Raw genomic sequence first — 72,089 nt, forward strand, 5'->3', positions numbered from 1 at the left:
CATGATCAGCTCTCACTTCACAATAGAGCTTAGAAAATCGCCCATTTGGAGCCCTTTGAAGATTTTGGCAATGGCGTAGCCATCCTTAAACTGGTCTACTTTTTTAGACTCTTCAGTGAACCTGAGCATGTATTCACATAAAGATTCGTAATTCCTCTGCTTCAGGTATTGCAAATGAGTCTTTCCTGGCATCCTTTCGCGATAAGGCCACTAAAACGCATGAAAGAAAGACCGTTGAAGCACCTCGAAAGAGTTGATGTCCTAGGTTTAAAGTTTCCAAACCACTTAAAGGTGGGACCACCTAGAAAAAAGCCGAATGTCTGGCATAAAATGGCCAATGAATGTCTTTTCGCTTCCATCCACTGATGGTATTGTTGGGTGTGACGAAGAGAATCTGTCTTCCCCTCGTAACATGGGAGGTCTAGAACATAAAATTCACCCAGGAATTCTATCGTTGGATGCCTGATCAACAAGGGGTGCATGCGGCTAAATCGAATTGACTTGGTCTAATCCATTTGTTGTGCGGTTGGATCTAAACTCTGGGGAGACGATTTCCCAAGGCTTCTTGATGGGCGTTTAGGTGTTGCCTAAGGTTTCTAGTGCACGTATGAGTCTTCTCCTTACTCATACCTAGCTGCTACGAGGTGGCTCTCTGAGCTTTGCTACAATTCGGGTCAACTCAATGCATTCTCGGCATGCGAGTGGGGCAGCACAGGGTTGCTCCACATGTGATCCTGAGCGGGAATGCGAGGTTATTGAGATGACAACATGGCCTGCTCGTCTAGGCTGCGTCTATCAAAATTCATATCGAAACCTTGAGTATCGCTCTCCCTCGTGTGAGAATAAGAATGGTCTCCCTCATAGTCCACCTTGTGGGCTAGATTGTGCTCCTGCTCAATAGCTCCGATGAGGTTCTCGATGAGAGCCTTATTTACTCCTTGTCTAGCGAGGAGGTTTATGAGCCTGTGGTTAGTCTCCTCCAGCCGGGCCACGTGGTCGTGTTAGGAGCCTTGCTCCATGGCCTAACTCGCATTCTCTTGCGAATGCATGTCCGCGTCCCTATGTTCTTGATGATGGAAATTGTACCTCGAACTCATTGCTAGAGGATTTTGGCTGTTTTTGGTAGCTAGTAAGCCTTGTGTGTTGACCGCTCGAGAAGTAGTAGGCGGGATGCCGACAGACGTCGCGTTTTTGTTGAATGAGTTTTATAAGAAAGAAAGTATGTGTTGTGCAAATCTCGTGATTGTTATCAAGCCCCCTCTTTCTAACGCCAAAATGTTAATGCTAATTTTTTAATCAACAGTTAGAACCTAAATGGTTCGTTCTAGGGTTGAACCTTGTGATTGCACTTAGACCAAAATGGTACGAGAATCTCAAATTTTAAGCTCCGCGCAAAGGATCATTACTCCAGCTATTGAGTTCGCTATAGCTTTCCAAGGTGTTCGTAAGAAAAGAAGATTAGCTATTAGGCCATAGAGGGAGTGCATCTGACACGCTCTTTGACTTTCAATATTAGTGTGATTTCATTGTGGGCGTATGAATTCTAGAGAGAATGATGTCACCGAGAAGTGATTTTGGCAGAGTGTAGGTGATGAGAATTTTTGTTACCTTAATGAAAGGGTAAAGGCTATATTTATAAGGCATATGAGAGGTTGGAAGCCTCCATTGTCGAGATGTATGTGGTCGACGCATGATAGGCCGACGCACCATTGCCCAGCATGCCGGTTGGTGGCGCAACGCCACCTGGCGCCCAAGTAACCGGTGCACAAGTAGCTCGTTGTTGTCAATGGTGCCCACAAGAAGAGTAGTAGTGTCTATTTATGTACATTTGATGTCATATAGTCTTACGAAGAATCTTGCTTGTAACTGCTGAATAATCAATAAAAGTTGAAACGTTCATTCATTATTCCTTGTCTGTTTGAAGATTTATGATAAAACCTTAGTCTTTAGTCCATAAACTAACCTAACAACATATGAAGAGACAAATGTAGATTTGCATGAACAAACTCTTCATGGTTTACTTAAAAACGTTACATTCGCAATCTAAGAATCAAAGGACTATTGATCTTAGTACGATTGTTAGGAGAATCTATGATGTCTGGTTATGGGACATTGAGAGTTGGAAACTCTATAATTCTTCTAGGTATCTTCTATATGTACTGAATTGACCAGTGCACTTCTAGAGACAAGATAAGAACAAACGATTTAACCTCTTATGTCTCGAAGTCACTACGTATGAATTGCATCATGCTTACCTCAATCCTGAAATGAGACATGTCATTCCGTAGCTTACGTATTCTCATTTGAGAAAGTCAGAGTTCAGATTAACTATGTGATTCTTAACAGGACCTATTGGTGAAGTACTAAGTTATGAAGATTTCATGAGCAACTTTGTGAAGATCTCATAGATATGGAATTCATGTACAAGATTGCTGAAATACAATGTATATCACCTCATGCTTTGTTCCTTGGAATGTGAATAAATGAACTGGCCAGTGTCCAAATTGAGTCATGACTATTTTGGATGAATCAATGTGACTTGTTAGCTCCTCGTCAATACATTGTTTCCAACTTATTCATAAGCGACAAAGGAGTTGAGGAAATAACAGCGAGAAGGTTAAAATAGTAATTTTGTAAATCCCGACTAGCTAATGATATTCATGAAGGGTAAACATAGATAATATTCAGTGTTGAATTCAGTGTCAACTCTTTAGTGGAGTCATGAAGGGTAATCATAATTTGGTTGAATTCTTGAGTATAAAATAAATTCATTTGAACCGAGAGATTTTCAGTGTCAACTCTTTAGTGGAGTCAGTTGACATTAAGCTAAACTTGGAAAATGTTTGTGAACTTTTGAGTCCAAGTGTTTAGCTCAATCTTTGTTCATTTGGGTCCATGAGGTCATTGTCACAAATCACATCGAGTAGGAATAGTTAAACTAGAAGCTAAGTCAAAACAAGAACGAGACAAGTTTTACGAAAATTGTCTAAAGGGTATTTTTGTCTTTTTGGACATAGGACGAAATGAATGTCAATAAATTTTTTGACATTGTCATATGAAGACAAATGAAGTTAAACCACACGGCCAAGTTAAAGAATTTGGGCCTTGAGGATTAAATTCATTTCATGGAATTTTACTTGAAAATTCTTAATGGGCTTTTCATATGTTGTCATGAACAAATGAAGAAAATCTAGAAGCCCCTTCTAGAAGCCAAAACCATCCAACCCAAGAGAGAAAAGGGAGATTATTTTGTGCATTGATGTATGAAGATACTTGCCAAAAGAAAAAGAGGAAATAAATTTCCTCTACATGGAAAGCAAGGTGGGCGGCAATTCAAGGCAAGAGAGAAGCAAGATAAAAGAGGAAACAAATCCAAGGACTTGCATACCTTATGTTGCACGTCCAAATGGAGGGAATAAGGGCAAATTTTGCTCATGAATATGTGATATTCTATAGAAGAGGAAACTACCTTATTGATGGAAATTCCTCTCCTATAAATAGGGCCCTCATTCTCATTTTTTCTCATTCCAAAGTTTTAGAGATTGAGAGCTTCTGTATCTAGACTTGGCCGCCCATCTCTTCTCTCTCTCTCTCTCTCTCTCTCTCTCTCTCTCTCTCTCTCTCTCTCTCTCTCTCTACGTTTCTTTCGTTTTTGTTTTGGCACCTAGGTCCACATTTGACCTAGTGTTTTAGCTCTTCGACTCTTAGACCTGTTCTTGAGTCGTCGTGTTTAAAAGTGCCCACACACTAATTCATTTCTTTCTCGAGTGATTCTTGTGATAGAAAATTTCATGGTTGCTCGAGTTCCCGAAGAAAGAAGAAAGACAATCTGAGTGGGAAGAAGAACATTCCAATCTTCCTAAGGCTTCTCAACGTTCAAGCTTCACAAAGGTTAGTAAATAAATAATGTCCTTTAATAGTTTTAATTTATATGTACTTGCTATTTGTCTAGGTTAGTAAAATTGTTTTACTTGTTTAAAAGAAAATTTTTATTTTCCGCCGCTTGATTGAAGCGTTAAATCTTTTCTTAACCCTAGATCATTTCCAACTAAGGCTGTAGAAAACCGAACCGAAAATCGGATAAAACCGATATCCAAAGTGAACTGAAACCGAAATTTGGAGCCACGTCAGCTAACCGAATTTCAGATTCGGATAACCGATCCGGTTTACTAAACTGGACCGGATATCGGATTTGATTTTGGAAAAAATCTGGATATCGGTTATTTAACCAATTTTTTTTAATTAAAAATAAATATATATTAAAAAAACTTGAATCTGGACAACTACTTTGATCTTTTGGGATGGTGGAAGATCAATTCTATCAAGTATCCAAATTTGTCGCGTATGGCTAGAGATATTCTTGCAGCTCCGGTGTCAACAGTTGCTTCCTAATCGGCTTTCTCCACAAGTGATCGCATTCTAGATCCTTTTCGAAGTTCTTTGTCTCTGAGAATGGTGGAAGCATTGATTTGCACTAAAAGTTGGTTGAGCTCGTACAAAGATCTTGTTGTATTGTGAGAATACATGGATGAAGTGGAAGCACTAAATGATTCTAACAGATGATTTTCGGGTAAGATAATTAATTTGATATTTTATTTGACATACTCATTTGTAGTTTGTTTATTAAAACAAATTTATTTTAACTTTATGTCATTATTATTAACAGATGATGGTCAAGTTGTCATAGAATAACAAACTTCTCATATATCAACTCCTACTGCTACTACAACTTGATTATATAGTCTATAAAGGTAACATACAAATTCAATCGTTGTATGGTTTATTATGGTCATTAGGGTTATAATTTAAATTTTATATTATGATATTTACATGTGCAGGTAGTTGGAGACGAGTGTCCTTTTGAATTTTAGTTTTTTTACTCAGTTTTAGTTTATGTATTGTCATTTTGGAGCTTTATAAGAGTCGTTTGTACTCGTTTTTTGAATTTTTACAAACCGGATTTGGATTTTAGAAACTGGATATCCATTTTATAAAACTGGATATTAAACTGGATGTGAAATTTTACAAACCGGATAACCGAATTTTAAAAATTGGATACTGGACTGGATACTGGATTTAAGAAACCAGATAACCGAATATTCGGATAACCGAATTTCGGTTTTAGACTAAATTGGACCGGATACTGGACCGAGTTTTTAAAAACCGAAAATTCGGATTCGGATACTAAAAATGTCAAAAACCGAACCGAACCGAACCGATCCAGTTTCACCCCTATTTCCAACACTGGTGTACCATAAGCTAGGGCATCAGTGGATGGAGCCCCAGTTGACAATACACAAGAGGCAAGTGCACCATAGGCCAGCACACCAGTGGCCAGCGCCCAAGTGGCCAGCGCACAAGTGACCAACGCACAAGTGGCCAATGCTCCATAGGATGGCACTTTAGAGGCCAACACACAAGTGACTAGTGCCCTTGTGGCCGGCGCACCAACGGCTGGCAAACTAGTGGCCATGCATGAAGGCCGGCGCACAAGGGCGCTCATGCTTTTCGTGGCGTATTCGTGGGCCTTTGTTGGTATGTTGCCTTTGGCCCAGGTTCAAAGACATGTTTTTGGTCTTAATTTTATCATAAGGCCTTATTTTTTTTTGTGGGTCCCATTTCCTCTTGCTGAAAAAATGACACATAACACCTCCCAATGAGTAGGCTGTTATCAACATACAATACTAGTGTCTTAAATGTTGTTTTAAGAGCTATTAGAGAAAAACATTTTTGGCTGATTGTAAAGCATCTTCAGGACTAGAAATAAGTGTTTAGGTGAATGTAATCAGAATAGATCCCATTTGAACGAAATATATGCGAGTTTGTGTCTTTCTTTGTTCTCGAAAAGACTGTTTTTGAAACTTATCAAGTTTTCTTGTGGCGTTCAGCAACTTGACTTATCATCTTGATTCTTAAGTGTTCATGTGCTGAGTGCATTTCACACGTACAAATCCGCCCTTTTTCGGCTTGAATCTAGCTCATTCTACAGTGTATTTGACGATTATCGCCGAGGTTTTCATGTGAGTTTCAGGTTTTTGGTGGTTAATCAAGTGTCGGGACGACATTGGAACTGTTTTAGAGCTCCCGAGAATCAAAACGCAGTAAGCAAAACGATGTTTTGAAAAAAGTCAAAGCTGGGAGGCGATACACACATCGAATGGGCCAATTAGATACATGGGCCCATGAATAAAAATAGAAGAAATTCCACAAGTAACTATTCACTCACAATAAATCAAAATCATCAAAAGCCTTTAAAGAACAAAACTAGCATGGACCCAGTAATTGCTATTGATCAATAGCACATAGCCCAAGTGAGGGCCGAAGATCCTCAAATCGATTAGCATCAAACGCCTTAGTGAAGATGTCAGCTAGTTACTTTTCAGTGTGAATGTACTAGACTAATCTTCTTGTCTTCCACAAGGTCTCGAATAAAGTGGTGTTTGATCTCGATGTTCTTAGTCTTGCTATGTTGAACATGATTCTCAGAGATATTGATAGCACTGATGTTGTCACGGAAAAATGTCATGACATCTTGCTCGACACCATACTTAGCAAGCATTTGTTTCATCCACAAGAGTTGAGTGCAGCTGCTGCCTGCTGTAATATATTCAGACTCTGCAATAGGTATGGAAATACAGTTCTGCTTTTGCTTAACCATGAAATCAAGTTCTTTTCAAGATAAAAACAACCACCTGAAGTGCTTCTTCTATCTACTACACTTCCTGCCCAGTTAGCATCACAGTATCTCATAAGAGTAGAGGTGGTATCAAAGGAATACAATAACCCAAAATTATCAGTTCCAGAGATGTACCTTACAATGCGCTTAGCCTGAGAGACATGGCTAGCTTTGGGATTGGCTTGATACCCTACACAAACACCAAAAGAGTATGTAATATCTGGACGACTGGCAGTAAGATATAAAAGACTTCTAATAATGCTTCTGTACATGCTTTGATCAACAGATTCACCTAAATCATCTTTAGTAAGTTTAACATGAGTGGCAGCAATAGTGCGTTTGTGAGAAGATTTTTCAAGCCCAAACTTCTTTACAATATTCTTTGCATACTTACTTTGAGATATAAAGATTCCATCATCTATCTGTTTAATTTGAAAACCTAGAAAGAAATTGAGCTCACCAACCATACTCATTACGAACTCAGGTTGCATTTGTCGGACAAAAAGGTCCACCATCTTGTTAAACATCCCTCTAAAGAAAATATCATCAACTTAAATTTGAGCAATCATGAGATTTCCTTCTTCTTCTTCTTTATGAACAGAGTTTTGTAGACTCATCCACGAACATACCCATTCTGCACAAGAAATTGAGTTAGTCTTTCATACCAAGCACGAGGTGCCTGTATGAGACCATAGAGAGCCTTTCTAAGCTTGTACACGTGCTGAGGAGAGTTAGGATCAACAAAGCCTTTTGGTTATGCAAAACATACCTCTTCATTCAAGTACCCATTCAGAACAGCACTTTTGACATCCATCTGAAAGAGTTTGAAGTGTAGATGGCAACAGATACCAAGTAACAATCTGCTAGCTTCAAGCTGAACCACCGGAGCAAATGTTTCATCAAAGTCCACTCCTTCCACCTGTGTGTAATCGTGCACCACAAGTCTAGCTTTATTCCAAGTTATATTACCATGCTTATTAGATTTATTCTTGAAAATCCATTTAGTACCAATAACATTTACATTTTCCGGTTTATGAACTAATTTGCACACTTCATTTCTTTCAAATTGCATATGCTCTTCTTGCATAGCACTAATCCATATTCATTATCAATAGCCTTAGTAACATTTTTAGGTTCGATTTTAGAGACAAAGAAGACATTACCAACCATTTCTTTGTAGTTGAATGGATTCTCCGTCCGAGTACGTACCCCATCTTCAACATCACCAACGATCTCTTCAACATGATGATTTTTTTGAATTCTCCTAGATGGAGCACATTGTTTTAGGAAAAGCTTCAGTTTCCTTGTCAGAGCACGACTTTTTAGAAAGGGAGTCATCTTACAAAACAATGTTGTCTGACTTATCAGTAACATCTCTATTGAGAATAGTATCATCCTCATCATCAATACTCACATAAACATCAGGGGAATCATTAACAACAACATTTATAGATTCCATCATGGATTTAGTTCACTTATTAAAGACACGATAAGCACGACTGTTTCTAGAGTATCCAAGAAAGATACCTTCATCTCTCTATGGATCAAACGTCCGATGAGGATCTTGATTAGCCAAAATATAGCACACAGAGCCAGAGACATGAAAATATTTAACATTGGGCATTCTCCCCCTTCAGATCTCATAAGGAGTTACAGTAGTACCTGGGCGAATGGTAAATCGGTTGTGAATACGGCAAGCAGTATTGAGTGCTTCAACCCAAAAGTGTAGTGGAATGTCTTTGGCAAGCATCATTACCCCCGCCATTTCCTGAAGAGTACGATTCTTTCTTTCTACAATCTCATTCTGTTGAGGAGTAATGGCAGCAAAGAATTCATGAGCAATGCCCTCTGCTTACAAAAGTTAGCGAAACTAATGTTCTCAAATTCCCTTCCATGATCACTTCTAATTATGACCACTTTACTAATGCTTTCACCTTTCTCTCTTTGCACTTGCTTGCATAAGGCTTCAAAAATAGCAAAAGTGTCATATTTTTCATGAATAAAGTCTACGCATGTGTACCTGGAGAAGTCATCGACATAGACAAACACATATTTCCTTCCACCACTGCTTTCAATCTGCACAGGTACCATTAAGTCCATATGTAAGAGCTCCAGAACACGTGAGATGGTAAGATGTTGCACCATCTTGTGAGACTTCATGACCTATTTCCCTATCTGGCAGTCAGTACATATTTCTCCTTCAACAATCTTAATATCAGGAAGGCCAAAAATAGCCTTTTAAGAAACAATCTAGTTCATGCTTCTGAGATTTAGATGACCAAGCTTTTGATGCCATAATTTAGCTTCACCAACTTGTGAGCTGAGACAAGTTTTGACAAGCGAGGCTTTGCATGGGGACCACATGTAGCAGTTGTCTTGAGATTTGAGTCCTTTCATAAGTTTATCTTGTTCATTGTTAATCACAATACACTCATGACTAGTAAAGTTTGCAGAAAGATTCAGATCACAAAGTTGACTAATACTTAGGAGATTTGCAGTAATACCTTCAACCAACAATGCTTCTGTTAGGCAAGATAATCGAGGATAGTTAAGCTGACTTTTACCAATAATCTTGGTCTTAAAATCCATCACAAAAAGTGACTTGGAAATTTGTGTAAGGCTTTATGTTGGATAGAAAACTCTTAACTCATGTCATGTGTCGAGAGCACCCACTGTTAAGATATCAGTCATCTCTAGTGGAGGCACGAAGAGATGTATAAGCAATGTTGGCTTGATGTGAAGTCTTTTCTCTCCAGACCTGTCGTGGTTGCGGGTGAAGTCGAGATTGCCTTTGGGAGGATTGATTTTGATGAGGATTCTTCCCATAAAGAATAGCAAAAAGGGCGGACATGGCCACGACGACCGCAATAATGACAAATCCAATGATCTGTTGTACTGTCCCTGAGACTGATTTTGACATTTGTCAGAGACAGATGTCTGAGTCATGTTGTGAGAGATCTAGCCAGCTTTCTTCTAAGAATTGAAAGTGGTCTGGGAGGTTGATCCACTAGGTGTATACCCATGGTCCTTCATATTCTTTGCAGGTTTTCTAATGGTGAGAATTTTGTCAAGGATGTCGGTCTTTGAGTTCAACATTCTGACAGATTTGGTCATATGTTCAAGTTCACCATTTAGCCGGCTCACTTCACGCTTTAGATCAACAATGGTTTCAAGGAGCCTCGTTTTATCCTCAGTGAGAGCATGAATTGGATCATTTTGCTTGTCCATAACCTGAGATTCTTCAACCCACTTCGTATGCAAAACAATATAAGCATCATTAAGAGCATCGTCTGATAATTCACCCTCATCAATAGTGACAATATTAATCATAGAGGAACCAGAAGCATTGGTATGAATATCATAAATAGAGTTAAGGATAGTGGCAGTAAAAGCAACAAAATTGCTTATCTGGACAGAGTCACTCTCATCTGCTTTGTTGGAATTGATCTAGGGTTTAAGAAAAGGTTTAACGCTTCGTTAAGCGGCGGAATTTTAAAATTGTCTTTTTCAAGTAAAACAGTTTTTACTAACCTAGACAAAGTGCAAGCACATGTAAATAAAACTAATATGAGCATAATAAATTTACTAACCTCTTTAGAAGCTTGAACGTTGATGAGCCTTCGGAAGGTTGAAAAACGTTCGTCTCCCTCGCAACACGTCTGTCTTTCTTTCCTCGGCAACTCGAGCAACCACGAAAGTTTCTATCACTAAATCACTCGAAATAAAAGGAATTAGTGTGTGGGCACTTTTAATCACTACGACTTAAGAACGAGTCTTGAAGTCGCAGAGCTAAACTCTAGGTCAAATGAGGACCTAGGTGCCAAAACAATAAAACGAAATTGAATAGAGAGAGAGAGAGAGGATCGGCCAAGCTAGAGAGAGAAGCTCTCAAATCTCTAGAACTTGGGATGAATGAAATGTGAAGAATAGGGCTCCTATTTATAGGAGAGGTCTCACCTTCAATAAGGTAATTTCCTCTTCTATAGAATATCACATATTTATGAGCAAAAATTGCCCATTTCCCCTTTAATTCACTCGGCCAAGGCTGCCTTCTAGAAGGCTTGGATTTGTTTCCTTTTTTGTTCATTGCCTTGCCTTTTGCCTACTTGGCCGATTCCCTTCATGCATGTGTGGGAAATTTGTTTCCTCTTTTTCTTTTGGCAAGTATCTTCATACATTTATGCACGAAATATTCTCTCTTCCTATGGGTATGTTGGGCGCCTATTTCTCATCTAGAATGAGCTTCTAGAAGCTTCTCCATTTGTTCATGAGAAAGGCCCATTAAGAATTTTCAATAAAATTCTTCTGAAATGAAATTAATCCACAAGGCCCAATAAGACTAATATTGGCCGAGTGAAACATGTCATTAAATGACCTTCTCAAAAAATTTATTGACATTCATTTCATCCTATGTCTCAAAAGACAAAAATACGCTTTTGACAATTTTCGTTGTTGTTTTGCTTAGCTTCCAGTTTAACTATTCCTACTCGATGTGATTCGTGACAGTGACCTCATGGATCCAAATGAACAAAGCTTGAGCTAAATACTTGGACTCAAAAGTTCACAAACCTTTTCCAAGTTTAGCTTAATGTCAACTTACTCCACTAACGAGTTGACACTGAAAATCTCTCGGTTCAAATGAATTTATTTTCTACTCAAGAATTCAACCTAATTATAATGAGTGGATTCACATAATATTATCAGTGTTTACCCTTCATGAATATCATCAGCTAGTCGGGATTTACAAAATTACCATTTTACACTTCTAGCTGTTATTTCCTCAACTCCTTTGTCGCTTGTGAATAAGTTAGAAACAATGTATTGACGAGGAGCTAACAGGTCACATTGTTTCATCCAAAAGAGTCAAGACTCAATTTAGACACTGGCCATTTCATTTATTCACACTCCAAGGAACAAAGCATGAGGTGACATACATTGCATTTCAGCAATCTTGTACATGAATTCCATATCTATGAGAACTTCACAAAGTTACTCATGACATTCTCACAACTTAGTACTTCACCAATAGGCCCTGTTCGGAATCACATAGTGAGTCCGAACTCTGACTTTCTCAAATGAGAATACTAAGGTGTGAAATGACATGTCTCATTTCAGGATTAAGGTAAGCACGATGCAATTCATACATAGTGACTTCGAGACATAAGAGGTTAAATGGTTTGTTCTTATCTTGTCTCTAGAAGTGCACTGGTCAATTCAGTACCTTCGGAAGATACCTAGAATAACTATAGAGTCTCCAACTCTCAATACCTCATAACCAGACATCATAGATTCTTCTAACAATCATACTGAGGTCAATAGTCCTTTGACCCTTAGATTGTGAATATATCGTTTTAAGCAAACTACGAAGAGTTTGTTCATGCAAATCTACATTTGTCTCTTCGTAAGTTGTTTAGTTTGTTTATGCACTAAAGACTAATGTTTTATCGTAAAGCTTCAAACAGAAAAGGAAGAATGAATGAACGTTTCAACTTTTATTAATTAATAAGCAGTTACAAGCAAGAGTCTTCGTAAGACTATATGATATCAAATGTACATAAATAAAGACTACAACTCTTCTTGTGGGAACCATTGACAACAAACTCCCACTTGACTCAAAGAAGATGTGTGTAGTCGTTCATGCCTAATCCCTCTCGATGTTGGTCGAAGACCTTGTTCGCTAGGGCCTTAGTGAATGGATCTGCCAGAGATCTATTTCACCTCCACGTCTCCGCGCTGCGCGATCTCTCGAATCAAATGGTATTTCCTCTCAATATGTTTAGAGCGCTTATGGCTTTGAGGTTTCTTTGAGTTAGCGACATCCCCACTATTATCACAATAAAGGGTCATGGGCTCGTCGACGTTTGGAACAATTTCCAAATACTTAAGGAATTTTCTAAGCCATACAGCCTCTTTGGATGCTTCACAAGCAGCCACATATTCTGCTTCCATTGTGGAGTCAGCAATGCAAGATTGCTTAATACTCCTCCACACAACTGCTCCACTATTAAGGATGAACACAGATCCCGAAGTGGATTTCCTAGAATCCTTATCCGCTTGAAAATCGGAGTCGGTATATCCCGTCATAGTCAGGTCAGTACCTGAGTATGTAAGCATCAAGTTCCTAGTTCTTCGAAGATACTTAAGAACATGCTTAACAACAATCCAGTGCTCGGTTCCAGGGTTGGATTGGAAACGGCTAACTACGCCAACGGCGAAACATATATCAGGTCTAGTGCAAAGCATAGCATACATGAGGCTTTCTACGGCAGAGGCGTAAGGAATCTTCCTCATATCTTCAATCTCTTGTGCAGTCTTGGGAGACTGGTCCTTAGAGAGTGAGACTCCATGTCTAAAGGGTATTTGGCCCTTCTTGGAGTCTTGCATCGAGAAGCGATCCATCACCTTATCAATATAAGATGCTTGAGAGAGCGACAAGGTCCGGTTTTTCCTATCTCGAAAGATTTGGATTCCCAGAATGTATGCGGCTTCTCCTAGATCCTTCATATCGAATTGCTTTGCCAGCCAGACCTTAACCTCAGATAACTTACCCACGTCATTACCAATGAGTAACATATCATCGACATATAGTACCAGAAGGCTCATCTATTGACTGTTCAAAGCCGAAGCTCTTCACAGTTTCATCGAATCTAATATTCCATGACATAGATGCTTGTTTAAATCCATAAATGGACTTAAGCAACTCACAAACCTTGGTCTCTTGACCTTCTTCCATGAAACCGTCTGGTTGAGCAATGTAAATGCGCTCATCAAGATTGCCATTCGGGAAGGCTGTCTTGACATCTATTTGCCAGATCTCATAGTCGAGAGCTGCAGCTATGGATATGAGTATCTAGATGGATTTAAGCATCGCGACTGGCGAGAAGGTTTCTTCATAGTCAATCCCTTCTTGTTGGGTATAACCCTTCGCCACAAGTCGTGCTTTGAACGTCTCGACGTTCCCATCAGGACCCATTTTCTTCTTGTATATCCACTTACACCCTACGGGTTTAATCCCTTCAGGAAGGTCTACAAGTTTCTAGACTTTGTTGACATACATCGAGTGTATTTCAACTTTCATGGCGTCAAGCCAAAGGTTTGATTCAGAACAAGCCATCGCTTGGCTATAGGAAACAGGATCATCCATGTCAGAGACGGCTACGAGAGAGTCTCCATAAGACATGTACCTGTCAGGCTTTTGAATAGCCCTCCCACTACATCGAAGTACTACTTGACGAGATTCTGAAGAGTTAGGTTGTGTTTCAATTGAGGTAAGAACAATTCTTACAGATGAGGTAGAAGCTTCCTCACCCAACTTTTCTTCAAGCACAATTTTTGCTTCTAGGTTTTGCATTCTTCATAAAGTCCTCCTCGAGGAAACGAGCATTCGTGCTAATGAAAGTCTTATCGTCCTCGGGACTATAGAAGATGAAATCCTTGGTTTTCTTTGGATATCCCACAAACAAGCACAATTCTGACCTACTAGCCAACTTGCTGGTCTTTTGCCTTGGCACGTGTGCAGGGCAACCCCGAATTCGGATGTGGCCCGGATTTACTTTACGGCCAGTCCATCGTTCATAAGGAGTACCAGGAACCGTTTCGGATGGAACTTGGTTCAGAATATAAGCGCCTGTTTCGAGAGCATATCCCCAAAAGGAAGGAGGGAGTGATGAGTGACTCATCATTGATCTAACAATTTCCATAAGAGTTCGGTTTCTTCTCTCTGACACTCCGTTTTGTTGAGGTGTGCCAGGTGCGGTAAGCTGAGAAGCGATACCTTCTTCTTTAAGAAAGTCATCGAACTCTCCAGACATATACTCACCACCTCGATCAGATCGAAGGGTTTTGATCACTTTGCCAGTTTGCTTTTCCACTAAGGCCCTAAAGACCTTAAATACGTTAAAGGTCTCGGATTTGTGTTTGATCAAATAGACAAAACCATATCGTGAGTAATCATCGGTGAAAGTAACGAAGTATTCGTATCCTCCATGTGCGTGTTGGCTAAGCGGACCACATACATCAGAATGTACTAGTTCCAGCAACTCAGTGGCTCTTCGACCCTTATCAGAGAAAGGTCGCTTAGTCATTTTTCCTTGTATGCAGGATTCACAAGTAGGTAGTGAACCTATTGCACAGGCTTGGAGTGGACCGTCCCTCACAAGTCTCTTAATCCTATCTAGACTGATATGACCAAGTCTTAAGTGCCATAGGTATGTTGATTTTGTTAGATCAGAGTATTCAGAAAGTTTGATCCTCTTTGGCTCCCTAATTAGATCATTATCTATTTCGGTGTCTAAAAGAGAAGGTTGAGTGGGATAGATGTAGAAAAGAGCATTCTTCATACATGCATCAGTGACAAAAGAATTATCAGGAAACGAAATACGAGTTCCATTCTTAATGAACTTTAAACAATAATCTTGCTCAAGAAGACGAGCAACGGATATTAAGTTCTTCCCAAAGGTAGGAACAAAATAAACATTATTCAAGTTTAAAGTGCGGTCTCCAAAGACAGCGTCACGGATCCCACAGCCTTCGCAGACACCAGGCTCCCATCACCCCATTTAAAACAGAACTCGCCTTCCTCTAAGCTTTTGGTTTTCTTGAAACCATTCAAGGAACAACAAATATGGTTAGTAGCAGCGGAGTCAAGAATCCACGTTGATACATTATCAGCTACTAAGCATGCTTCGGTAACTAGTACAATACTATGTTCCTTTGCTTCGAGATAGGGAAGACAGTTCTTTTTATCGGCCTTGTGAGGTCTCTTCACAGTTCCAGAGGCGGAGGCTTTTTGCTCAGTAGCATGTGCCTCTCCTTGATTCCTCTTTCTTTTAGTGAGACCTACAGCAGTGTGAAGTTCCATCATAATCTTGGTAACAGTGTACTCTAGCTTGTTCATGGAGTAGTTCAACTTTGAGGTATCAAGAGATGCGGGGAGAGTTTCTAAGATCATATCTATGACATTCTTCCTATCAATCTCAGATCCTAGGATTTCCATTTTATTAAGATAACTAATGATCAGTATCATAAAGTTTCCAATAGGAGTCCTAGCCTTCATGTGACATTTCATAAACCGTCGGACTGCTTGTTGCCTTGTTTGATGCCTTTGCCCTCCAAACATCTCAAGGAGATTATAGAGCATGTCAACGACAATCTCGATGTCACGATGTTGTTTTTGCAACACATTGTTCATTGATGCTAAGATATAGCATCTCGCAATCTCATCGGATCAAAGCCAGGCCGCTAAGGCGTCTTTGACCTCTTGAGTCGAATCATCATTCGTCAGAGGAGGACACGAGGTGGTGAGTACCCATTTGTGCTTGTTAACAGTAAGTATTATGTCGAGGTTATGTTTCCAATCTACGTAGTTCTTGGTTTCGAGTTTGTTCGAGGAAAGGATGATCGAGAGAGTGTTGAGAGACATGTTGCTTAATTAAGTTGAAACAAGTTTATGATTTAGTCTTTGGTTTAGGATTTAAGTTTGTTTAAGACTTGATAAAATTCACAGGTGTTATAAACCAAACGATAATTTACTCCCTCAAGAGAAGGCCGCGAAAAATCTCCATTTATAAGTAAATGACACATCATTAATGCTTAGCCAAGATGTCAATACATCAATTTTGACTAGCCACCTTTTAAATTGGTTTGATCACTCACATCCTTTCGCAGAGCCTCAAGGGATGATTACTAGGGATTGAGCCTAAGTGTGCAACCAACCACTTAGTCCAAAAGATCAACTTTGAAATCAATCCCCCAAGGGGAGGCCTTGTCATCATCGTCTCACTCTCGGACGTAGCTCATTGAGCAATGATCAAAGCATAAACGCCTTGGAGTACTCCCATTTAAGAGAGGGTCGCAAGAGTGGCTCTTAGTCCCACGTTAATTGCTTCTTTCATTACTGTTGGGGATCGTGGGTTACAAACAACAAGTATAACCCTCTCACTTAGTTTTTGGAGTTGGTACATCGACTCTTATAAGTTCGGAAACAGATTTCCTAGTTAGAGAGCGACAGAGCGGACAACTAGAAGAGAATCCTAGATCATCATGTTCAGAGCAGTGTTAGTACATAAAGGCACAAGGGACATACTCGGATCTTTTCCTATTTTCTATTTCGGGAAAGTGCGTGACGGAAGTGTGAACTTCAACTCACTCGAACACTTGAAAGTTTGAGATTACACATCTTTTTTTTCGGCTTGTCTACAAGGAGACATCCCACTCAAATATTCAAGAGCATATAGATTTTGAACATATGTGATATAGATATAGTTTTGAAAACAGTTTGAAAACTTATTTGATTTGGATGACAAAATATTTTCAAGTTTGAAAACGAAAACGGTTTTTCAAAATTCAAACTAGTTTTGTAAAAATTCAATTTCAATTAAACTTTCAAAAATCAAAACATTTTAATCTTACACATCATGTTTATAATCTTATGTAAAACAATTTTGCTCAAGAAATTTTTCTCATTAGAGTTCTATAACTCATGGTAGTGGGGCTGAAAATCCGGAATTCTAAAAAACTGGACTTTCGGAACAGCCGCGTACCTCGGAGTAAAATCGCCATAACTGGCGGCTCCGATGTTCTTTTGACCTGAAACCGGTGGCATTGGACAGAGGATAGACAGAGATTAATTTTATTCAAGAATCATTAAATTTCGATTTCTGAGCAGAGAGTTATGCCACTTTTACTGCGGGTTTTACTCCAGCTCGAAGAAAAAGAATCGAGTGTAACGGAACGTTTTAGGAGGTTGTTAAAGCTTTTACTTGTGTTTTATTAGCAACGTAATAACATGGTATAAAAGAAATAACAACATGCATAAAACAATTCAAGTAAATAAAAGAAACTAGCAAGACAATATAACTAGTCACAAAATTTACTCGAAAAATCTCAAACCTTTAAAACACGTTTTTCAATATAAAAAATTAAAAACTTTTAGAACTGATTCTAATGTGTTTTAATAACATCCCAAACTCATAGAAAAATCAACATGATTTTTAATTTAAAGGCAAGAGCAATAAATTAAAAAAAAATCTAAGAAAACAATTCTAACTTGTCACAAAATTAGTAAATTTTCGAAAACGATTTTCAAGCTCAAAATTTTAAATACATGTACATGCATATCTTTGACCATAGCTCTGATACCATTTGTTGGAATTGATCTAGGGTTTAAGAAAAAGTTTAACGCTTCGTTAAGCGGCGGAATTTTAAAATTTTCTTTTTCAAGTAAAAGGGTTTTTACTAACCTAGACAAAGTGCAAGCACATGTAAATAAAACTAATATGAGCATAATAAATTTACTAACCTCTTTAAAAGCTTGAACGTTGATGAGCCTTCGGAAGGTTGAAAAACGTTCGTCTCCCTCGCAGCACGTCTCTCTTTCTTTCCTCGGCAACTCGAGCAACCACGAAAGTTTATATCACTAAATCACTCGAAATAAAAGGAATTAGTGTGTGGGCACTTTTAAATACTACGATTTAAGAACGAGTCTTGAAGTCACAGAGTTAAACTCTAGGTCAACTGAGGACCTAGGTGCCAAAACAGTAAAACGAAATTGAATAGAGAGAGAGAGAGAGAGAGAGAGAGAGAGGATCGGCCAAGCTAGAGAGAGAAGCTCTCAAATCTCTAGAACTTGGGATGAATGAAATTTGAAGAATGGGGCTCCTATTTATAGGAGAGGTCTCACCTTCAATAAGGTAGTTTCCTCTTCTATAGAATATCACATATTCATGAGCAAAAATTGCCCATTTCCCCTTTAATTCACTCGGCCAAGGCTGCCTTCTAGAAGGCTTGGATTTGTTTCCTTTGTTGTTCCTTGCCTTACCTTTTGTCTACTTGGCCGATCCCCTTCATGCATGTGTGGGAAATTTGTTTCCTCTTTTTCTTTTGGCAAGTATCTTCATACATTTATGCACGAAATATTCTCTCTTCCTATGGGTATGTTGGGCGCCTATTTCTCATCTAGAAGGAGCTTCTAGAAGCTTCTCCATTTGTTCATGAGAAAGGCCCATTAAGATTTTTTAATAAAATTCTTATGAAATGAAATTAATCCACAAGGCCCAATAAGACTAATATTGGCCGAGTGAAAAATGTCATTAAATGACCTTCTCAAAAAATTTATTGACATTCATTTCATCCTATGTCTCAAAAAACAAAAATACCCTTTTGACAATTTTCGTTGTTGTTTTGACTTAGCTTCCAGTTTAACTATTCCTACTCGATGTGATTCGTGACAGTGACCTCATGGATCCAAATGAACAAAGCTTGAGCTAAATACTTGGACTCAAAAGTTCACAAACATTTTCCAAGTTTAGCTTAATGTCAACTGACTCCACTAAAGAGTTGACACTGAAAATCTCTCGGTTCAAATGAATTTATTTTATACTCAAGAATTCAACCTAATTGTAATGAGTGGATCCACAGAATATTATCAGTTTTTACCCTTCATGAATATCATCAGCTAGTCGGGATTTACAAAATTACCATTTTACCATTCTAGCTGTTATTTCCTCAACTCCTTTGTCGCTTGTGAATAAGTTAGAAACAATGTATTGACGAGGCGCTAACAGGTCACATTGTTTCATCCAAAAGAGTCAATGGCTGTATTCTTCATCTTGAATCTGGGACATAGAGCCCTTAGAGTTTTTCTGACTAGTTCATCATCATTCATCGATTTTACAAGGGAATAAGATTCATTAGCCAGATCTTGAATGCGCACGTTGAACTTAGCTATAGACTCATCTTCAAACATGGTAAGGACTTCAAAGTTGGTAGTGATATATTGAAGCTTTTGCTCGCGCACTATGGTAGTCCCTACATAAGCAACAGCAAGAATCTCTCATGCTTCTTTTGCACCCGTGCAGGTATTTATGAGCCTAAAAACATTCTTGTCATCCCCATTAAAAATAGCATTAAGAGCATGACAGTTGCCCAAGGCAACTTCATCCTCTGCATGATCCCAATCCTTCCCAAGTTTGAGGCCGGTTTCAATCCCTTTATCAACTCTAGTGACATGAGCAGTCCACCTGTGAATAACAGCCTTCCACGTCTTGCTGTCAAGAGACTTCATGAAGACACCCATGCGAGCCTTCTAATAACCATAGTTTGTTCCATCAAAAACATGGGGACGATTATCTAATCCTCCTTCCCTGGAACTATCCATTATAAAGTGAATAGATTATACGCGAAACCACCCTAAGATCTACGTACCTGCTCTGATACCAATTGGAATTCTGTTTAGGGGACGACGCAAGATGTTGCACACAATGTAGAGTCAATGTACCCGACAACTTGCTCTACCACAGATAATGGATAATGAAATAAGCAGTGCGTAAAAGTAAAGACACACAATATGGTAATCCAGTCGGTGCAACGTCACCTACGTCTAGGGGCTCTCAGCCAGTGGAAAGGAATTCACTATCAAGTAGTCAATAGTACGAACAAGGACTTATATGAACAACAAAAACATCAATGCCCTAGAAACTATTACTATAAGTGATTACTAAAACATGGACTCCCCCTGAATTTGAGACCCCTCTCAATTTAACTCTTCAAGCACGCTCCAATGCTTGGTCAGCTTCAAAATCAACACAAGTGAAGACCTCAATCATGTAGATACTAAACTCTAGATTAGTGTTTGTAGAATTACACCGCTTATAAAAATAAATAGTCTCCCAGTCCGCCAATCGTGTACGTCTAGGAACCCTAAGTATTTTGATAAAGCGTCAACAACTGCTAAGTAGAAGCACTCTACTTCTATAGCAGTCATACAAGTCTAGAAGTCAATGTAGGGTTTGTTGTCAATGGTGCCCATAAGAAGAGTTGTAGTCTCTATTTATGTACATTTGATGTAATATAGTCTTACGAAGACTCTTGCTTGTAACTGCTTATTTATTAATGAAAGTTGAAACATTCATTCATTCTTCCTTGTCTGAAGCTTTATGATAAAACCTTGATCTTAGTACGATTGTTAGGAGAATCTATGATGTCTGGTTATGGGACATTGAGAGTTGGAGACTCTATAGTTCTTCTAGGTATCTTCTATCGGTACTGAATTGACCAGTGCACTTCTAGAGACAAGATAAGAACAAACCATTTAACCTCTTATGTCTCGAAGTCACTACGTATGAATTGCATCATGCTTACCTCAATCCTGAAATGAGACATGTCATTCCGTAGCTTACGTATTCTCATTTGAGAAAGTCAGAGTTCAGATTCACTATGTGATTCTTAACATGACCTATTGGTGAAGTACTAAGTTATGAAGATATCATGAGCAACTTTGTGAAGATCTCATAGAAATAGAATTCATGTACAAGATTGCTGAAATGCAATGTATATCACCTCATGCTTTGTTCCTTGGAATATGAATAAATGAACTGGCATTGTCCAAATTGAGTCATGACTCATTTGGATTAATCAATGTGACTTGTTAGCTCCTCGTCAATACATTGTTTCTAACTTATTCACAAACGACAAATGAGTTGAGGAAATAACAGCTAGAAGGGTAAAATGGTAATTTTGTAAATTCCGAGTAGCTGATGATATTCAGTGGATCCACTCATCACAATTTAGTTGATTTCTTGAATAGAAAATAAATTCATTTGAACCGAGAGATTCTCAGTGTCAACTCTTTAGTGGAGTCAGTTGACATTGATAAGCTAAACTTGAAAAAGGTTTGTGAAGTTTTGAGTCCAAGTATTTTAGCTCAAGTTGTGTTCATTTGGATCGATGAGGTCACTATCACAAATCATATCGAGTAGGATTAGTTAAACTAGAAGTTAAGTCAAAACAAGAACGAGACAAGTTTTACAAAAAATGTCTAAAGGGTATTTTTATCTTTTTGGACAAAGGATGAAATGAATGTCAATAAATTTTTTGACATTGTCATACAATGACAAATAAATCACTCGGCCATAACAAGTTAATTGGGCCTTGAGGATTAATTTCATTTCATAGAATTCACTACTACAAATATGGGCATCAGGTGCGACGAAAGTCGCACCTGATGCCCACAAAGTCGCACCCGATAGTATTATCAGGTGCGACTTTAGGTGCGACTAAGTCGCACCTAAAAGTCCGCAGCTAATACTATTGGGTGCGACATGTCGCACCCAATAGTATATACTATTAGGTGCGACACTATTGGGTGCGACTTATCGCACCTGAAGTCGGACCTATTTTTCCGTGGGAACTTAAGAATAAGGCGGGAATTTGACTTTTGGGTGCGACATGTCGCACCCAAAGGTCTTCCCGCCAACGTATTGGGTGCGACTAGTCGCACCTGATGCCCAATTTATTTTGAAAAAAAAAATTACAAATAAATAGAATTATAATTAGAATAAGAAATTAATATTTCATATTCAAATATTTTTAATATACAAACTATAATATTTCATATTCAAATATTTTTAATATAATTAGAATTAGAAATTATAATACGAGTTCGCTAATATAAAAATATACAAGTCCAACTAGTTTCGTTGTTGCCTATAAAACTTATCGATAGAGGAATTTCCTCTTCCAAATACATTGCCGCCGCAGCCACTGCTGCTTCATCCTCGGCCACTGCCGCTATCGCTAGGACGATCTCGATGAAACTCCGCAGAACCTGGCGTCACATTATCAGCCATTGCCGCTGATGTCGGCATAGGCTGAGGATGTGGGCTTGTGGGGGAAGCCTGAGTATGCATCTGTGTAAACGAGAGCAACTGTCGTTGCATCTCTTCCATCTGGATTTGTTGTGCCGCCATTTGAGCTTGTTGTGCTGCCAGCTGAGCTTGCAACTCGGTATACAGTACTGGATCGGCACGTGACTGAGATGACGAACCAGACGAGCTTCCGTCTTGAGCTCGAGCCACACTCAAAGCCCCAACTGGGGTCGTGGGTCCTATCCCGACATCCCAATCACGGCGTGGCCCGAGAACGTCATGCATCGCATACTCCTCTGCGCGTTCGAGGCTCACCTCTTCGCCTTGCTCCTCCGCTTGTCGCAAAATATCTGCCACTTGGGCGTTGATTCGCGCCTTTACAAATAAACAAAATAAAATTATTATATAATTATTATTAAGTAATTAAATAAAGTAACTTACAAATTGTTGATTCGCGAAGGGCGTTGTCCAGTTGCCGTTAGTATCTTGATGGTTTTTCTCCCACGTCGCTAATGCGGAGGGCAATGTCTCATCCTCCTTCCTTTGCAAGTTTAATTTAATCATCAAAATAAGACTAATGCGTATAGCCCTTCTGTCGATGAGCGAAAAAAGGTATCAACCCTTGTCTGGCCTTTGTCTACTTCTTCTTCGCATTTTGTCTGTTGCGGTTAGCCTTTGCCTGCGAGACATAAATTCATTTAATTCGATTCGATGAGAAAAAAAATCATGTTCAACTCATACCTTATGGGCCGGTGTGTTGAACACCTCTATTGCCTTCAACCAAGCCTCGTGTGTATAACCCTTTGGTGTTTCTTCTCTGGTGAGCTCTATTTTCTCGCAAAACTTGTTGAAGAATCTAGATGATAACTTTGACTTTTGGTTTCGTCACAACCGCTTCATTTCACGAATGATAGTAGACTCTATCTCATTGCGAATGCAATCAGCTGGCATTCTCTCGCCAGTTGCAGGATCCTCGTACAAAAAACGGTACTCGTTATGGATTGCGGTCAAAACGGCCGTCACATGCTGAGGCTCAACTTCATTCCAGTCGTTTGCGTGTGCTTGAAACGTCGCCTTGATCAAGTTTCGAAGATGGTTGGAGAAGGTGCTGATCATGGGATTTAGCTCCCTGATGTCCTGGTAGAACAACATGTGTCGCCGATCGTAGCGAACTACATTCGCACCAGGAGTCCCTACCCCTGCTCTCGCGGACACGAGACCCTTCGTTGGTCCACGTGTGTTCTTCGATCCGGAGGATCCCAGCGTCTGTGGTGGATCCTCGCCTCCACCTGCTCCAGTCGACATTCTAGTGGATTTCGATTCTAATTGGTTCAAAACTCTACCGAAATTTTGGCAGAGTTTACCCTATAATATTGTTAAACCAAAAACCTGCAAAGTACTTTAAAAACATTTAAAATGCATCCAGAAACTATCATATTAATTAACTAAGTCCTAAACCGAGCCTCCGTGGCTCAGTCACAACATTTTATCAATGAAACCTATAAAACAATCACTCAGTAATTAATTAATTACAATATCATAAACAACTAATCTAATAAAATAGTTTAAACAATTAACCAATTTCAATCTTAATTAAACTATTTCTTCAAAAAAAAAATCTTAATTAAACTAACACTTAAAATTTAAAATTAGTTACATAACCAATTTCATTATTAAGTACAAAGTGTTAACAATTAAACTATAAATTAATTAGTTAACTAAACTAACAACTTATTAACCAATTTGATTTTCATTACAATTTCAATTTCAAATAATATTTAATCTAAACTTTTACAATTACAATTAATTTCAACTAAACATTAACCTAAGCATATTACTAAACTAATTATAAACACTATATTTGATACATGTTAACAATCAAAATCAAACTAAACATACTAACAATTTATTTGATTTGAAACGTAAATACTAAACTACTAAACATACTAAACACATATATAGAATTTGAAGCTAAACATACTAAATTACTAATTAAAACTAATTAATAATTATCAACACTAATTATATATGCTAATTAAAACATACTAATTACTAATTAAAACATACTAAACCATTTAAAAAAAAAATTCTTCATATATATATATATATATATATATATATATATATATATATATATATATCTATATATAATACTAATTATTAATATATATATATACACAAAAAAATATTATACCTTAGGCGGAGGAGATTGGACCGGCGCGGAGGAGCAACGGCGGAGGAGAGGACCGGCGCGGAGGAGCGGCTGTGGAGGATCGGCGCGGAGGAGAGGACCGGCGCGGAGGAGCGGCTGCGGAGGAAAGGACCAACGGAGGAGAAGACCGGTCTGAGAAGAGCGGCGCGCGGACTTGGACGTCAGAGAAGGCGCGCGGACTTGGACGTCGGAGAAGGCTCGGAGAAGAGAGGGGAGAGTCGCAGAGGGAGGGAGAGAAGGAGGGAGAGTCACTGAGGGAGGGAGAGAGGGAGGGAGAGTCGCAGAGGGAGGGAGAGAGGCTGTGAAGTGAATGAAGAAGATGAAGCTGAGATTATAAACTAACCCTAGTAATCAGGTGCGACTTGTCGCACCTGATACTCCAATACGTGCGACTAGTCGCCCCTAAAAAAGTTAATAGGTGCGACTAGTCGCACCTGAAAGTAAAAAAAAAAAACTAAACATTAATTCCACGTCAGACAAATGGAAAAAATGAGGGGGAGAAGTTGAGCGCCGAATTTTTTTTAGATTATCAGGTGCGACTAGTCGCACCTGAAAGTTTTCAAAACTATTAGGTGCGACTAATCGCACCCAATACCACTTAAAATCAGCGAAACTTTTTTCATTTTTGGAACCCTTTGGGTGCGATAAGTCGCACCTGATGCCCAATTAGGTGCGACTTTTAGGTGCGACTAGTCACACCTAATGCCCTTCCGCACCAGAAAGGCTTATTTGTAGTAGTGATTTTACTTGAAAATTCTTAATGGGCCTTTCTTATGTTGTCATGAACAAATGAAGAAACGTCTAGAAGCTCCTTCTAGATGCATTTGGCCGTCCAACCCAAAGGAGAAAAAGAGAGATTATTTTGTGCATTAATGTATGAAGATACTTGCCAAAAGAAAAAGAGGAAACAAATTTCCTCTACAAGGCAAGAGGGAATTCGGCCAAGGCAAGGCAAGGGAGCAAAAGAGGAAACAAATCAGACGCTTCTAGAAGCTCCTCTTGGCCGTGTGAAATAAAGGGAAGGAAGGCAATTTTGCTCATGAATATGTGATATTCTATAGAAGATGAAACTACCTTGTTGAAGGTAATTCCTCTCCTCTAAATAGAGGCATCATTCCTCTTATTTCATTCATTCCAAAGTTTAAGAGATTGAGAGCCTCTCTCTCTCTCTCTCTAGAACTTGGCCGCCCCTCTCCCTTTCTCTCTCTAAGTTCTTTTCGTTTTTGTTTTGGCACCTAGGTTCACATTTGACTTAGTGTTTTAGCTCTTCGACTCTTAAACTTGTTCTTGAGTCATCGTTTTTTAAAAGTGCCCACACACTAATTCTTTTCTTTCTCGAGTGATTCTTGTGATAGAAACTTGCATGGTTACTCGAGTTTCCCGAAGAACGAAGAAAGACGAGATGTGTGGGGAGATGAACGTTTCAACCTTCCGAAGCCTCTCAACGTTCAAGCTTCACAAAGGTTAGTAAATGAGTAATGCTCTTTAATAGTTTTAATTTAAATATAAACATGTGCTTGCTCTTTGTCTAGGTTAGTAAAATCGTTTTACTTGTTTAAAAGAAAATTTTTAAATTCCGTCGCTTGCTCGAAGCGTTAAATCTTTTCTTAACCCTAGATCAATTCCAACAGGGTTTTCTTACCCATAAACGCAAGATCATCAAGGAAAGTCTTCAGTGATACGATCTAGCCAAATATGAAACTTGCCAGAATTACAATCTACGCACAAGGAGAAAGATGTCTCTACTAATCATGAAACATGTTGTCCGACATCTGTCCTTAACAACTTGCAGTAAAAAATAAGCCAACACATAACGTAGCAACACCTTCCTATTTGGTTGGTGCATAATTTTTTTGCATGAATTTGTTGTTTCCTTTTTCTTTGGACAGCTAAATTTGGTTGTTTCCTTTTCCGACTAGTTAACACTAGACATTATACAAGTTCAATATGAACACAGCTATGGTGGATTCATTCTTGTATGTTTTTATATTGGTTTGGTATATGCGTGTAATACATGGCAGTAATAAACTATAATAAATTGAGTTTATATAATTGAAGCTTATGCTGCTACTAATTATTCGTGTGAAAGCGACCAACCTAACACTGCATATATTCACGCCTTTGCATTTGTTTAACGCAATTGCAAGGAAATGATATGGCCTTTGCGTTGTGCTGTTGTTAGTGCTATTTTACTTCAATAAATAAATAAACAATTTTTTATTGTTGCCATTAAGGGGTATTTATTTTTGTTATACTTTTGCTGGCGGTAGGTGAAAGTTGTTACACAAGAAAAGCTACAGCAACGTAGAGTGAGCTGTTTGTGAATGCCAAAATATTTGGCAAAAAGTGCCATTTCAGTGCCATAAATTTGAGTGTGATGCCACGTTTTTTTAAGGAGTTATATTGAGTGGACTCATTTATTTTAATTTTTTAATGTATAGGGTTTAAAGGGTAAGTCGTCTATCATTAACCTTATCATGTCAATTCAATTATAGTACTCGTCCATTGATTGTATTAAATAACTTTAAAACATCTTGAATATTAGACGGCAATCACGGGCCCATAAAAGAACAAAACTATTAACTTAACAACAAAAATTAGATATTGATATCTGTCCACATCACACTATTACAAATCTCTCATTCAAAAATAATTATTACCAAATTTTGTAGGAAATTTAGAACCCTTCTTTTACACTGGAAAAAAGACATATATATATTTTGTGTTTTAGATAAATATCGAATTTAATTTTTTGTTTAAAAAAACTATAAAATTTGTACTTTTAACTTAATTAGAATGACAAAACGAATATTTCTTTTATTGGCTTTTTATTAATGTTGAGTGTTGATGTTGGACTTCGTCCTAGAAATAACAAGATAGGGACTCGACCCAATATAAAGAAGTTAGACCCAAGCCCACGAATTTATAATAACAGGTCCAGGAAAAGCGCCAGTCCGAAGGAAGATTTAAATATCAGCTCGAGATAATAGCTCCCTGATAGGTGCGTGTCGTACGTAGAAAACTCTTATTATCACAACTAAATCCGAGCTTGTTCTTGAGTAGTTTTGAGGTTTTTCGTGTGTTTTGAAGGTTTTCAGGTCAAAAATGGGATTTCTATGATACTCTGGGCAAATCTGTACAAATCGAGGCATTCGGGATAAAAAACGAGTCAAGAACGAAGAAGGAGTCAAGAAGACATCCAGACCTCGCGCCGCGACCCTCCTAGCGCGCGCCGCGAGGTATGGAAATCATCCCGAGCCATCTCCGAGCAGTTTGCGCGTTCCGCGAGGTTTACAATCTCCGAGCGCATTTCGCGTTCCGAAGATTCGCAGGTGTCAGGCCAGTCAACCCAGAAAATCTGTGACCGTCCCCCAACGAATGAGTCTTTGAACGACAGATGTCTAAGAACGCAGTAGTGAACTTCAACTGACACACGACATGTCACCAGTCAGACCCAGAGCTCGCGACCTCATTTTTAGTACTATAAATATAAGATAATTAAGCGTATGAGGGACACGTTATGTAACTTCTGTTTTCTCCCCTCTCATTTCTCTCATCTCTTAATTCGAACAATTGTATTACTCTCAACGATATAATAAACAGCCCCGAGCTCGCCTTTGCATTCAATTCCTTTTCAATAGTTATTTTGCAACATACGAAATTCTTTATGTTTTCTATTTGGTCTTATAACGGAGATTTGAGGCCCAATTATAAATCCAAATTGACCCATTTATTTGGTCAAATTGTTGTGACTTCTTTGGTGTGATTTCTCGCATCAACAATTTGACGCCGTCAGTGGGAACTATCATCTCTCATTACGCTTCAAGCCCAAATTCTTACAACACCTCCTTTGTCACCCTTTCCAACCCCATGGCACCATCGTCTCCAACAACTCCCGCGCTCGGCTTGGAAATGATCCCGAAATTGAAGACAATGCTGCAGGCTCTAATCGAGAAGGCCGCGGCCCAGATTCAGTCGTATCAGACCGTGATGCGAGAGGCTTCCTCGTTGTCTTCCAGGCATCACGCGTTGGAGTCCCGCTGCGACACGGTAGGCCTCCTGTCGACAGAATCTAACCCGAATGATGTGGGATCTAGTAAGCCGGGAAGGAATCTCCCACCTGGAATTCAGTTGGATTTCTCGGGAATCGAAATGACTCCTAACCCTGACCAGGGAAGGACTCCAACTGAACTTCCGCCACCGCCTTGCGAAGTCCCGTCGTACATAAGGATCCCAGGGAACGAGTCTGTCCGGGTTTAATCCCCGGTGTTCCGACCCCGTCGAGAGCGTGCAAGCTCAGCCGAGCCAGCGGCTCGCAGGATGGACCGCTCTATGAGTCGACCCATCTCACCCATGAATACGGGATGCCCAGTCTCGTACAATTGAGTCGAGGCAATTCGAAATCCGTATTGGCTTGACCAGCCAGACGTTGAGCCTGTCAGAGCTCGTGAACTAACCCTGCTCAAGGCCCGGTACGATCGCAACGATATTGCTATGTTGCGCCGAACTGTGGCCGAAACTAATGAATAGTTGCGGGCTGTGAGAACGCGAGTTCACAACGCCACAAGCGCAGCCCCCTATATTGATCGCTTGATTGAAGAAACTCGCGGATCGGGGATGCATGAAAGCTTAGGCTCCCTTTTTACGAGGGAAAGACCGACCCAGAGGTACATATGACTGCTTCTGAATCACCATCGTACGGGCTTACCTTAACGACGATGAAAGAGATGCTGGTCAGTGCCACCTCTTTGCAGAAAATCTTACTGGGTCTGCCGTGGAATGGTTCTCGAAATTAGAAGAAGGATCCATCGATAATTTTGACCAATTATCGATGGTCATCTTGAAGCACTATTCCATGTACGTGGAAGCAGGCATTTCAGATCATGACTTGTGGTCGCTTCAACAAGGGGCCCAAGAGTCATTGAGGACTTTCATGACAAGATTCAAAGATGTCATGTCGAAAATCAGTGGTGTTAGTGGCGTATTAGCAATTTGCGACCCTAAAGAACGCCCTTTGGCACAAGTCACGATTCCGCGATGAGCTAATCGTGAACCAGCCTGCTACGATAGAGGATGCTATGCATCGGGCAACAAAATGGGCCGTCGCCGAGGATGACAGGGCGGCCATGGCAAAGAAGTTCGCGGTCATGAAACCGACCCCGAGTACATCCAATCCTATAAACCAGAACCCCTACCCATTAGTGCCTAAAAAGCATCACGATGGCCCGGGACAACCACAAGGAAACCACCCCCACAGCCAAGGGGGAAGGCCAAGGTTCCCTCAGCAGTTCGCGTATGTTGTTGCAGGGGGAAACAAAGGACCAGGATTTACCCCGATGACCAACACATGGACACGTGTCCGCCTACTGTAAGCACTAAAATAATTGGGAGCACAAGACAGAAGATTACAGAGTTGTACGAGACTACCTCTCGCCGCTAAATTTGCGCACGGCGAGTTAGAAGACGTAAGCCTAAATGAGCTTCCCCCTCCTCGAGGTGGGCCATCACCTAGAAAGCGTGAACGTCCAGAGGAAGGAGCATCTCCCCCGGCAGAAGCCACAAAGAAGATAGTCGATTGCATAATAGGAGGATCCCGACTTTGCAAAGGGTCAGTGAACTCCATAAAGGCTTACCAACGTCGAGCCATCACAGGGAGTACCACTAAGTGTTCTGTGAACAGTCCCAATGACCTGATCGAGTTCAGGGAAAATGAGTCATGGTCGTTGGACGGTCCTCATGACGACGCGTTTGTCCTGACCTTGGATGTAGCAAATTGCGTAGTCTCTCAGATTCTCGTCGATAACGGAAGCTCCGTCGACGTCGTCTATCTAAGCACTCTCCGAAAGATGGACATAAGTAAATCCAAGGTCGAGAAGGGTTTGGTAGAACTTACCGGATTCGATGGGAAGTCAATTTCCCCGATTGGATCCATAAAATTGGCTGTCTACATGGGCGACAAGAATAAACTCGTAGAATTTGTTGTGTTGGACTGCACTTCAGCATTCAACACGGGAAGGCTGTGGATTCCCTCCATGAGAGTCGTCTCGTCAACGTACCACCAGTGCATTCGTTTTCCGACTTCGAAATGGGTTACGGAAATCAAGGGAAATGCAATCCGCAGCTCGATCGTGCTATCTAAGCGGGTACAATCTAGGATATCAGCCCGATCAATAGCAATTAATGGTTGTCGCTTAACCCATCACAGCGATGGAACAAGACGAAGGGGATGATGAGCCTGAAACTCAAGATAACCCGCGTCTCGAGCTTATTACACCTATTCAAATAGACGGGTCCGACCCAAAACGAGTACTAGGTATAGGCTCGGAACTGAAAGGTGAAATAAGGCGTCAACTCATTCGTTTTCTGAAAGTGAATAAGTCGACCTTCGCCTGGACCACCGAAGACATGCCAGGGATAGATGTAAACATCACATCCCACTAGTTGAATGTCGATCCGAGTTTTAAACTGCTTAAGCAGAAGAGATGCAAGATGGGTCCAAATAGGGCCAAAGCAGTCAAAGACGAGGTAGAATGACTGATGAAGGCAAGATCAATCCGAGAAATCAAATACCCGAATTGGTTAGCGAACAAAGTCGTTTTAAAGAAAAAGAACGGGAAGTTGAGGGTATGCGTACATTTCACATATCTCAACAAAGCATGCCCAAAAGATAGCTTTCTCCTTCTAAACATTGATCGGTTGGTCGAAGTAACCATCGGACACAAGATGTTATCCTTTATGGGTACAACCAAATATGGATGCATCCCGATGATCAAGATAAAACTGCATTCATCACTGATAGAGGAATCTATTACTACAAAGTGAGGCTTTTTATCGACACCATGCTGCCCCACCTGGGAAAAACAACACGATGTACCGCCGCCAACGATTTAGTTCGAAAATCAGAAATATTGAAGCAAGAAAAACTCGAAAACCACACTGGCCCACTCGGGCAAAATAGTGTGCCAAAATTTTCTAGAAGGAGAGAAAATTTTACTGAATATTATATATATATATATATATATATATATATATATATAAATGATAACATATATGAGGTTGATCACTGATTATCGGCTTGATCGGCTTGGCACGAGGTCCCAGCTGGTTCTTCCAGAGTGACAGCAGCTCCGGTCCCTACCACAGAAGTCCCCGCTACGAGGCAAGCATTGGAACCATACTCATTGACGCCTTCGGGAACCGCCTGCACGGAGTCCGATGCACCAACCTCCAACTACGGAGTGAAGGTAACATCAGACAAGTTGAGAGGAGGAATGGCATCTAAGCCCTCGGTAAAGGTCGTCACAAGACCCTTCATGTCTGCCTCCGCATCCCTCAGCTCGTCCTCGACGGTTGAAGCCCTTTCAGCAAGCGACTTGAGAAGGGAGACATTGGCGCAACATTCAGTCATGTTCAGCTCGGTCGCCTTCGCCTCCTTCTTTGCCGCACAATGGGCCTTCATGGCATTGATCAGGCACTGATACTTCACCGAAGTCGACCTCTTGCCCTAGCGGACCCACTTCTCGACCTCATCACCAAAAGACGTCTTGAGCTGGTCATGGAGAGATTTCAGCCACTCGAATTCGCTTTTGAGCTCATTGAATTCCTCGGTTTGGTCGTTCAGCTGATTGCGAGCTCAGAAGTAGTCGACCTTAACCCTCTCTTTTTTTACCGCAAGCTAAGCTTGAGCTCTCTCTCCCTCTCGGTACGGGCGCCAACCTCTATCGTAAGCTCGTCGATCTTTGTCTGCATCTTGGGCAGTTGTGTGGTAGGGACCTTAGCCTCCCAATCATTTTCTGGACGAAACCGTCAGTCTCCATGTGCTACACCTCGTGCTTGTGCTGAAGGGAGTTCAGTTCGGCCACCACCTGGTGAAAAAAAAAGGTATTACTTAAAACTCATTCGAATAGCATCAGAAAACTAATCTTACTTACCTTAGCGATCGCGGCTTGGGCCCGACAGTACTGCTCGAATTTGACCAGTTCTTTGATCGGGGCTAGCTTGACCTCGGGCCTATTGACTTGTCAAAGAAGAGTGGCCGTGCTCATCGAGTCCTCGTTCGAAGGCCTGGAGGGGACCCAGGCTTGGTCGGCGGGACCACGTCCTTTCCGGAGCGCTGCTTTTTCTGCGAGCTCCCACCTTGAGGGTCTTTTGAGGACATCTTCTTCCCATCACCGCTATGAGCATCGAAACCAGGGGACCGAGCATCGTTCTTCGATAATCCATTTCATTTCCCTTCCTTCGGCGTCATAATCGTGACCTTCTTAGGGATGGGCTGAGAAGCCCTCTTGATAGGGACCCCCCTCTTCTTCCTCAACCTCGTCATCCTCCCCAATCTTCTTCTTCTTGCGAGCCAGCTCGGGCAGCGAAGGCTCAGCCGATTCAGACTCGGGATGGGAAACCACGTGTGTGATTACTACATCCGAGTCATCAGAGTAGCCACAATCTCCTTCCCAGTAGCCGTCGCTTGGGCAACCTCCTGATCGGCAGCCGGCATTATCACAACCTCCTTCTTCGCCGCCTCATTCCTAGCTCTCCAGCCGTCGGCTCACATCTTCATCTTTTCTTCTCCAAGGTCTCCTTGCCCTGGATCTTGGTTTTCCCTCGCTTCTCTGGAACCTCCTTGTCCTGGATCTTTGTCTTGATGTTCGGACCTCGGGCCTCCTTGTCTTAGATCTTGGTCTTGACCCTCAGCCCAGGACGACAGGCCGTCAACACTTGCATCCGACATCACAAAAAAGTTATAACAGTAAACCTCTCAATTCGGTACGGTGAAGAACAAATAATCAATCAAACGACACCTACCAAGATTCTATATGCCTAAGAAGACACGGTCGAACTGCCCTTGCGTGAGATCCTCCCACTCCACAGACCATTTCCTCAGCGTCTCGACGAGCTCCTCGAACCGGATATCGGAAGCGATGGTCTTCAGAGAAACTGCACAACAAGCAATGGAACTCTTTTAGAAACGATCTTTTGGCACAAGACAAATATATATACATACATACATATATATATATATATATATATATATACACACACACATAAAATACACAAACGTAATCTAACCTGATTCCTTAGACCAGGTGTAACGAATGTAAGGAGCATAGCCACCCACGGTAAGTATGGAGACCCGGACAAAGAAGTATCTCTCCGCCCACCTATCATCCCAAGTAGGAATCCCATTGATGATGGTCATCGCAAACTTTCATGAAAAATAGAAAGTCCCGGGGTGACGGGCATTCCTTTTCGTCGCGACCAGGCAAATCAGGTCCTTCAGAACGATCATAACTCCTAGTTCCTCGGCCAAGTAGAGCAGCCCACACACAATCCTCAGAGAGGACGGAGTGAGCTGAGGTAGAGTAAACTCCACCTGACCCATATACGCCAACAGGAGCCTAAGAATAGGAAACCTAAGCCCGCACTTCTCTAGGAAAATCTCAAGGACCCATAGAAAACCCTCTTTTATTGTCTCGGCCGTTTCACCGGGACCAGGAAACAAAAGCTCTACATCGGCGGGGATATGGAATTTTTGCCTAATGTGATCTAGGTCAGCCCTACCGAGAAGAGAAGGAGGACATTTGCTAAGAAAGTCGCCGCGAGGATACTTAGGCCGCCTGGGTTTAGATCTTTTCGCCGGACTAAAAGTGGAGGCCATCAGGAAAACAATAAAACTAAGGCTGCTTCTCAAGAAAGTTTTTTTCTTTATCGACTATAGAATGTAGAAACTTTAAACCCTAACAGAGAGAAAGCAAGAAAGCGAAAGAAGAAAAGATGAAAACTTTGGAACGTACCTCTTCAAATGCGAGACGAGATAAATAACTAGGAAATATTGATGCAAACGTCCCCTCAATATATAGCCATGGAAGTTCAACAAACCTGCACTTAATGTGCCTTCAAATCACCTCAAATATCTTACCAAACAAACATTTTTACGCAGATCAGCAGAAGAGGCCCCTTCTCGAAATCAAATCATTATGGTTTTTAAAGAATATATGTGTCATATATTCGTTCGTTTATTGCAGAAATAACGAAACACGTGGAAAACTAGATAGTTTGATACTAACTAGAAACACGATTAGCCCGGTTGGGCAAACTGACCCATGTGTTGTTTATTTAAAGTTTATCCATTATTATATACTGAATAGACTGGGAGACTGACTGTTGATGTTGGACTTTGTCCTATAAATAACAAGATAGAGACTCGGCCCAATGTAAAGAAGTAAGGCCCAAGCCCACGAATTAATAATAACAGGTCCAGGAAAAGCGCCAGCTCGAAGGAAGATTTAAATATCAGTTCGAGATAACTGTTCCCCGAGGACTCGCAGGTGCCAGGCGAGTCAGCCCAGACAATCTGTGACCGGCCCCCAACGAATGAGTCTTTAAACGACATATGTCAAGGAAAGCAGTAGTGAACTTCAACTGATACACGATGTGTCACCAGTCAGTCCGGAGCTCGCGACCTCATTTTTAGTACTATAAATATAAGATAATTAAGCCTACGAGGGACACGGTATGTAACCTCTGTTTTCTCCCCTCTGTTTTCTCTCATCTCTTAATTCGAACAATTGTATTACTCTCAACGATATAATAAACAGCCCCGAGCTCGCCTTTGCATTTAGTTCCTTTTCAATAGTTATTTTGCAACATATGACATTCTTTGTGTTTTCCCTTTGGTCTTGTAACAGAGATTTGAGGCCCAGTTATAAATCCAAATCGACCTATTTATTTGCTCAAATTGTCGTGACTTCTTTGTTGTGATTTCTCACATCAACATTGACTATAATATAAGAATCCGAACCAAACTTAAAACCAGTACCCCAACCCCCAAATTTCCAATTTTGAAATAAAATATAGTCCTCAATCTAAATAGACTAATAAAACTCATACCTCTCAAGAGATGGTTTCCTTCCTGTTCGAATTGCAACTCTGAATCATGGATTTGATGCTCAAATAGTGATTTTGATGACTATCGACTTTTGATTTTTACCCATATCCTCTGTTTGTATTCTCCATGATTAGTTATTGTTGTTTATTTTTCATTTGTAAATAAATTATATATAAGGTGCAAATGAATAAAGGTAAATGAGATTTACATATAATTATTAGAGTCAACATCAATGAAGAGTCAATAAAAAGAAAATTCGTGACACTGTTATTTGTTTTAAGCTATAATTTTTTTATTTTAATTAAACAGATGGTACAAACTCGACATTTTTTAAATCAAAGGTTTCACTCGACATTTCATTAAAATACAAAGTATATATGTGTTATTTTCCTTTATATATATATATATATTGCATTTGAAAGGTCAATGAGATAGGGTATAATAATAAAATCAGTGGAAATTACTAGTAAAAAAACACAAGTAATTAGGTTTTGACTAGGCTTTTATAATGACCTCATGTAACTCGTAATAATTTACCTCCAACAACATAATTGTAAAATTTGATTTGATTACATCTAATTTTAGTACGAAAATAGATAGAAAGTTCAATGACAACCTTCATATTTGTGTAAGGTGACACCGTCTCGTGAACGCAATCAATTCGCTAAAAAGAAGAAAAAAAGAGTCTACTATGTACAAGGATATCTATTCGTCTCACGTTTTCCCTCTAAATGGAAGACATTTTGAGGGTTATATGACAACTTGAAAGAGAAAATAGCAAACACGTATAAATGAAAAAAGTATTGAAAATACATGTGATTTGTCATTAATAATTAACGAATATATCCAAGTGCAGCTGGTATATAAACGTGTGTTAGGTTATGATTGGCCTGTGAAAGTTGTGCGTGACGGCAATATTATTTCTTTACCTTAACTAAACACTAAGTACTTCACGTTTATAACTCTGGGAAACTTGTAGTCTTTTGATAGTTGGCTTTTTAGTAGTGGGATCAATTTTTTTTTAGGAAAGTAGTGGGGATCATTTTAAAACGAGATATTTCATATTTTAGTCCTAATTACTAATTAAATATTTAGATTAAATTCGTTTTTTTTAATATATCAAATTAGACTATTGTATCATTTTTAATAAAAATATTCTTCCATATAATTACAACACAATATTTTTAGAGATTTGTAAACAAGTAACCACTTAATGAGGGGTCTTTTAAAATATTAGCCAAAGTTTGTGTTTTATTAAGAAATTAGCAAAAAAAAAATGTTAGTACCTAAAATGCCCTTGCCCATTAACCAGATCTGCGCAGAGTAAATCTGGTATATCTCCTTCAACGCTCCTCACATCTCTCTCTTCCAAACATGAATCCGGCGAGAGAATCTCTCCTTCAACGCTCCTCACATCTCTCTTTTCCAAACATGATTCCGGCGAGAGAATCTCTCCTTCAACGCTCCTCTCATCTCTGATATCTCTCTCCGAAGAAATCCGGCGATTCCGATCACATTCCTTTCCGACGCAGCGACAAAACGCCGGAGAAGTAATAAGAACGGCGAGTCTCCTCCGGATTTTCTTCGAGGAGGCCATCGGAGTCGGATTGTCCGACACGGCGGAGCTCGTCGAACTCGTCGGCAAACAATCGTGGAGAGCGAAATTCAAGCACGATCGCGAAGACGGAAGTGGTGGAGCTCGTTGAACTCCTCGAAGTTCTCCGTCAAGCGCTGCTTCTATGTCGGCCACTCCGTCTCCGGCATCTTCGAAATCCTCGCCGCGATCCGCCGCCCTTACCTCTGCACCAAGCTTGTCCTCGTCGGAGCCACGTCAAGATCTGAAATCAATTAGCATTTTTGTTTTGTGTGTTGTGCTTGTGTTTGGATTGTGAATCTGGAATTGCAAAATTAGGTTTTAGAACGACAAGGAGTAGCACGGGGGATTCGAATTAGCGGAGATGGAGAAGGTGTTCTCGGTGATGGAGGCGAACTATGAGGCGTGGGTGAACGGATTCGCGCCGCTGGCAGTGGGAGCGGACGTTCCGGCGGCGGTGAGGGAGTTCAGCCGGACTCTGTTCAACATGAGGCCGGACATAACTCTGTTCGTACGACGGTGGCGGTGCTGAAGAACCCGAGTTCGAAGATCGTGTACGACGACTACAACCAAAATTTACTACTAGAGTAAATATTATTTTCTACCAAAATTTCATTTATTTACTATCATTGTTGTATAAATTTATTGGTAAATATAAAGCCTGTAATAGTGAATGTTGATTTGGCTTTGGCTGTGTCATTAGCGAGTCTTGTCTATTCTCTTCTCAGACAACAAGATCTTCATGTCTTTTTCAATCTCTTACTTTCTAATTTCTCGTTTTTTTCCCTCTATTTATTCGTTCGATTATGACTTATAATGTAGTAAATTTTAGATAGTGGAAATGGAAGTGATTTACTCAATAGTTATTATGATTTACAGTCCTCGATTGTTCACGGAAATAATTAGTAAATCGTATTTACTGTTAGATTAACTAGTCATCATCTCTGATACTTTTTCTGTTAGATTAACTAGAAAATATTATGTAGTAAATCGGATTTACTGGTATATTTACCATATAAACGAATGATTTACTCAATGAGTAATATGATTTACTATCGGATTTTAGATTAACTAGAACATGTGCTAGGAATTCTGTTGAAAGTGTTTGTCTTTGAATTTTCTAACAAATCAGTAGTAAATCGGATTTACTGTTATATTTACCATAGAAACGAATGATTTACTCAATGGTAAATAACATTTACTTTTGTTCTTGTTACGGTAAATAAGATTTATTGTTGTTCTTGTTACGGTAAATAAGATTTTCTGTTGTTCTTGTTACGGTAAATAAGATTTGTTGTTGTTCGTGTTACGGTAAATAAGATTTACTAATTTTTTTGTTATGGATAATATTATTTACTATAATAGTTAATAATATTAACCTAAGGGTATTATTGGAATATTGGAATGTTGACATGATAAATTGGCTATTTTCCTAAATATGTTAATAGTTGGGCTATAATTTTAAAGTAGGGGTGTTGTTTTGGCTAGTTGTTTAACCGGCCCATTTTTTTATTATTAAACAAAGACACGAGTAACGGAAATGTATGATTGATAGTAAGTTTTTAGTAATGGGAATCATTTAAAAAAAAACAAATTTCATATATTAATCATTATCACCGGTTAATATCTATATTAGATTAGTTATTTTATAAATATATGAAATTGGACTTTTGTCTTATCTTTTGACAACTATTTATGAACTTAAATAGTTTGATCCAAGATCGTATTAAGTGATCACACGTGTTGAACACAAAGTATCGAGTTCGCTCTCTTCATCCCAAGGACGTTCATCATTTGTTGGGATTATATGAGAATAAGAAATCTTAGAAGGGCGCAGAGGCAATGCCTCTGCCGCGCTCTCTGACGCTCAATATTAGTTTGTTTAGTTTGGCTGAGGTGGAGGCACCGAGATTTTGTGAGATTGCTTGTAGCAGAAAGAGAATGAAACGGGGTACGGAGAGTCCTCAGCTTTATAGAGTTTTCAGTTCAAACTACTTGTTTCGTCATCCATGGGGGTATTTATAGGTATTTGGAGGCTCAGGGAGCCCGAAATGAGGAAGTTAGGCGTGTGTGATGTGGAACAAGGTGCCGCGCAGACACGGAAAATGGCGTGCCGAGCCCAGACACTGTGTGATGGCAAGCGCATGTATAGTCTTAGTCCTTCAAAATTACAAGCAATCATCCTCGACACTGCTGGAACGACCATCATGGTCTTTCCCGGGGAAATCACTGCCGAAACTTTGTCGCAAAGAGACGTTTTCGAGCCCTCACCATGACTTTTGGTTCCCAGTGTGAAAATATCATTGATAGATACTTCTTCGAGGAAGGACTCGAAAAAAGTGCTGACGCGTCACCCAAACCGTGTCGACACGCAACCTCATCAATCTTTTGCATTACGCGCAACACGCCTTCCTCTTGCGCACTGCTCGCATTGATCTTTAGCGTGACGTGCAACGCGCCTGCCTATTGTGTGCACCGTTTTTTGCAGCTTCCTTTGCATTAATCAATGCGGCGTTTGGGGTGCCGCGTGAACCAGTCACGATTTCCTAAACCGTTGTCATGCTATCTTTAAGCCAGAGTGAACATCAGGTGAATCATTCTCCACCTAGAAAGGAATCTAGTCCATATATAATAATTGTTGCTTTGTGCTAGGATTCTCATCCATTAGAGGACATGACGTCAAATTTAAATAAGAAAAATCCACAACGGGATCAGTGGAAGAGAGAGAAAATTGGTCGTCCATTGGACCTTGTCTTCCTTGCGCATGAGCACGTACGATGCACACAGCCCGTTTAGAAATCATGAGATACATCTAAAGCGTATCGCTCTCTTTTGGCTTGGAGAGAAAGGAAGATGACCCAAAGTAGGCCTTCGGCTCTTGGAAGGACTTTTCGCATTCTTTTATATGCTTAAAGCCGTATGTCTTCTTCAAGGATTTGCATATCGACTGACAAATGTCAATCGCCTTTTCCACGGTTCTAGTTGACGCAGCAATCTGATCAGCTAGGCTTTGTACCTCCTTCAACCGTCTCGCCGATCTCACTTCAAGGAGTGCCTTGATTTTCTTGGGATTTGCTTCAATTTCGCGCCGACTCGTGATGTAGCCCAAAACGGTTTCCTGGATCGACCTGAAATTCGCTCTTGTTGGGGTTCCGTATTAGATTATATTGATGCAATAGGGCAAACATCTATCTTAGATGTTGCATGTGGTCAGTTGCCTCTAGGCTATTGATGAGCATGTCGTCCACATTCACTTCCATCATTTTCATGATCTGTTGGACAAACATCTTGTCGACTAGTCGTTGGTATGTCACTCCCACATTCTTGAGGCTAAAAGGAATGACTTTGTATCAATGCATGCCCCTATGAAAAATGTCATCTTGATCTGGTGTGGCTCATGCATTCAAATTTGGTTGTAGCTGGAATAGGTGTCCACGAAGCTTATTATTTCATGGCCAGCCATGGCGTCAACCAGTTGTTTGATTATGGAGAGAAAGAATGAGACCTTATGGAAAGCTTTGGTATGATCTTTGTAATATATGCATATGTGCAAATTCTCACTAGGCTTCTTAACCGTTACGACGATGGCCACCCACTTAGGTATTTCGCCTCTATGATCAAGTCAGTGGTCGACAATGTCTCAACCTCTTCATTTATGGCTAGGTATCATCTTGGGTTGAACATTCTTCTAGGTTATACCCTCTCAGTGATGTTCTAGTCGCCGTTGAAGCGGTGCACTATGACCTTAGGGTATATCCCAGGCATGTCTACATGAGTCCATGTGAAGACATCCTTGAATTTCCGAAGGAATGTAGCAAGCTGATGTTGGATAGCGAGGGGAAGTTGGGCACCTATCTTTACAACATGTTCAGGTTTAGAATTGTCGAGGATGGCATGAATAAAGTTGTAGAGACTACATTTGATCTCTCTATTTCATCGCGGGGTTCTAGTTCCGTGAACATCCTTCAATCTTTGATCTCTCTATGCCTGTGGAATTCTCCGCCACGGCCTCTCCACATGCTCTGCCCGAAAATCTTTGTCATCAACACGTCGGAGTGTCCTCGCCGAGCTCTAAGTCAGTGGCTCAGAGCTAAAAACAATCGACTACCATGTTTTGACGACTCGCCAATGCTGATTCTTCATCTATGCTATTCTCTGGCTCTGCTAACCACAATTAGTGCACCGCTCATCCCGCGAACCCATCTCGCCATTCCACGGGACTTGGTTCTAGTCGCTCCGAGTTTGACCCTCCATTTTCGGCAAGTATTTTCTCTGGCATGGCCACCATGACTCCTTTGATTCCAAGCGTCCAAGCGTTGACCCAGTTATAAATCAAAACCGGAGTTGTAGATCCGGCCATCTTTCAGCGATACTTTCACATTCTTCGAGCCTCGATCTTCCTCAAATCTCAGCGCCATTCTCTGGAGCAATTGTCGCGCATATCACGGCTGGAGAAAAGTGCGCAGGAAATGAGATTGAAAACCCTATAAAGAGGCGTTTCTCACGCTAAAATTTCTAATCAGAACGCTTTGGGGATTTTGACTCCTTATCTTGTTTGGCCTTATTCTATAAAACCTACATCTCAAAGTGCTAAAGCTTCCCTTACTGATGTTCATTTGGAAACTTGTGGGCCTAGTCAGACTACCCTTAATGCTAAAACAAAGACCCATGGAAAAAATATAGCCCTGGATAGTCACCCACCAACTACTACTAAGGATTTTGGGCCCTTGCCGCCGCCGGTAGATAATTTAACAAAGAAACATCGACTGTTGACCGACAAAGCTTGACATGCCTAAAAATTGGCCAAGGTAAGCCGATTCGAACTCAACGTAAGCACAAGGGTAAGAAAGGAAACACTACCAATTTCAAGTATGGAAATGACCTCGTTGAAGTTATGATATTCGATTCACCAAGAATTACTGCAACTGCTATGAATCCAGTTGCCCGCCAAATTAATTAGTTCTCCTTATTGGAGGGATAGGGATCAATCCCGTCATATACATCATAGCATCTTTGTTATTATTTACTTTTCAGTAGTCTTAGTTGTCTTTCGACTACTTCGTGCTCTTTTCTAAACAGATGCAATTTGTACTAGAGTTTTCCGTCACCTTAATTAAGTAATTGCCTTTTACGAAAATCATCTATAATCTATATTTCGTTCTAAAAAAGTAAAAATAAAATAGAAAATCATAATTTAGTATCGTCATGGTGGTGAACGTTGGCAGCCAGCAGAACCTTTAACTTGACGGTAATTTCGGAATACATAATTTTTTTCAGGAAATTTCTTAACAAATGCAGTCGCAGATGTACAACAATTACACGGTCTTTTATTTATAATTTTTGTCGTATATACTCATATAATATAATACCATGACCCGACTTATATCATATATAATATGATGTTCAAACAATAACGATAATATTTAGAAGAATCAAACGTGACAGGTACAGGTAATCAACAAATAAAACCTTGACCTATTCAGAAAAATAAAAATTGAAATTATGTATATGACTTGCCTATATAAACCCACCTCAACATCAATTCTTCTCCCTCCCGCTCCTTCCTTTATTGAATCTCTAAAGACATATATATACATATACATATATATATATATATAATAAAAAAAATAAATAAATAAAAAGCTGTCGTCTAAAAGTAATTGTTGTGGATTTTGCCATCTAAACTTGTAAGTTCATGATTCACAGTCAATGGTTTCTTTTTATCATCACGTGTCTCCGCAGTATTTCGTTCGTATCTCTCTCTCTCTCCCTCTCTCTCTCTCTCTCTCTCTCTCTCTCATTAACAAGCTTTTCTTTCTGATCTCTCGTTCTCATTCACGGTCCTTTTTTGTTATATGAGAAGATTGGAATTGACCTCACGTTTTCTACGACCTAATTGTACTTCAAGTGGTTATTATCCAAGTCAATATGATATATAAATAAATAAGAGTGAGATTCAATAATAAAGTTATATGCATAAGCTTCAGCTGAAAAAACTAAAAGCCTATGCTAATTAACATTTTGGTATTTGTTTAGCTTTGTGAAGGTTATTCGTGATCAAGATAAATATGGAATTCGATGACGGGTACCTTAAGGTTCAAGGGACAAAATACGACTGTCTACTATTCGGTATACCTCTTATTTGTAATTATATTTTTTAAATTATATAGAAATATGTTATTATTATTTTTTTTAATCTATTTTTTCCACTCTTACAGACTTAGATGATACCCTTTACCCTCTAAATTCGGGCCTCTCCACGTCATGTCGCAATAACATTGAGGGTACATTTCTTTTATATACATGCACACTCAAGTTCGTATGATTCTGTTTTTTTTTTTCATTATCGTTTAATATTTTTAAAAAATTGCTTGATTTAATTTTATCATCTCAGTAATGTATTTTGTTATGGTGGTGACTCTCACGCGCAGATTACATGGTTGAAAAGCTTGGCATAGAGAGGAGCAAAATTAGGGAATTGGGCAACCTTCTCTACAGAAATTATGGCACAACTATGGCTGGTCTAAGGGTAATGTAAAATATAACAATATGATTAAAAAAAAAAAAAAAAAAAAAACATATGTTCAATAGTGGAATTGAATTTTCCTTTTACAGGCTATTGGCTATGATTTTGACTACGACGAATACCATAGGTGAGGGTTTACTCCTTCCATTTCTAATGTCGATTACAAAATAACAAAAAAGAGCGAATATGAGTTACGCGAATAACAAAAGTCTATGTAATTTAAATTACATTTTTTTTTTTTTTGTATAGCTTTGTTCATGGGAGATTGCCTTATGAGAACCTAAAACCTGATCCTATTTTGAGGCAGCTTCTGCTCAGTTTACCTCACCGCAAAATTGTAAGTAGACATATAGGTGCATTGCATACATACATACATACAAGTACTAGTAGTTAATTCCTCAAAAAAAAAAGTACTAGTAGTTAATATATTTATTTGAAATAAATAAATAATAGAGTGCATTAGATATATAATCATATTTATAGTTTCACATAGTTATATAGTCAACATTTCATAAATCTTAGATAAATAGCTTCGTTCATATATTTACACGTGTAAATTGACGTAAATATTTCACTATTTTATTTTAATAAAAAGGAAAATCGGGAATGTATAAAGATATCTAAGATTTATCAAACGTTGAGTACATAGCAATTTAAAATATTTTAGTTGGTTAATTACCTAATTTTTTGTAAATAAAAACAGATATTCACGAACGCGGACAAAGTCCATGCTTGCAAGGCGTTAAGCAAATTGGGATTAGAGGATTGTTTCGAAGGAATTATATGCTTTGAGACACTTAATCCGAACCACAAAAACACTGCTTCTGATGACGAAGACGATATCGAGTTTGTGGGGTCAGCTGATAATGCAAACTCAGTCAATAATAGCAACAATAATGTATTTGATATAATTAGCCATTTTGGTGCCTCCAACACCACCACCGCGTTGCCAAAGACTCCCATTATTTGCAAGCCTGCTGAGTCAGCAATCCAACGCGCTCTCCAGATCGCCAACCTTAACCCTCAACGAACCGTATAAGACATATTTTATTCATGATTTGCACACCTATACGTACGTAGTTTTATTTTATTTTTCATCTTAATAATGTTAATAATTGCTCTGCCACACCAGATGTTTTTCGAGGATAGCATCCGTAACATTCAAGCTGGAAAACGGGTCGGACTCCACACCGTTTTGGTAATAAATAATTTATAATTAGCTAATTTTGCTTTACTAATACCAAATTAAATTATTAATTACCAGATGACAACGTTTACTATATTATTAAATGTACAGGTTGGTACGTCCCAGAAAGTCAAAGGAGCAGATTATGCATTAGAGAGCATCCACAACATAAAGGAAGCTCTGAGAGAGCTCTGGGAAGTTGAGATTAATAAATCAGAAATTCCAAATTGCAACAAGCTTGCTGTGGAGACCCCAGTCACTGCTTAGTTATATATATACACAAACTATTAATATTATTTTTATATGTATTATTTGCAGCAATAGTTATAACTATTTAAATACGCATCTATTAATCACTCGCTTTGTGAATATGAAGTCGATGTTTTTGTTTTCATCACGTAATATAATATATTAATAATGTAAAATATTTTTTCTTTATCTTTGAGTATTTAATTCACTAATTATTAGCGTGGCAAACCAATCTGATAGAAAAAAATTATAGTTTGGTCATTATTGGAAAATTCCAGGAAGTGATACCAGCATATCATTTCTTAAACTAATATAATGATTGGCTGTGAAAGAGATATGAACGAATATATTTATAATTGCTTTAATATTATTGATATACAATTGAATATTAATATTGTGAAATTTTATATGTTCCAGGTCCATGGTCTTATTATAATAATCTCCGCATGGCTGAGATGACTAATTTAATTAGACTAGAAGACATAAGATTAGATCGATAACCATATTGTTGGTTCCTTTTTTGTGGCATAGTTTTAGTTTGACAAAATTGTGTGTTTTAAATTGTTCAAGATATGATTGCAAAGGTCACGTGGTTAGTTTTGCGCGAACTGAACCAGAAATATTTTGTTTTCCTGATCGATTTAATTCGTGGAGATTCTGTTATTGACTCTAATAAAACTCGTCTAGGCTTTCATTAGGTCAATGGGTACTTTTAGGTCAATACACGCTGACCTTATTTTTGAACCAGTCTCATTACCTCGGAGATCTACATCGACAACTAGTTCAAGATAGCTTGCTACTACTGTGCTTGTACAAAGTTTGTGAAGGAAAGGGTTGTGCGATCTTCTGGAAAGGGTTGTGCGTCTTTGGGAGAAGAGTCTCGTGGAAGTGAGAGAGATCTCATATCTAAGGGGAGTTTAGATTGATGTTCATCGTATATTGGAGGACACAGCAGTTTCACTACAACAAATACAACAATTACCGACGATTTTTTTCGTCGGTAATAACCCATTAATCGTCGCTAAATATATTTAGCGATGATTTTAGCGACGATTATTATCGTCGCTAAATGTCCGTGCCTAAATATATTTAGCGACAATTCATTCGTCGCTAAATATTTACCGACGAGATTAGCGACGATAATTTCGTCCCTAAATGTTGTAACGAAAAGTTTTTTTTTAATTTTGTGAAAGATAATTAGCGACAAATTTTCCGTCGCTAATACCTCCAGTGTTTTAATAATTAGCGACGACTTTTTCGTCGCTAATTATTATTTTTTTTTAAAAAAATTTCGTCGTTAATTATTAATTTTTTATGATTTTTTGTTTATGAAATTCTAAAATGAAAAATCAAATAAAAACCAAATTATATTATCCAAATCAACAAAATATATAAAATCCGGTTACGTATGTTTTCGGTTATCGAGAAATATGTAAATAATAATCTACTATATACAAACTATCTAATAAAACACTAGTCGCGACGTTTGCTTTGTCGTCCCGCCGTTCGTTTTCCCCCTCCTCGACGTGAAACGCTCTTCGGCTGGCGCTGAGACTCTGCAAGCTGCGGCGGAACAATGTGCTGATCAGTAGACTGACTTGGTCCGCCGGGCGTCGTTTGCTGGCTAGCGTCGGGAGTCCTCTGCCGGCCGCCCGTCGGAGTGTGGACGCCGGGCGTCGGAGTGTGGACGCCGGGCGTCGGAGTGTAGACGCCGATCGTCGGAGTCTGATGGCAATGGGATGACGGAGCCTGCTGCGAACTCTGCGGCAATTGGGGCATGAACGAGCTAAGGTTGATGCCGGGCACCTGACTCTGTATTGCCTCGGCGAACGCGGCGAGGGTCGATGTCAACACCTCATGCGAGATATATCCTGGTTGGGACGTCCCAGCCTCCGAACCGTAGACTTCGGCGACTTCAGCCGCCATCCGTGCTCCATGTGGCACCAAACGTCCGACGCCGGTCAAGTGATCAGTCCGCGAACCCATAATTAACTAGTTAGTATATATTAATCGAAATAAAAGACAAAATAAATGTAAACTTACATAACGTGCGGAGGCTTCAGGAGTCAGCCATTCGGACTTGTCGGACTGATGTTGGCGCTTGTAGTTCGCAAACAAGCTCTCGAAAGCGCCTGTCTCGGCGCTCTTCTGCATGTAAACAAAACTTCAAGTGTTAGATAATTTTAACGATTTGATGTATCATATAAACATAATTCTTGTACCTCTAATTTGAGAGGGAGTCTGCAAATCTAAGTTCTTATACCTCGGCGCTCTTCTGCATGTATCAAATTTGAGAGGGAGTCTGCAAATCTAAGTTCTTGTACCTCTGATTATTACAGTGAATTTCTTTCCACCACCGGACACACCAGTCCCCTTAAGTATGTGTTTTTTTTATCACAGAACATGGTTATCAAATTTTTATGTATTTATTCTTTTTCTGCTTGTTTGATTGATTGCTTAATTGTTCTTGCACCAACAGATAGTTGTTCAACCAGTCATTCCAATCGATAGTTGAATAAGCTTCTCATTACACGTTTAGTAATTTTGAATGCCATTTTATGTAAATTATGAGGGGTCGTCTAAGTTTTAACTTCTATAATCAAATTGATTAAGAGTCTGCATAAAATATAGTATATTTCCAACCTATGCGTATACAATATTCAGAGAAATCATAAAATCCTCACTTGAAATAATCACTACAACTTGTTTATGCGATTTCTAAAATAATATTTGCGAGATACGTGTCGGAGTTAACACTTGACGCACGTGTTGTTTGGTAGGGGTGATCATGCTTCTACGGGTCTCTGAGAGGTAGTGAAGGCTTGGGACGAACCCGAAAATCACTACCACGCGAGGATATCTTTGATTCGTGATGGAGGTGATCACGCTTCTGCGGGTCCTCGGCAAGTAGTGAAGACATTGGACAAACCCATAAGTCACTACCCTAGAGGATCCTTTGGATTTGTGGTGAAGGTGGTCATGCTTCCACGAATCCCCGAGAGGCAGTGAAGGCTTGGGGCGAACCCAAAATTTACTTTCTCGAGAGGATCCCTTGAATTTATGGTGAAGGTGGTCATGGTTCTTCAGGTCCCCGAAAGGTAGTGAAGGCTTGGGGCAAACCCGAAAGTCACTACCCAGAAACGATACCTTGGATTTGTAATGGCCGCCTTATGATGACTTTCGTTATCTGTGTCCCTATTCTCGTGGTCCTTCGCCTAAACAAGGTAAAGAAAATGAGCTATAGGGGCGCAGAGAGATTACCTTCGTCGTGGGCTCCGACTCTCAACATTAGTTTATGGAGCTAAGTGAGGTCATCTTTTCTCTCTAGATTTCTAGAGAGAAGAACTATGGAGTGAGAGAGAGTGTGTGTGTGTGTGGTTTGCCTAACTTTGAGAAAACTCATTTCTAAGTGATGTTTGGACAAGTATCTATAGGATTCTTTGAACCCTAGTATATGGGTCCCACGTTTTTAGTGAAGTCCTCAAGTGGGGGGATGGCCTTTTGGCGGTGTGGCACGAGGGGCGGGCACCAGAAAATTGTAGAGTGGCTTATTAGGCTCTGGGTCAAAGTGGCGTTCAGCTGAGCGACCTTCAAGTCTAGTGGGTCCCAGGTTTTGGTGGCCTCCGAGTACGTGGCCTGGCCTGTAGGATCTGGTTGGCTTTACGGGCTCCAACGCGGTTTGGGTACTCCAGCATAGTTTGACGGGCTCCAACACTTCGCGGGCTTCAACGTGGTTTTTCGGGCTCCAGGATCTGGTAGCCTTTAGGGTCTGGTGGGCTCCAAAATCTAGAGGCCTTTAAGGTCTAGCAAGCTCCCGCCTTTAGTGGCCTCCAACTGATTGACCTTAAGGGTGTGGTGGGTTCAAGCCTGTGGTGGCCTTCAGGGTCTGATGGAGTACAACATATATATGATGGCCTCTAGCTGAGTGGCCTATAACAATTTGTGGTGGCCCCTAGCTTAGTGGCCTACAAGTCTAGTGGGCTTGAAGCAGCTCCAGCGACTCGACGGGCTCCAGCGCAAGAGGTGGCCTTTTGTTGAGCCACCTTCGCGGCCAATTCCAGCAGACTTACTTTATTGGAAGGTCCCATTGACGCGCATCCAGCCGGTAAGAATTTAGCCTAAGAATTATGAGTTATAAATCTCCAAAATAATAGAACTTTGAGCCGCCTTTGGTGGCACAACAATATCCATCACAAAGAGCGGCATTCATGACTTGGCGGGCTTTAGCTCGATGAGACATGATTGGACTAATGGGCAAGGGACTTCACTTTCGAGTGAACTCGTCATTTCTTATTATGATCATCGTTTTTTATTAGAAGTGTCATTTTTGTACAATACAACTGTTGTAAAGAAATGTCCAAGCAATCTCCGTAAGCTCTCTTAACTTAAAATTCATAATTCCATGTATCTAAACTTAGGCTTATGGATGGAACAGAATTTGTTAAAACGATGTTAAATCTTTACTTTCATCACATAGCACTACAAAAATATGTAATAAATTTTACATAACATAAAACTTCCTATTATAATATTAAACTTAAGAATTAATGACATTTTTAGTCCCTGAACTATGTCGTGTGTAACAAGTTGGTCCTTCGGCGAAAAAAGCTGTAGGATCGATACCTGATGAATGTGAGAAAATCACATTTGGTCATTCTGTCTAATTAATCGTCTATTTAGACGAAATTTGTTGACGTGGCTTGATCGATTAGTGGAGTTACGATTTTGCCCCTGTTTTAATGGTAATATGGTCGTCCCAAATCGAGAAAATCAAATCCCGCTATCTTCCCCTCTATTTCTCACTGCTCGACCACACCATAACCACCGCGCCGTCTCTCTGCTCCGACTCACCCTCTCTTTTTCTCGCCTCTCACTCTCCTTCTCTAGTTCGCTCTTTCTCTCTTTCCTGTGCGACTGAGATTGAGCCACCGCCTATCTCCGTCAAACACGAGATCGGAGAGCACCGCCGTCGTTCTTTTCCTCGAGCGACTGTCCTCAGCCATCGAGCTCCACCGGACGTTGAGCGCACGCCCCTGACGCGGGTCCTGTGCTACCACCGAGTTCGGCGTGTGTACGACGGCCGAGAGAGGATAAGCGCCGCCACCGGACAGGGAGGACCGCCGGAGAAGAACTAGGACCGCTGTGGATTTGGTGGAGGTAAGGATTATCTGACATTGTTGGTTACATTTAATCGATTGAAATATGAAATTACTTAACTATCCTAATCGATCAAGCCACATCAGCAAATTTCTGTCTAAATAGACAATTAATTAGACAGAAGGATCAAACGTGATTTTCTCACATTCACCAGGTATCGATCCTACAGCTTTTTTCGCCGAAGGACCAACTTGTTACACACGACATAGTTCAGGGACTAAAAATGTCATTAATTCTAAACTTAACTATTATCTTTTAGATCTTCACATCCAAATTCCCCTGAAAATTGATAAAGAACTTGAACATTAACTTTCAAAAAAATATAGGTATGGATGCTTTTCTACAGATTTGAAAATTGGTCCCACATAACGGCCAGCGCAGCAACGGAAAAATTAGAGGCGGCAATAGTGGTCATGCATTAGGGGCTCGCGAACTAATTTTTTCTTTGTATGAGAGAGAGAGAGAGAGAGAGAGAGAGAGAGAGAACTGCAATCCAGCTAATTTACCCTTACGAGTCTACAGCGTTGTTGCTTGTTGCGAACCTTAAATTGTGCCTCAAGTTATTACTAGATCGAGTCTAACACAATCAAGGCAAATGAGAAGAAAAACGTAAAAGACTTGAAGGGTTGTACCGAGTAGATTACAATGACAGATACGCTAAGTAGTCAAAACAGTGCCGTTAACAAACCCATACTTCTTGTAAGCTTCCATACCGTACTCACAACACGTTGGAACATACTGACAACTCTTTGGCAATGCAGGCAATATTTCCCCTATATTCCATCAAAATATCACTAAGCAAAAAAAGGAAAAGAATATAACATATAACTCATTAGCTGATCATTGAGAGAGAGAGAGAGAGAGTTTCACTTCCAATATATAAACACACAAGTATTGAATTATGTACAGTTTCACAACTGACATTTCTCTTTTCAAATGGTTCTTCAAAATCATTCTTCGAATACTAAAACTAGTCTATATCATTTACTATTACTCAGGAAATTAAAACAATATTTGTTATTAAAAACTAAAAACTAACCCTTCATAGGCTCACACTCATTCCCTGAGATCTTTTCAATGGACTCTCAAAGCTATTCTCAACAATTTAAATACAAAAGTTCATCCCATTAGCACTGCCATCCAGAAAACTCGTACAAATCAGAAACAAAACTCAGATCTTATATCTTCACACCAGTTTTTGTTTCTTGTCTTCCTTGCAATTTCAATTTACCACGAATCGACACCAAACTTGATGAAGAGGAACAACTTTTTTATTAATATTCTGTAAATTAATACCTGTGTCATTATTGTGTTCAACGGCTATGGACTCTCGAAAACAGAAAATTCAGGTACAAATTATTCAATCCTCCGGTGATCTTGGCTCATCAAACCATCTCGGAGGATCAAAACCAGATCCGCCTACCAGAGACAAAAGTAAAATATAATTGCATAAGATTTTGACTTTTAACTGTGTCACCGAATCGCCAAGAGTTGTCATTGTTCATGCATATACTACGCATAATGATTATAATTTATTACATTTAGCCTGGTGAAACTTTCAACCATGATTGTGATAGGACCTGGGGTACTTCAAATCACAAATTACTAACTTATTGATGAATTTAGTTCAAAAGCATATAGAGGTGAATCAATCCCTCTGCTGCCACGATTATGATGACTAACGAAAATAAAGTAAGAAAAACTAAGTGAATGACCCCTCTTGTAAGTCTAATCAGCCACCCTAAGAACTTATATACAGTTAAATATATTAAGTTAATAAAAACTGCAATCCAATATTAAATTGCTAATTTACCCTTACGGGTCTACCGCATTGTTGCTTGTTGTGAACCTTAAATTGTGCCTCAACTTATTACTAGATCGCATCTAACACAAACAAGGCATATGAGAAGAAAGAAGCAAAAGAGATAAAGGATTATACCGAGTGGATTACAACGGCAAATACGCCAAGTAGTCAAAACGGTGCCCTTAACAAACCCATACTTCTTGTAAGCTTCCATGCCGTACTCACTACACGTTGGAACATACCGACAACTCTTTGGCAACGCCGGCGATATTTCCCCTATATCCCATCAAAATATCACCAAGCAAAAAAAAAATTAAAAAGAAAAAGGAAAAAGAATATAACATACAACTCGTCAGCTGATCATTAATCACACGCTCACTTTTGTAAAATCTAAGCACGGACAACGCAGCTCGAACGCCTAAATTGTCCACTTCCTCGCCTGCTTTGCCATTCTATATCAATTACATTCATCTCCTTCCAAAAACTGCTATTTGAGAGAGAGAGAGAGACCTTTTTCTGTTTCTGGGTGGGAGCCCGAGGAGTCACTGCCTGCTTTCGCAATGGCTGAACGACGGTGACGATGCTGAGGAATGTTGACGAGACTTGGATTCAGTACTGGTGAAGATACAATACGACAATTGAACGAAACAATAACCGCCATTTGACCTTTTTTGGTAGTCTTTGGTCTTCGTAACAATCTAACTGTGTCTACCTTCAAATACCTCAGCCATATTTCTTCAACAAAGGGAAATGGACCATGTGGGTATGACTGATATTGAGTTCAGAGGTGCAAATTCTATAAAATTATGTAGCGTCCTAGAAAAAATAAAATTGGAAGCACTCAATTGATAATGTAGTCATACAAACCTGTAACATCAAACGAATCCAAAGAAAGAAAGAAACACACGGAAAAGTAAGAAGTTGGTCTATATAACCTTAAAAGCGTATGTAAAAAAAAGGATAACACCAAACAATAGTTGAAAAAGAAAGCCAACGATTATTTAACGAACATAAAACCACCCACGAATTTGAGAAGGGGAAACTAACCTTAGACGCCAAGTCCAGCTAAAGCATAGTGTGATATTGGCTAAACCCTCTGTCCGAACAAATCTATTTTGAAGAAACCAACCCAAAAGGCTTGTTATAGGATATTTCTTTGAAGTGAGTTTCTTTCTGGGGTTTTCTTCTTTTTACTTGCTTTATCTTTGCTCAACAGTACTAGGAGCAATTTCCACTTTAGGCTTTCTCCTACCGACGAAAAATGGAGGGGTTTTTTTTTTTTTTTTTTTTTTTTTTTAAGGGCCGACAAAATGGAGTTTAATGGTCCTGAATAATCAGATCCCAAAATGTCATAAATTAGAAAACTATTATTTGGACCAAAGAATACTGAAAAATCCTTGTGTCATCCCTAGAAGTCCTAAGATTATAGGTTTTTCGATTAGTTTTATCTTCAAAAGTGTTGTGGTCGAAAATTTCATTTTTCCTTCGACACCATGAGAACAAAATTCAATATAATGCATTATTACTCATCTGGTCAATGGAAGGTAATGAAAATTCCATTTCCACTAAGCCACCTCCCATTGCTTATTGGAAATGGTATTTTCATTACCCATTTTGATGTCTTTCATTGCTTAACGGAAATGGAATTTCCGTTAACCTTAATGGAAATCCATATTTCCATTAACTTCTAATAAGGAATTAAAAAAAAAATCAAATTTAAATGGTAAATGAAAAGGACTAAACTGTTAAAATTTTAAAAGAATATACTAATATGTAAACTGAATTTCATCTTTATTAATATTTTTTTAAATAAAGTTAAAACATTACAACAATATTATGAATAAAGCATTACAACAAGACTACATTTCATTAATAGTCATGTTTTGAAAGTTAATATCAAAGTTATCAACAAGATCAATGTTCACAAATGTTTCTTGAGAACGTTGTTCGTGTTGACACCAATCTTTGTATATGGTGAGAGCCTCGACCATTTCGGGTTTCAAACTTTGTCTACGATCATCAAGGATGCGACCCGAGCTACTAAATGCGGACTCGGACGACACCGTTGACACCGGGATCGAATGAACATCTCGGGCCATCTTCGGCAAGATCGGAAACATGTTCTCGTGTTGACGCCACCACGCTAGCAAGTTGAGGTCGTCTTGGTTCATGGAGGCAAATTGTTGAGATGTGTATAACGCGATCTCGTTGTTGGAAGCCGTATCTTCAGTGGGTTGGGCATGCGGTGACGATCTTGGAGATGAAGTTCCACCTCGAGCAAAACGAGCTATGTCTCAGAACATTCATTTGCTTGTCGATGAGTGTCGAGGTGGACTCGGCTCGGGAAATACAGGAGCTTGGCGCTGGTAGAACCTGAAAAAGGAGTAAAACTCTTCCACGACCCTAGCATGATCATGTGTAACGTATCTTGTCCAGTATGACGTTTTAAATATTGTAAAAATGTCAAATAACCCCAAAATTTCATTCGAGGGTCTAGAATGCATGCAAAACCATATAAGTAAGGAATTTTTGTAGTTCCCCAATATTTTGAAAATTTTGCTCTCATAGATTCTACGCATGGTTGAAAAATTTCAAAATGGTTACAATCATGAATATGTTCGGCAATTTTTGTAACACTATGTATGGCTAAATAAGATGTGGGTGTGTAAACAGCAGACAATGCACATGTTTCATCGTAAAAAACGTGAAGAAAATGAGTAAAGACCTTAGCCATTGCGATGTCTGTTTCGGTTATGTCATGGCCTCCGTTTCTGTTCACGAATTCTCGTGTAATCTCTACATGTCTTTCGGATAAGAAAGAATGCAACATTAAAAATGTTGAGTTCCATCTAATCTTGTTATCGGTGTGGAATTGTCTCTCCTCAAGACCGTTGATTAAAAAACTCCTCTTAAGGTCGTCTACCCTTTGGTTCGAACTGTTTAACCAAGATATAGCATCTCTAATCTTACGGATACACTCGTCAAAATGCCTAAACCTGGATTTCACTATGAGGTTTATGATGTGGGTTGCACACCTTTGGTGTAAAAGACACTCTTGATTGGGGATCTTAAGACGTAACGCTCTCACCATGGCGTCATTGTTTGTGGCGTTATCTAGGGTTATTGAAATTATTCTATCCTGAAAATTCCACTCTTCTATAACGTCTAGGAGGATTGCTAGTATGGCATCAGCTGTATGACTACCCTCTATTCTCTTAAACGCTACGATCCTCTTGTTGAGATTCCAAGACTGGTCTATGTTATGAACTACAACGGACATGTAGTCCATTTTGGCATTTCCAGACCATATGTCAGAAGTGAGGGCCACGTTAAACCTAGCAGACATGAAGCATGCTCTAAGTGTGTCTTTATCTTCCAAAAAATTTCTTATAATATCACTTCTAAGAGTTTTTCTTGAAATAATGTTTATACCAGGAACTAAGTAATGCACAAATCTACCAAAACCTGCGCTTTCTACATGAGAAAATGATTGGTCGGTAGAAACTATGTACTTTACTAGTTCTTTTCTGAACTCTACGGGATCGTGGGTACTTACCATGGATGTAGATCCCTTCAAGACGCAAACCCTGTAGTGGTGGCGCAACGATGAAGTACCATGAGATGCAGAGTCGGCTTTGACGTGTTTCCCACATTTGTTGCATATTCCCTTCTTTCCTTCGTTGTCAGTGAACTCGATGAAGTATTTCCACATTTCAGAACGGGATTTTCTTTTCTTCTTCTCTTGTGGAAGTTGTTGTGCTTCGGGGGCTTCGTCTTCAGGTGACTCGTGTAGAGGTGGTGGAGGTGATGGCTCGTGTTGAGGTGGTGGAGGTGGTGGAGGTGATGGCTCGTGTTGAGGTGGTGGAGGTAGAGGAGGTGATGGCTCGTGTTGAGGTGGTTGAGGTGCCTCTTGTTGTTGTTCTTCAAATCTACGGAGTTGTTCTCGGTACACCATGTAAGGGTCTCATGTGGATTTTGATGGGAGCTAGAAGGTTGGGCGCGATGAGGATGATATTGTGTACCATATTGTTCGTTAATTGGACGGGGAGGAGGTGGAGGTTGTTGTGAAAGAAATTGTGTTAGATATTCAGGTTGATAAGGGGAGATCGGGGCGAATCGGGCTAATTCTAGAGGGACATTAGGTGGATGCCATTGTGGTCGGTGATATTCGATGTAATTGGGATTTTCAGTAAGGTTTACCCAATTTTGTGAAAATTGTTGAGGTGGAGAGGGTTGTTCAACTTCGTCGTGTTGCTAGTCTTGTTGTTGTGATTGTGACGGCGTGACAGTGCTAGAACTTCGGCGCGATTCATGTGAACCTCGACGAGAACCTCGGTGAGATGTTGACTCTCCAGACATTATAATACTAACTTAAGTATATAATATTAATTTTATAAACTTAATTATCTAAAAAAATTATAATACTAACTTAAGTATATAATAAATATTTTATAAACTTAGTTATATAAACAAAATTATAAAACTAACTTAAGTATATAATAAATATTTTATAAACTTAATTATCTAAAAAAATTATAATACTAACTTAAGTATATAATAAATATTTTATAAACTTAGTTATATAAACAAAATTATGATACTTAAGTATATAATATTAAGTAAACAAACAACTTAAGTATATAATATTAAGTAAAATAAAAACTTAAGTATATACTAATTATTTTAAAACTTAACTATAAAAATAAATTTAGTATACAAACTTATAAATTTTGTATGTGGAGAATATGAGAGAATTTGAGAGTTTGAGAGATTGAGTTGTGATTAAAAATGTTAGAATTCGGATGTATTTATAGAAAAAATAAAAAGTGGGTTAAAATTTAAAGAATTGTGTAAATTCGGAGGGCCAAAGGTCAAATAACGGACAAATTTTTTCAGCCATCCAGATCATAATCGTTGATGATCTAACGGTTGGGATTTAATAAAAATAATTAAAGAAACGTTAATATTAACGTTACAAACACACAGACACACTGCAGTGCAATATGTCAGCACCAACGGTACACACGCCTGCCACCATTTCTGTGTGGTCACTTGCCATTTCCGCCACGTGTCCGGAAGGAAATTTCCGCCTGCCATTCTGACGGTACACGGAAGTACCGTGAGTCTCCCACACCACACGGAATCCCGTCATTCCGTGTGGTCCCGTACCGACAAGCCAGCATGACATTATTACTAATAACTTATTAGTCATATTTTTATCAAATTTCTCAAACAAAACCAAGTTGAAAAACGGCATTTAAAAAAAGAAGAAGGAGAAATAGAAAATAATAGTTTTTTTAATAGAATAAAAAGTTGGGGGTTATATCTGTAATTATAATTCATCTTGACCGTTCGGTACAGAAATTACCGAAAAACGTCACTACTGGTTGTTAGTTTTGACTAAGGGATTTTTCGTGAGGCACGAAAATGATAGTCTTTTCTAGGGGTGGCAATTCGGGTTACGTGTCGTGTTCGTGCCGTGTTTTCTTCGTTTTCATGTTATTTTTGACAGACCCAGACACGACCCATTCATTAATCGTGTCTAGGAGCAGAACCCAAACATGACCTGTTGATGTTGATTTCAACAATCTCAAATTATAATATAGCGTTTATATATTTGATTTATTATAAGTATGAGTTTCGGGAGACGTCGTATAAGAAGCAAAAGAAAATTTAAAAGAAATGAACCGAAACAAATATAAATGCTCGAAGCTTTTATTAATAATTGAATAAATTTCAGACCGGAAGGAGTCGAAGTGCCGAACTTGATAAGGACGAACTCAAAGTAATAAAGTAATGAATGATCGAAAATAATCCGTTAGCTTGCGTGTGTGAAATTTGACATATCAGCTTCTATTTATAGTCGAGGTTGGCCTGTGGAAGCAGACACGTGTTTGTCAATTCGGCTCCGTCGCGTCGCTAGTCAAAGCTATCACAGATCCGGTCTTTGCGGCGAGGTCTTCTATCTGATCGAGACCGCTTCTTCGTGCTGAGTCAACGCGGGCGGCTCTTCCTGTGGCGAACCAGGCTCTTTATTGGGCCTGGGCCGAGCTCCATGAGTCGAGCTGGGTCCAGACATACCCCTGGGAGCCGGACTAGGTCTGTTGTTGGGCTTTGGTCTGTCCAAAGTCCAACTTAAATGGTTTTGTTATTTTTATTTTTAGAAATTTGATTTTTGACCCCCACTTGGGGTCGTGCTTCGAGTTCGCCTTGACCACGCAGAGACAGACCAAGTCGCCACAAGAAGAGCCGCCCGCGTTGACTCAGCACGAAGAAGCGGTCTCGATTAGATAGAAGACCTCGCCGCAAAGACCCACTATTTTTTTTGTCAAACCCAGACCCAACCCACTAAGACCCATTTATTAATCGTGTCTCAATGAACCATGTAACCCACAAACCCACTTAGACTCATAGACACATTTAGACCACTAAACTCATTTGAACACGCGAATCGATTTAGGCCCTTAGACATGTTTACTTCAAAATATTAAAATTCTCTAAATCGAATTAAATAACAAATTAGTCATAATAAGTAATTAATAAAAATACTCCATATAATCAACTAAGCCACCAACATAATATTTTTACTACAAAAGAGAAGTTCAAACACAATCCATTGGGTCATTATGGGTCTTTCTCGTGTTTAACCATTAACAACTCATTTAATATTCGTGTCTAATTGGGTCCCAATGGGTTGTCGTGTTCGTGTCGTGTTCACCCGTTATTTAATTGTGTTAATCGTGTTCGACACGGATGGACCCAGATCCATTTTAGGTCGACCCAAACCCATTTACACCGTGTCGTAACTGTGTCGTGTCTCGTGTACGGCCCCGAATTGCCACCCCTAGTCTTTTCCGATAGTTGGCGGAAATGGAAGGGTGGCTTACAAAAATAAATTGAGGAAATTGTATTGTTATGCGTGCAACGATAATAAATGGCTTAAAAAATTATAACGTTACACACAATGAAGCTGAAATTAATTTTGGGCTTTTGGATGTTGTAACGGTCAGATGAATCAAAGGTCAAAAATATTTGTTTGTTATAACAAATTTACTCGTTGTGGGTTGGAATTTCAAATATATATATATATATATATATATATATATATATATATATATATATATATAAAATATTTCTTCTGATATCTATTATAAATAGACCATTTTTCATTCTTTTTTTTTTCATACCTCTCATTTCTCTCAACCTCAAAACCTCTCAACTCTCAAACAACACTATTCTCTCAAGTTATTCTCTATAAAATTATAATGTTATTTACAGTATATAGTTTATAATTTAATTTATAGTATATAGTTTCCACTTAAAATTGATATTATATACTTACATTTATAAAATTTATACTATATAGTTTTGATTTATAAAAAGGGTACTCTAGCAAACTAGCCATTTTGAAACGTTATAATTGCAATCTAGCCAACGTTTCAAATGTTTTAGTAAAATAGTCATTCCCTTTTATTAACTTACCAAAACACCCTTTGCCACCTATTTCTTTTTGTTTCTTTAAAAAAATACTAAAAATGGAAATTTTGAAAGAAAAAAAAAATCCTTCAAACTGGTAACGGCTTACCTAAAAAAAGAAATAAATTAATTAAATTGAGAAAAAAAAATAATTAACGAAATTAAAACTCATAGCAATTTACGACAATTAACGAAAATTTACACCATAGAAACTAGCAAACCATAAACGTTAAAACATGAGAAATCATTAACCAAAATATGCATCATAGAAACTGACAGACCATTAATATTAATTAATGAAAATTTGCAAGAATTAACTGTACAAACTTCAACAATATGGGAAATCATGAAAAAAACGTTGATTTTTTAAAATAATTACAACGCGTCGTCGCCATCTCGACTTCACCGCCTGGAGACCTGCAGATCTATGCCCCCTAGAGCGCCGCTCTCCAGAACGGTGTTCGTCGGCGCCAAACGAGCATCGTCCTCCAAAAGTCATGGCAAGAGGTCGCGCGGATCTGGCCCCGTCCGAGAGAGAGATAGAGAGAAAGGTGTTGGCGGCGGCGAGGCTATGATGCTGCCATAGCCGATATTTGGTCGTGCAGCGTTGTCCTCTTCGTTCTCATGCCCCCAACGTGATGGCCATCCCATTGTATGCGCTAGATCTGTGTTTTTTTTACGACTTGATAGAGAGAGAGAGAGAGAGAGAGAGAGAGAGAGAGAGAGAGAGAGAGAGAGTGTGTGTGTGTGTGTGTGTGACGTGCATATAGATAGCAGTTAATAACTAATTGCTACGATAAAGGAATGAAAATAAAGTAATTTTTATTAATAATTAACATTTCAAATTTCAAACGTTGATTTTATTGCAATTGTATATAATTTTAGAATGGGTATATATGATTAATAATTAATCTCAAACCTTGAGTTTAAAGTGGCCTAGTTAGTTACAAAATTCATATATATATATATATATATATATATATATATATATATATATATATTATAGTTAAATTTTTATAATTATAATTATATAGTTATTCTCTATAAAAAAAATTCCAAAATTTTAGTCTATATTTTGATTGGTATAATATAGTTAAATTCTTAAGAATATAGTTATAATTTAAGTTTTTATAAGCATGTCTGGCGAGTCATCATCTCACCGAGATTCTTGTCGAGGTTCGTGCGAATCACGTCGAAGTTCTAGTCGCACTCTCACATCGTCACAATCACAACAACAAGAGGAGCAACATGAAGAAGTTCAACAACTCTCTCCACCACGACAATTTCCAGAAAATTGGTTAAACATTTCGAAATTTCCTAACTACGAAAACACCGAATATCAACCCGTCTCCGATCCAACTTTTTCATATCGACCTCCAAGTGTCCCTCTAGAATTATCCCAATTCGCCCCGGTATCCACTTATCAACCACAATATGTTTCACAACAACCTCCACCACTCCCTCCTCTACATCAACAACAATATTTTACATAACAACATCCACCACCTCCACATGCTCAACCTTCTAGCTCACAACAACATCCACCACGAAGACCCTTACATGGTATACCACGAACAATTTCATAGATTTCAAAATCAGTCAGCTCATCCACCACCTCAATGCAAGTTACCTCATCCACCACCTCAACGCGAGTCACCTCTTCAACACCTCCACCACCTCCCCTTCAAGATCCACCAAATCCCGAAGACCAAGAAAATCCACAAGCTGAACAACCAAAGAAAAAAAGATAATCACATTCCCAAATGTGAAAATACTTCCTAGAGATCCACGATGACGAAGGAAAAATTTCACTGTTACAAGTATGGGAACCTCATCAAAGTGGATAGCTCACAACAAGGGACTTACGCCACCACTGTAAGATGTGTATCAAGGTCGGATCTTCTTCATCTCAAGAACGTACCCACAATCCCGATGAATTTAGAAAAGAACTTGTTAAATACATAATTTCTACCGATCAATCATTTTAACATGTAGAAACCATAGGCTTTGGTAGATTTGTGCCTTAGTTAATTCCTGTCATTCAACTGATTTCAAGAAAAACTCTCCATACATAAATTATGAAAAAATTTCATGAAGAAAAAGATACACTTAGAACAAGCTTCATCTCTGCTATCATTTAATGTAGCTCTAACGTCTGATATTTGGTCGGGAAATGCCAAAATGGACTACATGACTATTGTTCATAACATAGATGAGGCTTGAAACTTAAACAAGTGGATCATAGCCTTTAAGAGAATAGAGGGTAGTCACACCGTAAATGTCATATTAGGAATCCTTTTAGATGTTATAGAAGAGTGGAACCTACGTGAGAGAATCGTTTCCATAACTCTTGAAAATGCCACAAACAGCGACTTCATGGTTAGAGCTTTACAAGTTAAGATGCCAAATCAAGACTCCCTTTTACACCAAAGATGTTCTACCCATATCATAAACCTTATAGTGAAAGCCAAGTTTAGGAAGGTAGATGAGTGTATTAGTAAGATTAGAGAAGCCATACCTTGGATAAACATTTCAACCCAAAGATTAGACATACTCAAGAGGCGATTTTTATTTAACAGTCTTGACGAGAGGAGCTTTCACACCGATAACATGATTAGGTGGAACTCAACATTTTTAATGTTAAATTCCTTCTTGGCCGATAGATATGTAGAAGTTACCCATGAATATGTGAACAAGTACAGAGGCAATGACATAACCGAAGCATATATCACAGTGGCTAACTGTTTTACTCATTTTCTTCACGATTTTTTTTATGACGAAACATGTGCATTGTCTGTCGTTTACACACCCACGACTTATTTAGCACTATATACTTTTACAAGAATTGCCGAACATCTTCACGATTATAACCAATTTGAAATAATTCAACCATGTATCGAATCTATGAGAGCAATTTTTTTTTAATATTGGGGAACTTCAAATATTCCTTACTTATGTGATTTTGCATACATTCTAGATCCCCGAATGAAATTTGGAGGTTATTTTATATTTTTACAGTATTTAAAACGTCATACTGAATAAGATTACGTGGCACATGATCATACTAGGGTCGTGGAAGAGTTTTACTCCTTTTTCAGGTTTTACCAATGACAAATTCTAACTCATCCCGAGCCGAGTCAACCCCGACACGCCTCAACAAGTAAATGAATGTTTTTAGATATAGCTCGTTTTGCCCGATGGGGAACTTAATCTCCAAGATCATCACATTTTTCTCAACCATTGAAGAGACATCTGAACACGATGAGATCATGCTATACTACTCTCAAAAAATTTCCTCCACGAACCAAGATGACCTCATCTACTCGTAAAGGCATCATGAGAAACATGGTTTCCATATTGTCCAAGATGGCCCAAGATGTACATTCGATCTCGATTTCAACGATTTCGTCTAAATCTGCATTTAGTGTTTGGGTCGCATCATTGACAATCGAAAGTAGAGTTTGAAATTCGAAATGGTCGAGTCACTCACCGTTTACAAAGATTGGTGTCAACACGAAGAACACTCTCAAGAAACATTTGTGACCATTGATCTTGTTTAATATTTTGATGTAAACTTCCAAAACATGACTATTCATGAACTATAGTCTTGTTGTAATGTTTTTATCATAATCTTGTTGTAATTTTTTTTATCATAGTCTCGTTGTAATGTTTTTATCATAATGTTGTTGTAATGTTTTAATTTTTCTGTTTTTTTTTTCATTTTTTAAGTGAATAATAAAGATGCAATTAAATCTATAAATTAGTACCTTCTTTTGAAAGTTAAACATTTTAATCCCGTTGATTTACCATCTAAATTTGATTTTTTATTTTTTTTATTACTTACAGGATAACATAATTTTCGTTAAGCCTAACGGAATTGCGACTTTTGTTATCATAATATTGTTGCAATCTTTTATTTTTATTTGTATTTTTATCGCTTTTTATTTCGATTTTCACTTCCTCTATATCGTATATTTAGATTGAATTTTGATCACAACTCATCTTAAGCATTGGAAGGAAATGCCACTTCGATAAGCCACCGAAAGCACTTTATCGGCACCGAAAGTGGCATTTCCTTCTAATCCTTTGGATGAATCGTGATCAAAATTAAATCTTAATGTACAATATAGAGGAAGTGAAAATCAAAATGAAAAGCGATAAAAATAAAAATAAAAGTAAAATATTGAAATAATAAGCTCTACTATGTCTATTCACAAAATAAAAAATAAGATTGATCTCTCTTATGTCAAAAATATATAAAATTGGTCTTTTAGCTATTTTTTTGGATAAAAATGAGATTGAAATATTTTCAACACCATATTCTATTAGGCTAGATTGTTATTTTGACTAAGGATTATATTAAGTGTTCAAAAATCTAGAAACTTATGAAATTTGCAATGGTTATCGATACTTAAAGATGAAATTTAAAGAAACTTGTGATTAAATTTAATCAGTTTAGCGATAGTTAGCGATGCATGGGCGAGGCATGTTGCCCGTTCATGGTGCTAACAAAGACGCTTCTCCGAGCTCATGAGCTCACGAAAATGCTTATTTGTGCCCATGAGTTCATGAAGACACTCCTCAAAGTCCATTAGCTCATAGAGACTCTTCTACAAGCTCGTGAGCTCATGAACACGTTTTTCCAGGACCACAAGCCTAAATGGCCATGTCACTGAGCCTGGGGACTTATATCGGTCATCCTCCGAGCCCACGTGCCCAAATGAGTATGTTTCCAAGCCCGGGGACTCATCCCGACCATCCTCTAAGGCCACGAGCCCAAATAACCTTCTCTCTGATCCTGAGGACTCTCGGCCATTATTTGAGCCAACGAGCCCAGATAACCATGTCTTCAAGCTCGGGGACTTGTCATGGACACCCTCCGAGCCCAAGGAGAACCTTCCCTCTGAGCCCATATCCTAGGAAGACGTCGACTACGAGCACATCTCCTAAGAAATATCCTTCTATCCAAGCCCATATCCTAGGAAAATCCTTCTCTCTAATCCCATCTCCTAGGAAACCCTTCTCTTCGAGCCCTTCTCCTTAACATCCTCCTATCAAAATGCTGGACTAGTAGAAAGGACATTAAAGAAAAAAAATTGTGCGTTTGTTTTATAATTCTGATTGGAAAAAATTTTAGAACCCTGGCTCGGATACCAAATAATATGATCATTAACAACAAATGTGATAAGAGCCAATAACAATGATTGAAAAAGAACCCAAGATCTGCAATGAACAAGGTTGTTGTGAGTTGAACCAGTACCTAAACTGATAAGAACTAAGGGTACAGATTGTATGACACCACACCAAGATACTCAAGAACAATATGCTCAAGAATGAAGATGATAACTCAAGTTGATGAACGCTGCCAGTTAAACTTGATAAGTTCACAAAGTCTTCTCCAGAAAACAGAAAGACACAAACCTACAATATTTCATTCAAACGGATTGTTATCTAATTACAATCACTAAAACACAATATTTATAACATTGGAGAGGCTTTACAATCAGGCAAAAATGTTCAGCTCTAACAACTCTAAACAAAACATTAAATGCAACTCTAACAAGTATCTTATTTATAGAATAATATCTCTTATTGTGATAAATAAATAATATATTAATGATATTATTTATCGAGAATATCATGAAGATATTCTATATTATTCAGTTACTAGATTAATATATACTAGAGTGAAAAGTAAATAAATATCATATATGGAATAGATATTTTATTTATTAAAGTATCTAGAACATATTTGATTTGTTATATTCATAGAACAAATAACTCACATTAATTAGAATAAGAGCAAAGCAAATCAAGTAAGTGCATATTCTATTTCGGGTAAGCTAGAAAGCTATAAATAGGGGGCTTAGCGCCAAAATTGCTCATTCAAGCCTATTTCACTCATGGAATTTCGGAAACCCCATATCTCTTGGATGGGACATTTTTTTCCTCTCTCTCTCCTAGTTGGAAAATTCTTTCATACCACTTCCCAAAGAAAGAAAGTATAATTCTAACACTTTGTTTGAATAATTAGTGAGAAAATAGTTGGTCCAGCCCTTGGTCTCTTTCCTTCTGGAGATTACATCTTGGAAGACTCTGGTATCGATCAACCAACGAGCAACCGAGAAATCCGATAGCTTGGAGATCCGATGATCTAAGGAGCAATGAGCAGCCGAGATTTGAAGATTGCTAAAAGCCCGACACAAGAAACAAGGAGATCCAAAAGCTAGGAGTGCGGAGTATCTGTAGATGAGCCCAACAGTATGTTACTTAATCTTCATATGATTTGTGTTGATTATGCTTGTCTAAATACTAGATTTGTTGTTGTTGAACGATCTTGAGTATACTGGTAATTATTTTTTACATTAAAGATTAGTGATCGCTCGCATTTTCTTTCATTCCGCATTTGTAAACATATTATAGGGTTAAGAGATTGATTACCCAATAAGAAGTATTGAAACGATCGTTCGTGTTCAATACATGAGAACTTTAATTAACTCTTAGTGGAAGTAATTTATCCATCAACCGGGTATTGGAGCGATCGTTTGTGTCCGATACCCCAACTTTTATTTCTCAACCATTAATATTAAGGGCTAGAGTTAAATTCTCGTAGTTTACCATTTGACTAAGGAATCATGGTTTTCAATTTAAAACGTTTTTCGAAATATAAGATATATGTTTGATTGTTCATCGTTTTTAATCAAAACTACAATTATTCAAGAACATGTTCATAATAATAATTGGCTACATAGCCATCTTAAACACTAGCAATTTGGTTTTAGCCAACCTTTCGTTAATTTCTCGTAAATAGCCATCTTGCTTACGTGGCATCTTATTAATTGAATTAGTTTTACACATTTTCCCTTATTTATTACGCCCGCTAATTGAATTAGGCAGTTTTTTTTAATTTTGAATATTATCAATTTGGAAAGATTGTTGACGTGTACTTTGAAATTTTCAGCGTTGACTTTAGCTAATTAGTTTCTTTTTTCGTGGCAATTCATTATGGATAAAATCTGTAAATATATTTTTTTATTTATTGAATATATCTGTAAATAAAACATACATTTACGTGACTCATGAACATATTAACATGAATATATCTGTAAATAAAACATACATTTACGTATTTGAGAACAAATATATCTGTAATTAATCCACATAGTGGTAGAAGAACCAATATTTATCAATTCTGAAACAGTATTTGAGATTCAGAAAGAAAAAACAAAAAACAAGAAATGAACCTTTTTCATTTCTAGAAAACAGACTGATCGCCGAGTTCCTGCCGAGCCATGCATTCCCTCAAAACCCGCTCGAAAAAATCCTCCAAAGTGATTCACAAATATGGACTCCAGCTTTTCTGAAAGAAGGTCAATATTCACTCACCTAAGGGTTGTATTACATAACCTATTGATTGCTCGCACGTTCACAGTAAGTACGTACGAAAGAATCTTTCGTTGGGGAAGCAATGATGCTTAGGGCTCTTATGTATCAATGAAGGTATAACGAAATAATTAACTTTTATCGATACGAGTTGAACCTAGGAGATTGAGGTCATGAATTGACTATATCAATAGACGCTCATAACATTGAGTAAAATATATTTCTGGTAACAAGAAGAGTGAAGTCTTGGCTCATCATGTTGTGTGACACCGAGATTCACGAATTGAATGAATAAGAGAAAATAGAGGTTTCGTCCAATTATTCGGATTCGTAAGAGCTTCAGTTACTAGGTCCACAGTTCCCAAGGTGGGTTCGATAAAGATGGATAGTGATACTCGTAATAATTAGATAATTGATTACACACTCACTACTGCAACTTGGTTTTAATATCTTTCGCATTCGTAATAAAGTATTTTACGAATAAGTTAGTACTTGTTAAAGTAAGTTCGAAATATAATTTAGATTTAAATGGGCTTAAAAAAGAGTAATTTAAATCAGCCCAGAAGGCCAAATAAGACTTGTTGTAGGCGTGTACATGATGGTGCATGAGCCTTGGATTTGTTTGATCAAAGCCGAATTGAATTGGGGCTTTTATCAAATAGGAAAAAAAATATTATATATTAAATATGATCTGATTTGGTGAGTATTTAATATAGTAATTATTTATGAGAGTGTCATTGAGATATTCTCTACCATTCTATTTATAGAATAGTATATCTTATTGTTATAAACAAATAATATATTAAGTAGTTATTTATTGAGAGCATCATGGAGATATTCTCTACTATCCTATTTATATAGTAGTATCTCTTATCGTGAGAAATAAATAATATATTAATGATATAATTTATTGAAAATATCATGGAGATATTCTATATTATTCAGTTACCTGATTAATATATTCTTAAGTGATGAGTAAATAAATATCATATATGAACTCGATAATATTTATTAAAGTATTGTTGTCGCACGAAAATGAACAACTATTGAAAACTTCGGGCGGTTCGACCCAAAGCTGGACCAAGTGGCTGTTGTCATGAATGGTGCCAACAAGAAAAGTTGTAGTCTTTATTTTGTACATCTGATGTAATAAAGTCTCACGAAGACTCTTGCTTGTAATTGCTTATTCATTAATAAAAGTTAAAACGTTCATTCATTCTTCCTTGTCTGTTTGAAGCTTTATGATAAAACCTTAGTCTTTAGTCCATAAACAAACTTACCTACTTACGAAGAGACAAATGTAGATTTGCACGAACAAACTCTTTGTAGTTTGCTAAAAACGATATATTCGCAATCTAAGGGTCAAATGACTATTGACCTCAGTACGATTGTTGGGAGAATCTATGATGTCTGGTTATGGGACATTGAGAGTTGGAGACTCTATAGTTCTTCTAGGTATCTATCGAAGGTACTGAATTGATCACTGCACTTCTAGAGACAAGATAAGAACAAACCATTTAACCTCTTATGTCTCGAAGTCACTACGTATGAATTGCATCCTGCCTACCTTAATCCTGAAATGAGACATGCCATTTCACAACTTACGTATTCTCATTTGAGAAAGTCAGAGTTCGGATTCACTATGTGATTCTTAACAGGGCCTATTGGTGAAGTACTAAGTTGTGAGAATGTCATGAGTAACTTTGTGAAGTTCTCATAGATATGGAATTCATGTACAAGATTGCTGAAATGCAATGTATATCACCTCATAGATATGGAATGTGAATAAATGAACTGGCCAGTGTCCAAATGGAGTCCTGACTCTTTTGGATGAAACAATGTGACTTGTTAGCTCCTCGTCAATACATTGTTTCTAACTTATTCACAAGCGACAAATGAGTTGAGGAAATAACAGCTAGAAGGGTAAAATGGTAGTTTTGTAAATCCCGACTAGTTGATGATATTCATGAAGGGTTAACATAGATAATATTCAGTGGATCCGCTCATCATAATTTGGTTGAATTCTTGAGTAGAAAATAAATTCATTTGAACCGAGAGATTTTCAGTGTCAACTCTTTAGTGGAGTCAGTTGACATTAAGCTAAACTTGGAAAAGGTTTGTGAACTTTTGAGTCCAAGTGTTTAGCTCAAGCTTTGTTCATTTGGATCCATGAGGTCACTGTCACAAATCACATCGAGTAGGAATAGTTAAACTAAAAGCTAAGTCAAAACAAGAACGAGACAAGTTTTACGAAAATTGTCAAAAAGGTAATTTTGTCTTTTTGGACATGGCATGAAATGAATGTCAATAAATTTTTTGACATGGTCATATGATGACTAATAACACTTGGCCATGATATGATCTTTGGGCCTTGTGGATTAACTTCATTTCATAAGAATTTATTGAAAATTCTTAATGGGCTTTTCTTATGTTGTCATGAACAAAAGAAGAAAATCTAGAAACACCTTCTTGAAGGCTTATTGGCCGCCCAACCCAAGGAGAAAAAGGGAGAGATTTTGTGCATGAATGTATCAAGATACTTGCCAAAAGAAAAAGAGGAAACAAATTTCCTCTAAAAGGAATAAGGGGAAATCGGCCAAGTAAGTAAAGGGAGAAGCAAATAAAAGAGTAAACAAATCCAAGGCTATGCATGGTCCTCTTTGGCCGTGTGAGACAAGTAGGAAATGAGGGAATATTTTCTCATGAATATGTGATATTCTATGGAAGATGAAACTACCTTATTGAAGGTAAAACCTCTCCTATAAATAGAGCCATCATTCTTCAAATTTCATTCATCCAAAGTTTTAGAGATTTGAGAGCTTCTCTCTCTAGCTTGGCCGACTCCTCTCTCTCTCTCTCTAGTCAATTTCATTTTTTGTTTTGGCACCTAGGTCCTCATTTGACCTAGCGTTTTTAGCTCTTCGACTTTAAGACTTGTTCTTGAGTCGTAGTGTTTAAAAGTGCCCACTCACTAATTCTTTTTCTCTCGAGTGATTATTGTGATAGAAACCATCGTGGTTGCTCGAGTTAGCGAGGAAAGAAGAGAGACGTGCTACTAGGGAGACGAACGTTTTCAACCTTCTGAAGGCTCATCAACGTTCAAGCTTCTGAAAAGGTTAGTAAATTATTTATGCTCATAATAGTTTTTATTTACATATGCTTGCTCTTTGTCTAGGTTAGTAAAATTGTTTTACTTGTCAAAAGAAATTTTTTAAAATTCCGCCGCTTACCCGAAGCATTAAACTTTTTCTTAAACCCTAGATCAATTCCAACAATGGCCGCACCCGAGCCAAATGTATGAACTCAAAAGTCTCGAGCTAGGTTTTCCCCAATCAACGCGCTTCCCGGAGGAGAGAATGGGTGAATAGGAAGAGTGATCGTGCCTTTTTGTGTAGGTTGTCTACGTACTAGTGTGTGGGATCAGGTCAAAACGTAGTTCAAGGCGTACGTAACGTAGTATGAGGCACGAAGCCTAAAGGGCGTTCTCGATGAAGGAAATGGAGCGTGAAGGAGTCCTCGACGACGCTCGGAACTCTGTGGGACGCGTAGGATGCATAGGCCATTCTCTGTCGAAAATCGTGGACGCGTCTAGTGTGCTAGAAACGTAGGGGATTTTCATTGGAACCCCTAGGAGCATGCTTGGGCACTAAACATAGCGTTCAATCAGACGGAGTGACGTCCGGGAGTCCCCGAGAGTGCTTCGGAACCTCGGAGAACGAGAGATTTTGTAGAAAGCGCTTCAGGCCAAAGATGGCATCCAGAGAAGCACAGAGAAGAGCGAGAATTCAAGAGAATAAATGGGAATGAATCGGATGGCTTCCCCTCAATGAGAGGGGGTATTTATAGTAGTTGCAGGGGCCTAGGAGGCATATAGCTCGTCCATGTGGGACTGGAGAGCGCGCTCCGCCAAGAAGAGGAGCGCAGCACGCGCGCGGCGTGCAACGCGCTATGCGCGTGCACCTCGCCACGCGCGTGCTCTCCTTGAGGGGCGCGTGGCGCGCGCCTGACTGGTTGGCCTTAGTGGTCTTTGTTTATTCGGCCCGTTGGGCCTTCAGGGCTCAGGATTTCATGTAAGCCGCGTGTAACATAAAAGTCTCTACTCGAGGAATTAAAGTCGACACGAGGACTCATCAATCGACTCGTGGACACGTAGTTGAGGAGTCATTTCTACTTGAGGGGGGTGACTCGAATCGAGGAACGAGGCTCGACTCGAGGAGAGTGACTCGACTCGAGGAGAGTGACTCGACTCGAGGAGCTGAAAGTTTTGACACGAGGACTTGCTGGTCGACTCGTGACGGAAGGCTTTCCGCTCTTCAGGACCTGTGCCCCGACCATCGGCCCTTTGAATGACGTGTCTTCTCGGCGTTTAGGGTTTTCCGAAAACGACTGACAACATTAGCCCCCCAAGTTCTTCGCTCGGGAGGTTCCTGGCGATGAACTTTCTGTCATTTCAGCTGGGTGTTTGAGGAAACTTTATTTTCAAAGCCCTCACCGTCGCGAGGATACCCACATTTTTTTTTGGTGTCGCGCGGCGCGCCGGTTGTGCGACGCACGGTGCGCATGCCGAGCGCGGGGGTGACGTGTTCGCGCGACAAAATTCAACTCTTGGAGGTCATTTCCTCCTTTTTCCATCTTGTGGGAGTAGGATTGCACCCCCTTTCTTATTTTCTCCACTTTATTTTTCTCTCTTTCTCTACACTTTCTCTCTCTCTCTCTCTCTCTCTATACTTTTGCACGATGGATATTCCCTTCCCCTTCTCAACTGAGGATCCCGAGATTGATTTCTCTCTCTTGCTTCAGGACTCTGAGCATGCAAAGGACGACCTCTTCTCGAGATTAGGGGAGGTTCCCTTGCACGTGGAGGAGGATCCAAGTGGAGTGGAGCAGTGGTTTGAAGAGGGCGAGTTGGGCGCGACCGCGCCCGCACCTCAGCCTCGGGAGAAGTACGCGCCGACTGGGTGTGGCGCAGACGAGGGTGCCGGTCAGCCTATGTCTGAAGGCGCTGCGCCCTATATCGTGATCAACTTAGTTGGCAAGGGGGCGCGTGACTGTCTGAAGGCTTTGCTGCTCCCGAGGGCTTCGATTGTTCGGGGATAGATGCTTTGAGATCGCTCATCTACCGAACATTCGTTGGTCTCAGGGAGGCATATGCCATTCCGATGTCCGTGGCGCTTCTTCGTCCCTTGCTAGATGATCGCCCTTTCTATCCACGTCATGGGTTTGTCGCAGTTTCAGTAGCGAGTCTTCATTGCGGGTTGCGATTGCCGTTCCAGCCCAATGTCTAGCAGCTCCTCGCG

The 72,089-nt window shown here is 39.1% G+C and overlaps 3 protein-coding genes across 14 annotated transcripts; 2 read left to right on the forward strand and 1 right to left on the reverse strand.

The window, feature by feature from the left end:
- Window positions 1-29,205: 29,205 nt before the first annotated feature.
- On the forward strand, window positions 29,206-30,818 carry LOC149404421 (uncharacterized). The gene is made up of 4 exons (XM_089607521.1): window positions 29,206-29,265; window positions 29,521-29,900; window positions 30,213-30,675; window positions 30,738-30,818. The coding sequence occupies exons 1-4, from the start codon at window positions 29,206-29,208 to the stop codon at window positions 30,816-30,818; spliced, it is 984 nt and encodes a 327-aa protein (XP_089463647.1).
- Window positions 30,819-42,556: 11,738 nt separating this feature from the next.
- Window positions 42,557-45,117, forward strand: LOC149404422 (suppressor of disruption of TFIIS-like). 2 transcript variants are annotated; one of them, XM_089603164.1, is made up of 9 exons: window positions 42,557-42,698; window positions 43,048-43,140; window positions 43,230-43,295; window positions 43,443-43,540; window positions 43,627-43,664; window positions 43,787-43,874; window positions 44,241-44,570; window positions 44,670-44,735; window positions 44,835-45,117. In XM_089603164.1, exons 2-9 carry the CDS (start codon window positions 43,080-43,082, stop codon window positions 44,988-44,990), a joined length of 903 nt encoding a protein of 300 aa, XP_089459290.1. In that variant the 5' UTR covers window positions 42,557-42,698; window positions 43,048-43,079; the 3' UTR covers window positions 44,991-45,117. The 2 variants fall into 2 exon arrangements, with proteins under 2 accessions (XP_089459290.1, XP_089459298.1); XM_089603172.1 differs by lacking the exon at window positions 42,557-42,698 and adding an exon at window positions 42,820-42,960.
- A 5,514-nt stretch (window positions 45,118-50,631) lies between these two features.
- Window positions 50,632-53,326, reverse strand: LOC149404423 (membrane protein insertion efficiency factor). Of its 11 annotated transcripts, none has more exons than XR_016295481.1 (6): window positions 52,981-53,313; window positions 52,444-52,800; window positions 52,280-52,372; window positions 52,069-52,209; window positions 51,426-51,548; window positions 50,632-50,923 (listed from the first exon to the last, which is right to left on the reverse strand). XR_016295481.1 is itself a non-coding variant. In XM_089606875.1 (5 exons), exons 2-5 carry the CDS (start codon window positions 52,592-52,594, stop codon window positions 50,787-50,789), a joined length of 501 nt encoding a protein of 166 aa, XP_089463001.1. In that variant the 5' UTR covers window positions 52,595-52,668; window positions 52,981-53,326; the 3' UTR covers window positions 50,632-50,786. The 11 variants fall into 11 exon arrangements, 6 of the variants coding, with proteins under 6 accessions (XP_089463001.1, XP_089462999.1, XP_089462998.1 ...); XR_016295480.1 differs by having other exon boundaries at window positions 50,632-50,902; window positions 52,981-53,310; XR_016295483.1 differs by having other exon boundaries at window positions 50,632-50,902; window positions 52,313-52,372; window positions 52,981-53,295.
- Between the last annotated feature and the right edge of the window lie 18,763 nt (window positions 53,327-72,089).

This window comes from Urtica dioica, chromosome 2 (assembly GCF_054948205.1).
Source record: "Urtica dioica subsp. dioica isolate 48M chromosome 2, U.dioica_male_clone48M_v1_H2, whole genome shotgun sequence".
NCBI classification, from domain to species: domain Eukaryota; kingdom Viridiplantae; phylum Streptophyta; class Magnoliopsida; order Rosales; family Urticaceae; genus Urtica; species Urtica dioica.

Coding starts and splice junctions, on each gene's coding strand:
- LOC149404421 (XM_089607521.1), top strand. CDS start 29,206: ATGACTGCTTCTGAATCACCATCGTACGGGCTTACCTTAACGACGATG. Junction 29,266..29,520: donor CGACGATGAAAGAGATGCTG/GTCAGTGCCACC, acceptor GTGGCGTATTAG/CAATTTGCGACCCTAAAGAA. Junction 30,676..30,737: donor CGATCGTGCTATCTAAGCGG/GTACAATCTAGG, acceptor AACCCATCACAG/CGATGGAACAAGACGAAGGG.
- LOC149404422 (XM_089603164.1), top strand. CDS start 43,080: ATGGAATTCGATGACGGGTACCTTAAGGTTCAAGGGACAAAATACGAC. Junction 43,665..43,786: donor GACTACGACGAATACCATAG/GTGAGGGTTTAC, acceptor TTTTTTGTATAG/CTTTGTTCATGGGAGATTGC. Junction 44,571..44,669: donor ACCTTAACCCTCAACGAACC/GTATAAGACATA, acceptor CTGCCACACCAG/ATGTTTTTCGAGGATAGCAT.
- LOC149404423 (XM_089606875.1), bottom strand. CDS start 52,594: ATGGCGGTTATTGTTTCGTTCAATTGTCGTATTGTATCTTCACCAGTA. Junction 52,373..52,443: donor CCACCCAGAAACAGAAAAAG/GTCTCTCTCTCT, acceptor ATGGCAAAGCAG/GCGAGGAAGTGGACAATTTA. Junction 50,903..52,068: donor TTGCCGTTGTAATCCACTCG/GTATAATCCTTT, acceptor GATGGAATATAG/GGGAAATATTGCCTGCATTG.